This window comes from Camellia sinensis, chromosome 1 (genome assembly GCF_055761805.1).
Source record: "Camellia sinensis isolate YWXY chromosome 1, ASM5576180v1, whole genome shotgun sequence".
NCBI classification, from domain to species: domain Eukaryota; kingdom Viridiplantae; phylum Streptophyta; class Magnoliopsida; order Ericales; family Theaceae; genus Camellia; species Camellia sinensis.
This window is the reverse complement of record NC_138961.1, coordinates 6,664,728-6,736,816: the sequence shown is the minus strand read 5'-3', so window position 1 is coordinate 6,736,816 and position 72,089 is coordinate 6,664,728. Positions and strand designations below refer to the sequence as shown.

At 38.1% G+C, this 72,089-nt stretch overlaps 1 long non-coding RNA gene across 1 annotated transcript; it reads left to right on the top strand.

The window, feature by feature from the left end:
- Positions 1-16,134: 16,134 nt before the first annotated feature.
- On the top strand, positions 16,135-46,684 carry LOC145791371 (uncharacterized). The gene is made up of 2 exons (XR_014331133.1): positions 16,135-16,367; positions 46,267-46,684. It is a non-coding gene; the product is annotated as an uncharacterized LOC145791371 (long non-coding RNA).
- The last annotated feature ends 25,405 nt before the right edge of the window (positions 46,685-72,089 follow it).

The following is a 72,089-nucleotide window of genomic DNA, read 5'->3' as shown; positions in this document are numbered from 1 at the left end:
GTCGGCGTCACCATGCCACGTGTTGGTATTCAGAAAATACATCTCCACAACTGCCCCCTAGGTTCTATTACCTCGGCATTCTGAGGTGATGGAACCTATATCTGTATTTTCTTCCAGTACCTCGGCGTGAGAACTCTTCGGCCGAGATCATTCATTTTAGGCCGACATGCCTTCATCAGAGAACAAGAACTCAAACGAACTCCCCCACGCGCATGAGCTGTCATGCACCTCTTCTCAACCGTTCCCCTTATGTGTTCTATCTTCATTGGCCCATGTTTGTGACGCGCTTGTAAGCCGTCTTTCATCCGTCTGCGCCGTCTGACGCACGCGTTCCTCCAGGCGCAATAAATGCCGTGTTTTGCCGTCGTTTCAAGTTTTTTGATAAAACTTTACTCTCTTTCTTCGTTTCTTTACCTTTGCGCTTGATTTTCTGGTTTTCTCTCTTTTAAACTTTCCCTAAATCCGCCATTACTCTAGCTTCAAGCTCTGCAACCATCTTCATTCTTCCATTTCAGTGAAGCTTTCGCCGTTCCGTCGTGTCTGTAACTGTTGCCTTACCTCGCCGACTTTCATTCCGGCTTCATTTATTCTGGTAAGCCTCTGTTCCTCTCATTCCCAATTTCTTCTATGTGCTTTCGTTTACTTATTGCCATTATTGCTCTGTTCAAACTTTTAATTTGCTGAACTATTTATCTGAATGTGTCTATTCCATGATTTCACTCATATTTTGAACACTTACATTGTTTCAACACTTTTCTTGCCACTGTTCTTGACCTTTTACTTCTGTATTTCTTTCGTTTCTGAGAATCATACCTCTGTTCTTTGATTTTGAAACGTCGTTCTTTGTTTCTTGTTTTCGAGATTTCTGCCTTTAATTTTTGCCTTCATAGATTTAGGTTTGGGTTTTGTCTATAGAGCCTTCAATTTTTAGGGAAAACTGAAACAATCCTTACCAGTATATACCTAGGGTTTTGCCGAGGTCCCGATAAGCCCCTTAGAGCACCTTGTTTCTGAAACCTAGCCTTCTGTCTTTAGGCCGACGTTATGGGTATGTGGAGACATAGGGTTGATACCCCGACCAAACTTGAGTACTTTAGGCAGGAGTTCTCCGTCCCTGCCGATGTCCACCTGAAACTGGCTGGGGATGATGACTCCATCATGCCTACCGAAAACACCATGCCTCTCCCTATTGTAGCTTTTACTGAGTGTGGACTTCGGCTTCCACTTAACATTCTTTTTCGCGAGATTCTGCATTATTATAAGTTGAACCCTATGCAACTTGCCATAAACTCTTATCAAGTGATTTTTGGTATCATCGCCTCAGCCAGACAAGAAAATGTTAGAATCACCCTAGCCGACATACAGTATTGTTACACCATGTGCCCCCTTAGCCTGAAGGAAAAAGGTTACGTCTACTACCTCAAGCCGAGGTCCACTGAATTCAAAATCGTAGCCGACCTCCCAGACTCCAACAAGGGGGCTGGAGATGACTACTTCATTGTCTCTGGAAATTGGGAATTTGCCCTAGACGAAGATGTCCATCTATACCCTCTTCCTCGAATGATTAAAGAGGGCAAGGGTAAGGGCCCAGTGTTATTTACTTAGTTGTTTCTTTTCAAGTCTTCAATATTTTATCTGTTTCTAATGTTTGTTTCTTCTTGCAGACGTTCGCAAGCTAGCGAAAGACTTTCGCCAATCTTACGTTCCTAGCAAGGACCTGAAAAAGCTCCTGGACTTGCCTGTCCACAAAAGAAAAGCACCTCCTCTTCTAAACTTTATTCTTACATACAAATCCACTCTGCCCGACGTTCCCAAACGAAAGAAGAAAAGCCTTTCTCCTCCGACTGCCACAACTCAAACCGCCTCTACATCTCGAACAGATCAAGAGTCAACATCTGACCCAATCAACCAACCATTTATCTCGGCCCCATACTTAATACCAATACTAGAAAGAAAACGTCGGCAACGACTTGTAAAAACTGCTGAGATGGGTCACCCGAAGCCTGTTGCCCAAGATCTCCTAGCCGACCTACCTGCCGACGTTGATGTTGTTCTAGCTCAATCCATGCCCCCACCAAAGCCAAAAAGAGTCAAAAAGGCTCAGCCCAAGGCTAAAGCCACTGTAGTTGAGACTGAAGATACTCTGCCAATTTCACAATTGGCTGGGAGTAAGAAGACTTCTTCTGCTCCTGCAAAAAGGTCTGCTGAAACCCAACCCTCTGAGTCCACACAGTCAAAGAAACCGAGGTCCTCGTCTGCGACGACCTCGGGTTCCAGAATACCAAAAGTCCCCTGGACACCTAAGATTACTCTAGAAGATAAGCCTGTCCTTGCCAGCGACAGCGCCGATGATATAAACGTCGGCGTGGCACTCAGTACTGCTCTGCTCCTCCCAGGCGATCTTGAGCGGAATGCCAAGATGAGTGAGTATGAGAACTACGCCTTAATGCTCCAGCACTCCGTTCAAGTAAGTGTTCCTGTTTTTCTTTCTGTTTCATACTTAAAATATTTTCTAATTCTTCTGTTTTCTCTCAGGCCATCCAGCATGCTCACTCGTTTTCAGTGCAATCTTTTAAGAACCGGGAAAGGATGACCGAGATGAAGAAGGAGTTTGCTGCCCTGCAGAAGACCAACAAAGGTCTTCAACTAAAAATGAAGAAGCTGGAAGACCAGGCCGAGGCTGCAACTAAGGCCCAACAGATAGCCGAGGAAAAAGTTGAATCAGCCGAGGCCATAAAGAAGGTTGCTGAAGCCGAGAAGATAGAGGCCGAGGACAGAAAGGCCCAAGCCGAAAAGGAGCTGCAGGAGGCCCTGGCCACCAAGGATGTCGAAATTAAGGAGGTCGACGAAAAGGCATACGTCTAGGGTATGGCTGACGTCACTGAAGAATACAAACTTCAGGTCAGGCAGGCATGCAACAGGGGCTTCTCTCTCGGTTGGATGTCCCTGATAAAGAAACTTGATCTTCCTACTGATTCACCCTTCCGCAATGCCGATGCTATCCCTCTTCCCTTCCCACCACCTCCACCTCCAAGTCAACCTGAGGATGCTTCTGAATCTGAGGATGAAGATGAAGGTGATGACGATGATGAGGCTGAAATTTTGGTAAGGAAACCCAGGGAGGCTGTTGGGGCTAAGTCTCCTTCTTTGAATGAGTAGGTCTTGGACCTGACTCAAGATGAAGATGGTGATGCAGTTGCCAAGGAGGCTACCCCGGGGCAGGGTTCGTCCGACGTTCCTCAGGTCAACAAGAGTATTGACGAAACTCTTGCTGAGATTGATGCCGAAATTGCTGCAGATAAGGAAGCCGAGGTATCTCTTCAGGAGACCTCTGAGGTTCAGATCCAGCCAGATGCTGATGTTGAAAAGTCTTAACTTTCATGTCTTTTCTTTTGCACCCTTGTACTTTGTTTTGTTTTCTGGACAATGTAAGCTTCCTCTCATGGCCGATGTGCCTTTCTTTGTTACTTCGAAACAATTTACTTCTGGTAGGCCGTAGTGCCTTCTTTTGTATACAACTGCAACTGTTTTTTTATGGATGCTTCAATCTTTTAATTTCTCTTGATTTGCTTCTGCATGGTTCTATACTTAGAATATTTTGTATGCCTTTCATATCTTGCCACCTTTGTGCAATCTTCTCGGGGTCACATATCTCGGGTTTAATAACTATAAGTTTTACTTCGGCAAGATACTGACCTACAAACTTTTCATTAGTTTCAACAAGTGTAAAACATATACTATTCAATGTTAACTTTGCAAACCTTTTTTTCAAGTTTCAACAAGTATTTAAATAGTGATCTTGGTCTAACCTACTTGTAAATTGCTACAAATTTCAATGAGTGTTAACATATACTGTAAATTTTTCTCAAGTTATATTAATGATCTACTTGTAAATTGCTACAAATTTTAACAAGTGCTTAAACAATATACTTAGCTTTTACCTTGATTTGTAAATTGCTACAAGTTTTAACAAGTGAAGAGAAACAGTAATCTCGGCTTACTTTCAACTTGTAAATTGCTACAAATTTCAACAAGTGAAGATAAGGAATCAGCTTAATTCCAACTTGTAAATTGTTACAAATTTCAACAAATGAATTAAGGAATAATCTCGGCTTAACTTCGACTTGTAAATTGCTACAAATTTCAACAAGTGAAGATAAGGAACCAGCTTAATTCCAACTTATAAATTGCTACAAATTTCAACAAGTGAATTAAGGAATAATCTCGGCTTAACTTCGACTTATAAATTGCAACAAATTTCAACAAGTGAAGATAAGGAATCAACTTAATTCCAACTTGTAAATTGCTACAAATTTCAACAAGTGAATTAAGGAATAATCTCGGCTTAATTTCAACTTGTAAATTGCTACAAATTTCAACAAGTGAAGATAAGAAATCAGCTTAACTCCAACTTGTAAATTGCTACAAATTTCAACAAGTGAAATAAGGAATAATCTCGGCTTAACTTCAACTTGTAAATTGCTACAAATTTCAACAAGTGAAGATAAGGAATCAGCTTAACTCCAACTTGTAAATTGCTATAAATTTCAACAAGTGAATTAAGGAATAATCTCGGCTTAACTCCAACTTGTAAATTGCTACAAATTTCAACAAGTGAATTAAGTGTCTCTGTCTTCTCTCTGCCCCCAATGTGAACCTGAGTTCTACTTGGGTTCTCATTATTCATGTCTCCAAAAATACCAATATGTAACTTTTTCAATCATATGTGTTTTAAAGAAAAGGGAAAAGATTTTATTGATGACATCGGCCAAAAATACTGCACATCTAATGATAGAAGAATTTCAAATTACAAGTGTTCCAAGGTCTTGGCTGTGCTTTGCCATCGTTATCTTCAAGCCGATAAGCTCCATTGCCTAATACCGATGTAATTCTGTAGGGTCCTTCCCAGTTTGGGCCAAGCTTGCCCTCTCTGGGATCTTTCTTGTTACCGACGACTTTTCTCAAGACTAGGTCACCGACTTGAAAATCTCTTGGACTGACCTTCTTGTTGTAAGCTCTAGCAAGCTGTTGCTGGTATACTACGAGTTGAATTGCAGCTTTCTCTCTTCGTTCTTCCAAAAGATCTAGATCTCGGGCTAAGAGTATGTCATTGGTGCCATTCTCTACTCCCTGGGTCCTGATCCCTGGGATGCCAATCTCCAATGGGATGACAGCTTCTGTGCCATAAGCCATGGCAAAGGGGGATTCCCTTGTTGATCTTCTCGGCGTAGTCCGATATGCCCAAAGTACGTTGGGCAACTCGTCTACCCGCTTTCCTTTTGCTGCCTGCAGCTTCTTCTTTATTCCATCCAAAATTACTTTGTTGGATGCTTCTGCTTGCCCATTGCTTTGGGGAAAACTTGGTGTTGAAAAGTAATTCCTGATCTTGAATTTCGCACAGAAGTTCTTGATGAGTTTACTGTCAAACTGTGTTCCGTTGTCGGCAACTATTGCTCTGGGAATCCCAAATCTGGTGATGATGTTTCTCCATAAAAAGTTTTTGACGTCCACATCTCGGATTTTGGCAAGAGGTTCTGCCTCTATCCACTTCGTAAAGTAATCTATTGCTACCAGCAAGTATTTTCTCTGCCCAGTTGCCTGGGGAAGTTGCCCAACAAGATCCATGCCCCATTGGGCAAACGACCAAGGGCTGGATACTGGGTTCAGGTCAGCAGCTGGCTGATGTATCAAAGGTGCAAACCTTTGGCATTGATCACACTTCTTTACGTAGGCTTCAGCATCCTTTTGCATGTAGGGCCACCAATACCCCTGGGTAATGGCCCTGTGGGCTAATGATCTGCCCCCAGCATGGCTTCCACAAATTCCTTCATGAATTTCATATAGGAAATCTTCAACCTGCAAAGGGTGTACGCACCTTAAAAGGGGTCCAGTGAGGGACCTTCTGTAAAGATGTCTATCTTCTGTCAGACTGAATCTTGTAGATTTCAATCTGACTTTGTGTGACTCCTTACGATCTTCTGGCAGCTTTCCTTCTTTCAGGAATGCAACAATTGCATCCATCCAGCTTGGCCCCATGTCCACACACATTGCTTGCTGCTCTATGCTCTCTGGTTCTATGCTCGGGCCCGACATATAGTCGATCATAATTGTTCTTGTTTTTCTAGTTTGCATTGAACTTGCCAGGTTAGCCAACGCATCGGCGTGGGTGTTGTCATCTCGGCTAACTTGGAGTAGTCGGCAGTTCTGAAATAGGGCTGCCAATCTAATGACCTCTTTTGCATATGCCGACATCCTTCCGTCTCTGGCTGCAAATCCTCCTGTTGACTAGTTAACAATAAGTTGTGAATCACAAAAAATAATTACCACATCTGCTTCTGCTGCTGTTGCCAGCTTTAGCCCTGCAATTAATGCTTTGTATTCCGCTTCATTGTTTGAGGCCTTGAACCCTAAACGGATGGACTGTTCTATAATTTCTCCATCTGGAGATATCAGCAGTACTCCTGCCCTCGCTCCTTGTTGGTTCGAACTTCCATCGACAAACAGTCTGAATGAGTCGCCGATGTAGATGCTGCAGGGTCTGAGTTTTTCCTTCCTTTGCTCTTTTGCCTTTGGCTGGGATTCTCCTTGCTTACTGGGACAATGCTCATCCTGGCTCAACGGAGCCCGATGTTCGATGGTTTCGGGCGTGAATCCTGCCACGAAGTCGGCCAAAACTTGGCCTTTAATTGCTGTTCTCGGCCTGAACTCCAGGTCATACTGGCCCAGGGCTACTGCCCATCTTGCTATCCTTCCTGTTAAGTCTCCTTGCTGCAACAAAGACTTCAGTGGGTGCTCCGTTAAGACCACAATTTTATGCGCCTGAAAGTAATGGTTCAACTTCTTTGAAGCCATTACTAAGACTAGCATTAATTTCTCTAGTGGTAGATACCTTGTTTCTGCGCTGGCCAAGGTTTTGCTTACATAGTAAACAACTTTTTGCTCCCCTTTTTCTTCTCGGATTGGTACCGCACTGACTGCGTGTTCTGAAACTGCCAAGTACAAATATAGTTCTTCCCCTGGTTCTGGATTGGAAAAAACCGGAGTTGGGGTCAAGTACTTCTTCAGGTCGGTCAAAGCAACTTCGCATTCTTCTGTCCACAGAAAGTCTGTGGCTTTTTTCACCAAGTTGAAGAAGGGTCTGCACTTATCTGAACTTCTGCTGATGAATCTGTTTAGGGCTGCGGCCCTTCCAGTAAGCATCTGAACCTGTTTTGTCGACGTTGGGCTCTTTAGCTCTAGGATGGCCTTAATTTGGTCGGGGCTGGCCTCGATGCCTTTTCTTGTTACCAGATACCCTAAAAACTTACCTGATCCAACTCCAAACGCGCACTTTGATGTGTTAAGTCGGAGCCGGTATGTTTTGAGTATATCAAAGACCTCTTTTAGGTCGGCAAGATGACCCTTAGATTCCTTGGTCTTCACGACCATGTCATCGATGTAGACTTCTACCGTTTTGCCAATCAGGTGCTTGAACATCTTTGTTACTAACCTTTGGTAAGTTTCTCTTGCATTTTTCAACCGAAAATGCATTACCTTGTAACAGTACAGGCCTTTAGGGGTGATGAACGCGGTCTTTTCCTTGTCTGGAGGGTACATGGCAATTTGGTGGTACCCCCTGTATGCATCCAGAAAACTCATCATTTCATGCCCTGAAGTAGCATCTACGAGCTGGTCAATCTTGGGCAGAGGAAAGCTGTCTTTGGGGCAGGCTTTGTTGAGGCTGGTAAAGTCTACGCAAACCCTCCATTTGCCGTTCTTCTTCTTCACCACTACTGTGTTGGACAGCCATGTTGGGTAGTGAACTTCTCGGATGGCCCTGGCCTCCAGAAGTCTATCTACTTCTTCTTCTACTGCTTCGACGTGCATTAACGTCGGTCTTCTGGCTCGTTGAATCACAGGTTTTGCCGGCCTGTCGACATTCAGTCTGTGGCAAGTGACCTCGGGGTCAATGCCAGGCATTTCATAAGGTGTCCAGGCGAACACCTCTATGTTTGTTCTCAAAAAATCTTCCAGTTCTCTTTCCTCTTCTTCAGTTAAGCCTGAGCCGAGAAGAAAGAAGCGCTCTTCGTCGCCCTCCTGGACGAGGATTTTCTTTAGTGTCTCTTCGCTCTTCTCGGCTGGTTCTTTGCCGACGTCTTCTAGGACCTCCATGTCCTCGTCTTCAATCTCTGCCTCTTTTGGCTCTCGAATGCTGCAAGTAGACTTCATTGCTGCCATGGAGCAACTTTTTGCTTGCAGTTGATCTCCTCTGACTTCTTCAATCCCATGCTCTGTTGGGAACCGCAGTAGTTGATGCAATGTTGAGGGAACTGCCCCCATTGCATGCAACCATGGTCTTCCCAAGATGATGTTATATGGTGAACGTGTGTCAATCACCATGAATTCTGTCCTGATCTTCTTAGTGCCAACTTGTACTTCCAAGCTTGTGGCGGCCAGTGGCCATGTCGGCGTTCCATTGAAGCCGACCATCGGGTTGCTGGATTGTTCCAGGTCGTCAGGATGAAGGCCCAGCTCCTTGTAACATCTGACGTACATGATGTCACAAGAGCTGCCTTGATCTATTAGGATGCGTTTTACCTGGCACTCCCCAACCTGGAGGGATACTACCAAGGCATCATTATGCGGATGCTGGACCATCTCTAGGTCGGCTTCAGTGAAGGTTATCATCGGTCCTTGGTATTCTTCAGGCCGAGGCCTTTTGTGTCCGACCTGGTTCACGTGTTGCAGGTGTTTTACTCTTTGGGTTTCTCCCCGAATGTCGCTTTCGTTCACCTTTAAGTGAATGACATTAACCACCCATGGTCCTCCTGCCTGTGGTTATTGTGCTGGGGGAGGTGGAGCTGCAGGTGCTTGAGGCAATCTTGCCTGTTCTTCTCTTGTCCTGGCCTCATCAACAAGGTCCCTCAGATGGCCTTGCCTTACTAGGTCTTCTAAGTGTGCTTTTAAGGCTCTGCAACCCTGAGTTGGGTGTCCTTCTTCATTGTGGTAAGCACAGCGCCTACCAACGTTTCTTCCCATAAATTCCCCTGGTGCTCTTGCCGGTGTCCTGAAATAGGGTTGATTTCGTATTTGATCCAGGACTTTATGGATAGGGATTCGGAACACCGTCGTCACTGCCTGTTTACCCTTCAATTCTGCTTCTTGTTTGGTCGGCCCGTTGTTACCTCGGCCTCGTTTCGGCGAGCCATTTCTCTTTTCCTGCTTCATCTCTTTGTTTCCTGACGTATCTTCCTCGGCTCTGGCGTACTCCTCGACTCTCGCCATGAGTTCCTCCATGCTTTTCGGCAATGTTTTTGCCAAAGACTTCCGTAGTGGGCAGTCATCTTTCAGGCCGTTCTTGAAAGACACGACCGCCACTTCTTGGTTGCATTCGGGTATTCGATTGAACACCTCGTAGTACCTCTTCGTGTAGGCCCTAAGGCCTTCTTCCTTGGTGATTCTTAAAGCCATCAGGGCGTCGACCCTCAAGGGCTGTAGTTTGTTCGTTACAAACCTGGCCACAAACATCTCGGCCAGGCCTTCCCATGTCTTTACACTTCCCTTCGATAGTTTATGGAACCAATCGGATGCAATTTCCCCAAAGGATGAGGGAATACTTTGCAGAGCAATGGCTCGTTCCCACTATATAATGCCATTGAGTTCAGGTATAGTCCAACATGAAAGTTGGGATCTGACTTACCATCATAAATTTGGAACCTCGGCATACTGAATCTCTTTGGCGCTTCAAATTTGTCTAGTTCCACCGAGAATGGTGTCATCGGCTTAACTGGGGAAGTTACCTCGGCTTCAACATTCTGTTGCCTCCTCTTGAGGTAATCTCTCAAATCTTCTTTACTCCTTCCTGGAGCTCGGCTATCTTTTGATTTCAATCTTTTCGGCACACTACTTTCGGCCTCGTGGTGGGCTCGTTTTGATCTCTCTCCATGTGTTGTGTCAAAGCAAAGTGCCTGCCCTTGAACATGGCGATGTTCTTTGGGCTTTGGATCCTTCGTGTGATACGTTTTTCGGGACTCTTCTCGTCTCGGCTCCTCTCGTCCGCCTTCCCTGGAAGGTCGGTGAGAGTGCCTTCCGCTCCTGGTGTGCTGAGGGACTTGGGGGATTGTTGTTCTTCCTCCCTTCTGGGCATTGGTTGCTGGCATCGGTGTGTCCTGCAGCGGGTATGGTGGCTGCATGACATTATTTTGCATCATGAAGTTGACGACCGACTGTAGGTCCGCCAACTTGTTTGCCAAGTCTTTTACTTCCTCATCCCTCCGTAGGTACCTATCCCTCCATACCTGAAGGTTATCTTCGTTATAGTACTGGCTTTGGTATGTCTTCTTTGAAGTGTTACCCTCCTCGCCGACGTCTTTCTCGACGTGGCCTTGGTCATGAGTTTCTGCATTGTGGTTGTCTCCTTCAACATCAAGGTCAATTGGTCTGCCACTCCTAGCAGGAGTGTCGCCCCCAATGTTTTCCTTCTGTCCGTTACTGGCCATCTATTCTTCTAAGATTCCCACAGACGGCGCCAAATTGTGTGGGTGGAAATCTGACCACACTGCCCGCCTAGTAATCAGCTGAAGAGCACCGGCAGAATAGATGGCTTTAGCAAAACTGTAATAGAAAGAAAAAGGCTCCGGCGGTGGCTCTTCCACCCGGGGGCACTCCGACGATCAAGTCAGTATATCTCTCAAAGATAATCAAGTGCTAAACTCACAAGCTTGAGTATCAAAAGCATAAAACTGCGTACCTTAGACCCACGGGGGTGCATCTCTTTTATAGTTTACTCAATCCAAGTCCTACTAGAAGCTTGACTTCTATGGACTCCAATTCAATACTGACTTTGGACTCTTCAAGAGATAAAGATAAACTCCCTAAGAGTTTTATCCTTATCTTTAGCAAAGTCTTCTCTTTACTCTAGGACTCTTGTCCTTTATCCGCTTATCTCGGATTCCGATATCTTCGGAGATCACCTCGGCCTTGCCTGGGTAACCTCGGCATAACTACCAAGACACGTGGCACCTCGGCTGACACGTCGGCATCACCATGCCACGTGTTGGTATTCAGAAAATACATCCCCACAATATATATAAGAATCGTTGCTGGAAGTTCATTTTTCCTTTTCGATTTTATCTTTTCATTTTGATTAATTTACTAATGGTGGCCTATATGTTGAGTGAAGGCTTTTTTCGTAATTACGCAAATATTCTTGGTCAATTATGCATCAGGTTTTTTCTTAATTACGCAACATTCTTGATCAATTGTGAAATGTAAATATTTTATTTTTTAACAAATTACAAATACGCCCATAAAATTTCTTTGAAATATGAATCGGTCCTATAATACTATAAATTACAATTATCGTTTGTTATAAATTTTAATTTAACACGATACTCAAGCAAAACAAAATAAATATTCTCCTCTACAATAATAAATTATCAAAATTTTTTATTGAAAAATATTTCTCATATCATTAAAAATTGTTAATTGACTTAATGATTTATTTATTAACAAAATGGTTAACTAAAAAAATATTTTTTATATCATTAAAAATTGTTAATTTACTTATTAATAAAATTGATCATTTGTTATACGAGTATGATTTATGTATTAATAAAATTAGACATTTGTATATATATATGTATGTTTTTCTGCTTCTTTATTAGTTCGGTGACTTAGCTTAATAGATTTTTTTAGATGAGAGAATTATCTTAATATTTGTTTCATATATCTATTGAACAAGGCTACACACCATAATTTTTTTTTTTATAAATTCGGAAAATGTTAAAGACTCATAAATTCACCTAAAATAATATGATAATAGAATTGGAGTAGATATTATTGGGTGTATAACAAATTAAAACATATCATACCACATAATTCTATCATATATCTAATGATTTATTCTATTCAATTTTATAAAATAATATTTTAATTTTTAAAAAATTATCAAAATACACAACTTAAACATACTGTAATAATAACTCGTGCGTTGCACGAGCATGTGTAAACTAATATATATATATATATATATATATATATGAGCAATGCTATTGACCACTAATTTGCCATTACTAATCCCACCACTAGTGAGGTGACGATTGAAAAAAAAAAAAAAAAAAAAAAAAACAACAACAACAACAACAAGGCATAAACACACTGTGGCAGTGGGTGGACCCACTACCATATCATTAGAACCACCACTAATTAATGGTCTAAAGCATTTCTCTATATATATAAATCAAATTTAATTTGAGTGAGATTCAAATTCATACCAAAATTAAGTTGACATTATAAATTCTCAATATTTTTTTCTCTAATTACATAGAAATGGCCCTAGGAGTCACTCTCATCAATTAGTGGTGTCGGTGGAAAGTTGGGGGGGGGGGGTGTGAGCTATTTGAAAGGAATCAAGATCCGCTCCTTGAGTTTTCTCCTTCATTTCCTATTTGTAGAGTTATTAGATTCACTTTTGGATCAAATTTTGATGATTTGAATCGCTTACATTTTAAGATTTATTGAGTATATCATATCTGTAAAAGATCAAGTTGATCGAATATAAAAAACTTCATGTTCGGATCATCAAACTAAAAACTATTTTTTAAAAAAATTTAATAAACATTTTTCCGATCACATACTTTCTAATATCCGATCAACTTGATTTTTTTACAGGTATGATATACTCAATAAATCTTAAAAAATGAACGGTTCGGATCATTGAAATTAGGCCCCAAAATGAGCCAATAGACTTGCAAGTAGGAAGTAAAGGAGAGAATTCAAGTAGAGGATCTTGATTCATTTGAAAGGAATCAAGATCCGCTCCTTGAGTTTTCTCCTTCATTTCCTACTTGTAGAGTTATTGGGTTCACTTTTGGATCCAATTTTGATGATCTAAACTGTTCACATTTTAAGATTTATTGAGTATATCATATCTGTAAAAAATCAAGTTGATCAAATATCAAAAACTTCATGTTCGGATCATCAAACTAAAAACTATTTTTTAAAAAAATTTAATAAACAGTTTTCCGATTTCATACTTTCTAATATCCGATCAACTTGATTTTTTACAGGTATGATATAATCAATAAATCTTAAAAAATGAACGGTTCGGATCATTGAAATTAGGCCCCAAAATGAGCCCAATAACTTGCAAGTAGGAAGTAAAGGAGAGAATTCAAGTAGGTGATCTTGATTCATTTGAAAGGAATCAAGATCCGCTCCTTAAGTTTTCTCAGTCATTTCCTACTTGTGGAGTTATTGGGTTCACTTTTGGATCCAATTTTGATGATCTGAATTATTCACTTTTTAAGATTTATTGAGTATATCATACTTGTAAAAAATCAAGTTGATCTGAACCGTTCATTTCCTACTTGTAGAGTTATTGACCACACCCTCCACCTAGTCCGAAATTGCCATGTGTGTGAGGATTATTGGTCCTCCTGTCCAAAAAAAACAAAAAAAAAAAAATTCAGTAGTGCTGCTCTGCTTTGATAAGTAAACGATACTTTAACAAGACTGGCAATTAAATAGGCAATATTAAGATTTAATTTTTATTAGTAATTTTTTTATGATAATTTTTTAAAATTAATTATTAGTGACATTTTTTAATAACGAATTTGAAAATAGATTTTGAAAAGCAAACCAAGTAAGCTGTAATTTTTTTATCAACGTTTGATGAAAACATTGCTTATTTTTCTACATGATTTATTAAGACCTTGTTTGGCAACATCACTTTTTAACCTAAAAGTCAAAATGTCACTAAAAAAAATAAAAAAACCAACAACTTATACTTAAAAGTCAAAGATTTCATTTTCTCTTTTTTTTTGGCACATATTTTCGTAAAAAAATTAAAAAATTAAAAAATCATAAAAAACATAATAATTTTTGGGTAAATTATACTTATACCCCCTGAAGTTTGGGTTTAATACATATCACCCCATAACGTTTGGAAAATTACACTAAACCGCCTATCATTGTAATTATTTATACGGAATGAAAACATTAAACTCATGCACTCTCTCTTTTTTTGCTTTGCTTTACTTTCTCTTTTTTTTTTTTTCTCCTTTTCTTTACTTTTTTTTTAAAATGTAATTTCCTCGGTTTTTTATTAGGAATTGTTATCTTTTATATAAGTAGGAGAGTTTGTGAAATGAAACTATTAACCACAAGGGTGAGAATGTAATTTTCATAACGTCAGGAAGTGGGGACCCTCAAGGGGTGTCAATGTAATTTACCCATAATTTTTTTACATCATATTTTAGTTAAAAAATCAAAAAATTACTAAAAAAACCTCTTTCCAAATGAGGCCTAAGTTAAACTATTAAGATATGCCCGTAAGTCTTCCAATTTAAAATCAGTGAACGTGTAAAGAATTTTGCCAAGAATGGAAATGTGTGATTAAGATTAGATGAGTATAGTGTAGGATCTATATATAGAATAAATTTGAACCACATATTAAAGTTTATAGATTCAAAGTAAAATTTATAAGCATGTAGAATTACTGATCCAAAACTGCACTAGTCTTTTATAATGGCCCTGTTTGGTAGAGCTGTGGGAAAGTGCTTATAGTTTATACCTTAACAGCTTATAGCTTATAACTATAAACATAAGCTGATTTCTGACTTATAAATTAAGCTTCTCCTGCTCAACTCAAAGAATAAGCTAATTTCTGACTTACAAAAAGCTATAAGCTGTATTGTTAAGCTAAACCAAATACATCAAAATAACTTAAATTAAGCTGAAAGCTGAAATAAGTTAAAAAAAAGCTGTACCAAACAGGGCCAATGTCTAGGAAGTTGTTTGGGAAATGTTAGATTAGTATATATTATTTTTTATTTTTTATGAAAAAACGTAAAATATACGGATTGGGTTTGAAGTGATATAATAGAGAAATTATGTAACTTAAATAAAATGATTGTGACCTAAATATGATAATGTGTTAAAATAGCATGTGCTAAAATAGCACATGCCAAACAACCACTAGATATATGTTTGTCCATTTTTTAATTAGGGAAAGGCTTCCCTTCAGTCCAAATCTGGACTGGAGGCTGCTGTCCGGGCTCATGAGATTTACCACGAGTCCCATTTCGATGATCTAAATCGTTCATTTTATTGGGTTTTTCGTATATATTATGCACACAAAAAATTAGGTCAATTCAATAATCATAATTTATTTAATTTATCGCATTTGTTATTAAAAAAATTAATGTGTCTATTTTAAAAAATATACTTGCCGTCTATTTTTTTAGAGACAAATGCGATAAATTAAATATGTTATGATTATCGGATCGACTTAATTTTTTGTGTATAATATACATAAAAAACTCGATAAAATAAACAATTCAAATAATCGAAACAAGACCTGTAATAAATTTCATGGACCTGAACAACAACCTCTTTTCTCTTTTAATTATATATATATATATATATTATTGACTCTATAGGGCATACATAAGTGGCAGTGAGGGCGGGAGTGAAGGCCCAGGGTCACGTGCCCCTTGGATTTTAATATTTTTTTTAAAAAAAGTTTGTAAACATAAAAAAAAAAAAAAATTTAAATAAAAAAATTATAAAAATATTATTAGAGTGAAATGTCAATGACATTTTAAAAATTATGAGAATAATAATAGTTGTTTTAATTGAAAATGAGGAGACTATTATAAACCATACTATCTATGAAAGTTTTTGAATATAGCTGTGATGCCATTATTATTGACATGCAAGTATAAGTAATCTCATTATAAAGATATATGAAATTTATTGGATTGTTAGTTACATTTGACATATGAGGTTCACTCTTTATGTGTTTAAGTACTCTTAGTTGGTGATAGCATATATCAATGATGACGTAATATTACCATTATATTAAATTTTTAATCAAATTTTGTATAAAAAAAAAAATTCATTACATAATTTATTTTAAGACTTATATTCATTTTTTTTATATTGTCCATGATACACTTGTTACAAATAATATTTTTTTTGTTGATGTTTTTCAAAATCAATAGTAAAAACTTGCACGAAATATTTTTGTAAAATTTTTTGATATTGTAATTAATAAGTACTTCCTCTGATTTAATTTTCTGGCTCTGCCACAGATGAGCAGTATATATATAATTTTCTACCTCTGCCACTAATTTCTCTGATTCCTCTCAATATTTTTAGAAACCAACCACTCTCTACATTCTCCCAATCGATTACAAATAGCAGAGCAATTGAAAGAAAGAGACAGAGTGAACACCTACTACTGGGCATAATGGGCTTCTTGGTCCGGCTTTGTGGCTTGTTGCTTTGCTTTGTTTTACTAAAGTTATGTTGTAATTTGTACTCATCAATAAAAAGAAGAAGAGAGAGGGAAGAGGCGATGAAGACAGCGGGTGCTGTTGCGGGTGCTGTTGCGGTTAGTAGAATGATAATTGTTACAGTTTTACTACATTGTTAATTAGAATGTGGTTAGTAGTTGTTATGTTAGCTTAGTTAGGATACAGATGTATATATACTCTCTTACATTCAAAAAAAATGAAGACATAAACTTCTATAACTACTGCTAAGATTTCATTTGTGAATACCCTGGTACTAATTATTAATGAAAACCTTGCTTTGTGCTTTTGAAAATGCAGACCATGTGTCATTTATCAAAGATGTAGCTGCAACTCAACCACCGGAGCATTTGCCTCATCTTTTGAAAATGCTTCAGGTGAGAGGTAAGGAGTTGAATGAACTCTCAACTGCTTAAATTGTGAGGTGGAATCATTGCATTAGACATGTTTCGAAATGAAGATATTTTTATTTTAAATAGTAAAAAACACTTCGCAAAACAACCTAGAAAGCAATTGATATACTTTGATTCCTCAACTCTTTACTTCTTCATTGTTAATTTGTGTACTTTTTCTTGTTCTTTGCATTCTATACATTTGTTTCAACTGCATTGCTTAGTGATTTTTGTAGTGCTTGCAAAAGTCTTGGTGGTTTTTGTGTAAAAGTGTTTGCATCAGGTGGTAATTCTTTACATTTTTATTGTCTATTTTTTTTTTTTAAGAATGGCCAGTCCACATTGAAAAAGGAAACTACATATTTTGAAAAGCATCCAATCGTTTGTTTGCTTTTTTTTTTTTTTTTATCAGCAAAAGAGAAACTTTATTGATGAAAAAAAATTTACAATGGAGAACTTACACCAGTAAAGAAGGGAGGTGCAACAAGTATCATAATTACGCTCAACAATTTCAACTAGGTTGGCACCAAAGAGGTAACTCAATCATATGCTAGCACAACACTCATGATTGGAGCGGATCCAATCAACCAGCCAAGAATAAGGAAACAAAATACACCCAAAATAAACACCCCAAGTCTAATACTACCCTTTAGCAGCAGGAAACAACTAGGGACAGATTCATAAACCCCACTCCTTGAGCTCAAGCTTCCCACACAAACTATCCTCTCTTTTCAAAGATCAAGACAAACAAATATCAAAGCGACACCAAAGCCATCACAACAGCACACAACAACAATCTATATTTTAAGAAGGGCCATTTGGCAAAAAAAATTTCTCTACCTAATTGGAATAGGTTCTATAGGTTTAATGTTCATTTTTCTTTTTTTAAATTCTACTTATGGGTTAGCTTATGACATTTGATATATATATATATATATATAGCTTTTTTTTTAACCCTTAACAAATCGTAAAATAAACTCTCAAATTTTGAGTGACAAGTATTCACAAGAAAAATATATTTAACTTAATTAATTACCATATAAAACAAATTAATATAATTTAAACTTATATTTAAATACAAAAGGCCTCTCATTAAAATTTTGCCTTACGCCTTGTGGAGAGTTAAGCCGACCATGCTTCTGCCTTTTTCATTTGCAATTCTATGTCTTCTATATATTAAGACTGTATTTGGTTAGAGAATTTGATGAGTAAAATGAAAAGAGAAGAATGAAAAAAAGGAGAAATTAGGAAGAAAAGGAGAAAGAACTAGGATTCAAATTCTAAGCTATTTTGGTTGAGTTGGGATTTGGAGAAAGAAAAGAGCTCACGTGAACTCAAAAGACAAAAATTGAGATTGCATTTTTCTCACTTGCTTTTTCCTTGTGTTTTCCATTATAACCAAACAAAAAGTGGGATTGTGGGATTGAATTTCCTCTTCTCTTTTCATTTCTCTCATCAAATCCTCTAACCAAACATTTAAACAAAAAGTGGGATTGTGGGATTGAATTTCCTCTTCTCTTTTCATTTCTCTCATCAAATCCTCTAACCAAACATAACCGAAATGTCATTACTTAAAAACATGTATTTGGGACCGTTATCAAAATTATGTAACTCAAAATTTATTAAAAGATTTTTAATTTTCCTAAATCATTTCTTTAAATTTATGCTGAAGTAGTTCAACATATATCAATTGATGACTTGTGCTTGTTTCAAATTAATTTATACATTTAAAAAAAATTCCATTAAAAAAATAGTCAAGTTTCTGTTACATACAGTATGAAACTTGTTTGGAATTAGTTGATTGACATTATTCATTCATGTGCTTTGTCCACTTATATTTTACTCATCAGATTCTGATCGACAAGCTTCTTGGTTAGTATATTATATTTATATGTTAATTTAGTAGAAAATTTCTTCTTCAACTAGGGTAGAATAAAAAATTACTTTTGACATTTAGGCATGAAAGGCCTTGAGAAAATAGTAAAATATGCATGTAAAGACTTGGGAAACATCACAAATACCTTGAGACAGAGCAACATAAGTTGTGCAAACTTACAGAACAAGCACGTGACTTCTAGTTTGAAAACTACTTTAAATTATGTATTTTTATAACATTTTAAGCTTGAAAATAGGTCATTGAGAGACAAAATAGTGAAATATGAACAACAAGGCTCGGGAAACATCATGAACACTTCAAGAGAAACCAATGTAAATTATGAAAACTTATAGAGCAAGTACGAGACTCCCAATTTAAAAACTATTTTGAAATTTGTAAATTTCCAACACTTATAAGACATTGAGGGGCAAAATCATTAAATAGCTGCGAAAAGGTCTAGAAATTATCATGAACACCTTGGGAGGGATCAACATAAGTTGTGAAAACTTATAGAACAATCATAGAACTCTCGGTTGGAAAACATTTAGTTTTGAAAATAGGCTGTTAGGGAGTAAAATCTTGAAATAGTTCTTAAATGGCCCAGGAAACATCATGAATACCTTAGGAGGTACTAACGTAAGTTGTAAAAATTTACAGAATAAGCACGGTAAATTTTGGTTTGATATTTACTTCGAAATTTTTAGTTTTTCTCTTCTAAGTTGCATGTTAACATATTTAGTGAATGGTTACCTTAACCTTTTTTTTTTTTTTTTTAAATGGCAGATTAGAGATGAACGAATTTGGTAACCTGCATAGCAAGAGCTTTTTTGTTGATATTACCAGACATGTATCCATCACAGTGTAGTTGTACTTTTTGTTGATTTACCAAACACGTATTTTGACTATGTTGTCGTGGGTTATGATTATTATATTGTGATGGATGTTGTTGCTTTATGCAAATGAACAGGTTTTTGTAATGATTTGTAATGGATATAATATTGAACAAGTTATTAAAATGCACAAGTTATTTTGATTATGCTGTCATAGTTTTTGATTTTACTTGAAAAAATGTTATAATTTGGATGTTATATATTAATTTCTTGATATTATGAGACATGTATTTTGCCCGTAGTGTTTTATGAAAATTAACAGTTTAATTTTATATTGATTTGTATTAAGTATTTTATTGAATAGATTATTAAAATGAATAGGGATTGTTTATTGAAAAAAAAATATGTATAAATTGCAAATAACCACTCGTGCACAATTTTTAAAATTTATTTATTTTTGGTGACGAAAAAAATTGTCGCTAAAATTTTCAAATCCCAACAAATAATTTCGACACACATGTTAGTATTTCGTCACTAAATTAAAATATTTCTTGACAAAAATTTTCGTCACTAAAAGTTTTTTTTTTTTTTGTGCATCTTTTGGTGACGAATATTTTCGTTACTAAAAATTTTATCACTATTTTTAATGATGAAATATTTCGTTACCCAAAACAAATAGAATAAAATTTTATTTAATTTTAGTGACGAAATGGACATTATAAGTGACAAAATATTTAACATTTAGCGACAAAATGTTTCGTCACCAAATACCAATAATAGGTTAACGACGACCAACAGACGACGAACGTGGTGACGAAATTATTTCGTTACATATCAATTTGGTGACGAAAATTTCACTATTGGAGACAAAGTGATTTTGTCATTAAAGAACTATTTTGTTGTAGTGATAATTTTGTTTGGTAGTGGATATCATTATTCTTGTCGACCATTTTTTATCATAAAAATCTTGTTTAACATTGATTAAGAATAGTTAATGATTAATCAATTAACTTTAAAAGGACTCCCATGCTAGTCCAAGAACTGTGCTAGTCTTTTTTTGAATGTCCAAAACCTACTAATGACTTCCCACACCTCTAATTCCTTATCCGCAATTCTATGCCTGAAAACAAAAAAAAAACAAACTACAAAAATACGAAAAGCTAAGTGTCATATATATATATATATCAAAATTTTGATATATATATAAGAATCGTTGCTTGAAGTTCATTTTTCCTTTTCGATTTTATCCTTTCATTTTGATTAATTTACTAATGGTGGCCTAAATATTGAGTGAAGGCTTTTTTTCGTAATCACGCAAATATTCTTGGTCAATTATGCAACAGGTTTTTTTTTAATTACGCAACATTCTTGATCAATTATGAAACGTAAATATTTTATTTTTTAACAAATTACAAATACTCCCATAAAATTTGTTTGAAATATGAATCGGTCCCATAATACTATAAATTACAATTATCGTTTGTTATAAATTTTAATTTAACACGATACTCAAGCAAAACAAAATAAATATTCTCCTCTACAATAATCAATTATCAAAATTTTTTATTGAAAAATATTTCTCATATCATTAAAAATTATTAATTGACTTAATGATTTATTTATTAACAAAATGGTTAACTAAAAAATATTTTTTATATCATTAAAAATTATTAATTTACTTATTAATAAAATTGATCATTTGTTATACGAGTATGATTTATGTATTAATAAAATTAGACATTTGTATATATTGTTGGACAATCTTCACTGTATTTAAATAGATTAAATTTTGTTGTGTACAAAACAACAACAAGAATAAAAGAAACAGAGAAAAAGAGAGAATTGGTTTGATTACAAAAATCAAACTCGAAATAATAAATAAATAAATAAAAACAGATTTTATTTTGTTACAAAAACAAAATTAAAATCTGATTTAAATAAATAACAGTAACACAAAAATTAATTAAATAACTTACTTGATTTAATTTCTTCGAATTATTTTCTAATCAAGTCCAGTGTTTGACACTGTGTCCTTAAGACAGATTTGTCCTCTCCACGGTGCTTTCAGAATGTGGACGTCTATCTCCCAAGATAAAATGATCTACTACAAACAATAGCAGCACTACAAATTGTTTGCCTTACGAACACACTAAGTGTTTATACTCTCTCTGACAAGAAAATAATGCAGCAAAATGAAGAGGAAGTTTGCAGAATTATGAAGGACGAAAATTAGAGTTACAAAATCCAAATGAGGGTGGTCCTATTTATAGATGTGAAGGTGGCTCTTGGTTTTGAATTGAACAGGTATCATACCTGTTGGGTTTTGAATTCAAACAGATAGCAATTACGGGAAGGGCCCTGTTTGGGTGTGCATTAATTCCAAAACAGTTTATTTCTGTTTGAAACCGGGAAGGGCTCTGTTTGGATGTACACTAATTCCAAAACAATTTAATTTGAATTATGGATTTTATTTTAATAAAAAATAAAATTAAATTCAAACGTTTTTGGCCCAAAAAGATTAGAAGCCCAACCCAACTACACACCACGCACAGGCCCAGCCCAGCCCGCCCGACCGGACGGACGGCGGCGGCGGCGCGCGCGCGTGTGTGGTGATTTTTGGGTCCAATGGGTCTAGCCCATTTTGCCCATAACCTCTCCCTCTAAAACACTTGGGTACCCCTTGGGGCACACCCCAAGTATCTCACCCTAAGCCTTATAAACCCTTTCAAAACTTCCCACCAAATCAATGTGGGACAAGCCAATTTACAACCTTAAGGAATTTCCACCAAAACTCCATTTCCATGGAGCACTCTTTGGCTTCAATTTCCCATTCACTCGGTAATGGTTTTGATCAACCAAATATACCACGTGAATCACAACGCGGCATAGAACGCGTTACCACTTTGACCCGAGTAAATCGACACTCGGGGCCCACCTAAAAAATAGACCTAACTTAGGAAAAATTAACTATTTCCAACAATCCCCCACATGAATGGAATTTGATGACAACGGAAATGCAACAATATGCAGACTTAACGAAAGAGTATAAGTCGAAAATATCTTGCATCAGGATAGGTAGTTTTCGGCCTTGAACCTTCCCTAGTGATAACCTATCGGACTTACTGGCTAACCAATGGACGCGATGCCTTGAATTGTTCAGCCGTTTGTGTAAGCCAAGACAATAGATTTCACACAAAATATCTTCTAACACATTGTGGTTCTCACTGTTGTGTTCATTTTGGCCTTGAACGCACCTGGTTTTCATAAGTGTTTCTAAAGAATTTAGCCTCTTCATTCTCATAGAACCGGCCCCAGTTCAACACTCATATAGGTGATTCTTATTGTGAGTATCTCCTTATACTCATCTTGATTTTATGTCTTAATCAAGATATAAGTAATCATTAAAAGAAAAGCTTATCCTTATACCCCTGCATACAATATATGTTGCAGATATCACTCTCACCATAGGAATGTGTAGGAATTTTAATCCCTTGGTGATTTCTGGCGAGCCATACATAACTTAGTTGTCCCTTTGAACTTAGTTCTTGGGATCTCCAGTCATATAAGTAGGGTTACCATTATGACGACTCTTATGTAATAGGCTTTAATCCCATCCCCTTAGATGAACTATACGCTAGCTCTTTTGTCAAACCTTTTGTTAACGGATCCGCAATATTCTCTTTAGATTTTATATAATCTATTGAGATTATTCCGTTTGACAACAATTGCCTTACGGTATTGTACGGGGAGGAAATAATTCTCCTCGTATAATCCTGTTGACCAAGTCCACGCTCCTCCGTACGACGTCGCTTTGTCACCTGAAAGCACAAACGTGAGCTAGCCGGCGGGTGTGTGCCGGAAACCTCTCCGATGCCTAAGTCAGAAAACTTGACAAATAGACAAAGCTCTAAGTTGTCAGAAAGATTGTGTTCAATTACCTCCTCCAAGGTGATGCTTGTAGGCTTTTATAAGTTTCCCGTGGCACAATCCTGGTAGGACTTGTATTTCTCCATGTAGAGTCCTTCTAGGATTCATACTCCAAAGGATAATGCTTATCCTTTTACACCCTCCCCCACTGCTTAAACCAAGTGGGATGGTTTTCTCCATAGCCGAACTACCATACGACCGAAATAACATTGGCTATGCTGAGCCACAGAGAAGGCCGAACTATCCTTAGCTCGGTCTTCTCTTCTAACTCATTACTTCGGCTGCCCTTGTTCAACCTTGACGTACTTAGATCAAACTTCCAAGTAACAAGTTCTGACCGACCTAACCATTGTAAGTCACGACCAGACTAACTCCGAAACCGGCCTTCTCAGAACATACTGTGACCGGACTAACTCTGAGACCGGCCTAACCGTAAGTTGCCTAAAGACCGGAGTAGTTTTACTCTTCCTTGGGCCGAAGTAAATATCTCTTCTTGAGCCGGAGTAATTTCTCCTCCTTGGGCCGAAGTAACTTTGTCTTCCCAAGGCCGGAGTAACTTTGCCCTTCTGGGCCGGAGTATCTATTGCGGCCTTCTTACTTAGTCCTTCGCGTTTTGGGCCTCAATGCCCAACTCGCGGCTCGGCCCAATTTTTCCCAAAAATTACCCTCTCAATTGCCCCTTAATTCCATCTGCTTAGCATGATTGGGATTACCAGTTCATCAGCCGAGCTGCCGTCGTTTTAAGCTATTCCAGCCGAGCTAAAAACCCTCGAATTTTTCAGCCGAACTAATTTTACTCCGGGCCCTGGTTTGTCCGGTCAAAAACGTCTCTTCAATCATAGTGTCTGTAACGCTTCCCATTCCAGTGACACGTGGCAGGCTCTGATTGGCTAAGGACGGCTGTCACGCCGTCTTCGTGCTTTGTGATCTTGAAACAGTTCCCGCCCAAATTTTGGGCTCTCTAACAAAAGTGATCCCTGAGGCTAGGGTATCTTCACTTTTACTATTCCTTCATCCTCTCTCTCTGCTTTTTTGCTGCTCGAGTTCTTCTTTCTACTGCAACAGATTTTCAACTTTAGTCCCTTCTTTAACCTGGTAAGCAAATTCTCTTTCCTTCTTGTTCTGTTTTGCTTTCGTATCTGCATAGCTTTGTTTTGTATGTTTTTTGCAAACATTTTTCTTCATTTGTCTGCTTTGCTTTCGTACTTTTGTGAAGAAACCAGTGTAACCCATGAGTATATGTCATATACCCTAGAGAAAACTCGATTTTGATCCAGAATCACATCCCAACCGAACTAGGATACTGTTTGTGTTATGTATGTAGATAGATTCAGAAAATAACCGAACTAGAACTTGTAAGAATATCAGTAGTTTCTTCTGAACCACTCTAGCCGAGATAAGATCACCGAACAAGCTTACACATACCGAACTAGGTACTTCGGTCTATAACCGAGCTAAGCTTTCGGGGCCAAGCCGGTTTTCTTCGTTCTTAAACCGAACTCGGAAAGCCGCCCCTAGAGGCTTAACCGAAGTAACTCTATTCATACTACAACCGATTTAGGCCTTGGGGCTAAACCAGCTTTCTTAGTTTTTTAGACCGAACTCGGAAAGCTGCCCCTAGACGATAAATCGGTCTAATCTGCTCAACACCGAGCTAACAAACCTTCTGATGAACCGAGGTAGAACCAGCCCACTAAGCCGAAGTAGGATTTGTATATCTTGCTTATAATTTGTAGCGCGGTCCAACGATCTGTGCTTAACCCCTTTGTTTTCTACTTTGCAGACTTAGGTTGCCCAGGCACTCCTGCGTGTGCTCAACCGAGCTACTGAGCCTAGTTTTTGTACCGAAATAATTTATTCATAAATTATACAACAAATGGGTAAGTATAGATATTTAGTCGAAACCCCTGGTGGCATGGCCGAATTTAGGCAAGATTACCAGATTCCTGATGATGTCCAACTGGTGTTGGCCAAGAAAGATGCTACTCCCTGGGACAATGAAGGCTTCGTCCCTTTTACCCTTCAATCCATAATAGAAACCGGACTACGGTTTCCTGTCCAACCGCTAATCTGTGAATTTCTTAGACAGACTAGGTTGTGCCCCACCCAACTGTCCACCAATACATATCGTATTATAATGGGAATAGCCGCACTGAACCACCAAACCGGACTAAATCTTGGCCTAGCCGAAATATTCCATCAGTATTCCATCGGCTCGAAGAATGCTGGGTGGGTCTATTACCTTAGGATTCGCCGCCGCCGAGAGAAGATAATTAAGCACACACCGGACAAAGATCTTAACGATGATGATTTCTTTTGGGTCTCTGGGAACTTTGAGGATTTTCAAGCTCAAATTCCTGGCCGACCTATAAATTGGAAAATGAGAGAGCCTGGTAATTTTACTTCGGTCTTCTGCTTTGTGTGTTATCTCAGTTGTTTAGTCTATTAGCCGAACTAACACTTCTCTTTTTTGCAGATTTCGCCCATCTCCATTCCTTGTATAGCTATCCCAACCTCGGAGTTTTGCGAGCCGCATTTCGGGTTAAAGAAAGAGGTTGGGCCAAGCTTCTGAATTTTGAGCCGACCTACCGGTATAGCGGTCGCCGAAAAGCCAAGGTAACCGATTTTCTTCTTGAGGAAGCACCGGAACCGGACCCAACTTTGCCCGAGATAAGACTTGTCCCACTAACAGCTGAAGAAGAAATGGCAAAGAAAAGCAGAGTTAGGGCCCTCCTGACCGCAACAACCAGGGCCGAAGTAACACCAACTACTGAGGTGCAGCCCGCCGTCGTGGCCTTTCCTTCTCAACGGCCTTCTTCATCTCGCCCTTCCAAACGCGCCCGATCTATGTCAGCCGAACAGCAACTTGTTGATGAGGTCGAATCCGTCCCCCAAAGTCCTCATCCTGCCCCCCAACCAGAGCAAACTGACCGAGCTCGTTCTCCGAAGTGGGCTCCGCCACTGATCTTCAACGACCGAAACATCAAAGCCACTGACTCGGTCGTGGCTGAAAAAGACCACCAACTGGCCTTTAACCTGGCCAAAAGTGTGTGCCTCCCCAAGGACATGGAGCACCACTTGAAGCAGCTGAACACCGAAATGAAATCAATTCGGTCTGCTTCCAAGTCCACGATCTTGGTAAGTAGCTCTCGTCTGTTTTTTCTGTCTAAATTTTTCGAACTATTACTTCGGCTGAGATGAAATTTCTGTTTTTCCAGGCTTTGCAAAAGAACAATGTCACTTACAGGAAAGTCCAAGAACTCCGCAAAACCACAAGGCAAGCGATGGCCGAAGCCGAAGCAAAGGCGGCCGAACTATTGGAGGCCGAGAGGAGAATGACCGAGCTTCAAGCGGAGAACGGCCGACTTGCCGATCTGGTTGACTCGGCTGAAGCGGAGAAGCAAAAAGCGGCCATTGTAATGAAAGACAAATATCTGCGTGAGCTGCTGAAGCTTGAGAAGAGAAAAGACGCCGAAATAAACGAACTGAAAAAGAGCATGGGGGCGGCCGAAAAGGAGGGGTTCAAGCGAGGTTTCAAGGAGGCAGAGGAGGCCTACGTCAAGCAATGCGATGCCGCCAAGGAGTTTTTCTTCAAGTGCGGCTGGAGGGTGGCTGTGGAGAAGCTCGGTCATGATCAACAGACCGAGGTCTTCAACCCTCCAGAGTACTTTATACCGAAGTCCCTTGCGGGGTATGCGGATGCCATGCAGCAGCAATTCCTTGAAGGTTCAGATACTGACGAAGATTCTGCTTCTGAGGATACTCCGGTTGAAAACGTGGATCAGATAGATCGGCCGGAGTCCAGAGTGGAAGATCTGACTATTGAACAGCCAAATGAAACTGTGGCTCCGGTCGATACCACTATTGTGACTGAAGGAGTCCTGCCACCAGAGACCGGTCTTCCAGCTGTCACTGATGCTGCCTTTGATGCCGAGATTGAAGATCTTTTCGCTTGACTTTGTATTCTTTTTCTTTGTAACCGAACTACACTTGTTTGTAATGACTTTTTCTTTGAATGAAAATTTTACGCAACTCTCATTTCGGTTGTTGTGTGTATGCCTGTATTTTGTAATGTCTTCTATTACTCCAACTGTTATTTCGGTTTTGGTTGGTTAGACTATACTTATCAGCCAACCACTCCTTAGCCGACATAATTACTTCGGCTGAGGAGTACTAAGTGTTGGTTTAATCCAGCCAACCACTCTTTAGCCATGCACTTGCTTCGGCTGAAGAGTAACTAGAGTTGGTTTATTCCAGCCAACCACTCTTCAGTCTTGCACTTACTTCGGCTGAAGAGTAACTAGAGTTGGTTTATTCCAGCCAACCACTCTTCAGCCTTGCACTTACTTTGGCTGAAGGGTAACTAGAGTTGGTTTATTCCAGCCAACCACTCTTCAGCCATACACTTACTTCGGCTGAAGAGTAACTAGAGTTGGTTTGTTCCAGCCAACCACTCTTCAGCCATGCACTTACTTCGGCTGAAGAGTAACTAAAGTTGGTTTATTCCAGCCAACCACTCTTCAGCCTAACACTTACTTCGGCTGAAGAGTAACAAGTGTTGGTTTATTCCAGCCAACAACTCTTCAGCCTTACACTTACTTCGGCTGAAGAGTAACAAGTGTTGGTTTATTCCAGCCAACCACTCTTCAGCCTTACACTTACTTCGGCTGAAGAGTAACAAGTGTCGGTTTATTCCAGCCAACCACTCTTCAGCCTTACACTTACTTCGGCTGAAGAGTAACAAGAGTTGGTTTATTCCAGCCAACCACTCCTTAGTTATGCACTTACTTCGGCTAAGGAGTACAAAGTGTTGGTTTATTCCAGCCAACCACTCTTCAGCCTTGCAGTTACTTCGGCTGAAGAGCAACAAGTGTTGGTTTATTCCAGCCAACTATTGAAGTTAGTTTTTCCAGCTAACTTCTAGTTTTTGGTTATTCCGACCAAATGTCCTGCAGCCTGGATCCTTATCCTGGGCTTAGGAAGGGTGTTGGTTTAATCCAGCCAACCTCTAAGTTAGTTTTTCCGGTTAACTTAGAATGGAATGCTTGCAATATACTTAAGTCTTGAAATCTAACTTTTACAAAGAGTAATCTGTGCTAAAAAGAATCTCATTTTATTGAAGGAAGAGAAAATTACATAATGTTTGAAAAAGAAAAGCTAAAAGTAAAATATCTTGAGATTGGCCGTATTCCATGGCCTAGGGATTGCCTTGCCATCCTTGTCTTCTAGGTGGTATGCCCCTTTGCCGGCTAACCCAACCACCTTATAAGGACCTTCCCAATTTGGGCCTAACTTGCCGTCTCCTGGGACCAAGGTGTTTCCCATTACTTTGCGCAGTACCCAATCGCCAATTTTGAATTGTCTTGGATGAACCTTTTTGCTGTATTTTCTAATTAACTCTCGTTGGTATGAGGCGATGTGGACCAACGCTCTTTCTCTTCTTTCTTCTGCAAGGTTGAGTTCTAAGGCTATGGCTTCTCCATTTAAGTCTGGATCAAAATTTTCGCTTCGAATTGTGGGGAGGCCAACTCTAGTGGGATCACTGCTTCCATGCCATAGGCTAAGGAAAATGGTGTTTCTCCAGTTGATCGCCGAGGTGTGGTGCGGTAAGCCCATAAGACGTGAGGAAGTTCATCCGCCCACTTGCCTTTTGCTTTCTCTAGCCTTTTCTTTAGTCCATCCAAGACGACTTTATTTGATGCTTCAGCCTGCCCATTTGCTTGAGGATAAGCCGGTGTGGAATTGTAGAACTCTATCTTGTATTCTTCACAAAAGCTTCTGAAGATTCTGCCTTCGAACTGAGTTCCATTGTCTGAGATCAGTGCTTTTGGTATGCCAAACTGAGTGATAATATTTTGCCAAACAAACTTCTTCACATCTTTTTCTTTGATTGACGCCAATGCTTCTGCTTCCACCCACTTTGTGAAGTAGTCTGTTGCTACGAGAAAGAATTTTCTGCCGCCGGGCGCTGTTGGAAGAGGTCCCACTATGTCCAAGCCCCACATTGCGAAAGGCCATGGGCTAGTTAAGGGTAGGAGTTCTCTTGCTGGTTGATGTATTTGGTGCGCGAATTTCTAGCATTTTTCACACTTCTTCACATATTTCTCTGAGTCTGCTTGCATATATGGCCACCAATATCCTTGTGAAATAGCCCTGTAAGCGAGCGACCTTCCCCCTTGATGACTTCCACATACCCCTTCATGTATTTCGAACAGGAATGCTTCTACTTTGCTGGCATGAACGCACTTGAGGTAAGGCCCAGAGAACGACTTCTTATATAATGCCAAAGATGGAGATAGCCAAAACCGCTGCGACTTTGCCCTTATTCTGTTGGCTTCTTTTTTCTCTTCTGGTAGGATGCCGTCTTTTAGGAACAGGATGATGGGATTCATCCAAGAAGGGCCTAATTCTGCACAATACACTTCTTCTGCTTCGGGGTCTTCTATGCTTGGTTTTGGTAAGAAGTCGACGAGTAATGGATGAGGGATTGATGTATCTGCCATCAAGGCAAGGCTTGCTAGCTCGTCCGCTCGGCTGTTTTCCTCCCTGCCAATTTGTTCTATCCTTACCACATCAAACTTTTTGATCTCTGTTCTGACTAACTCTTGGTACTTGGCCATTCTGTCATCCTTTGCTTCGTATTCGCCAGAAATTTGGTTTACCACCAGCAGAGAGTCACTGTACACCATTAGTTCGGTTGCTTTCATGAAGTGTGCCGACTTGAGTCCTGCGAGAAGCGCCTCATACTCTGCTTCATTGTTGGATGCTGGGAAGCCAAGGTTGATTGCTTGCTCTATAACCAGGCCGTCTGGAGAGATGAGGACTATGCCAAGCCCTGCACCATGTCGGTTGGATGCTCCATCCACAAAGAGCTTCCACATCTCTCCAACGAATAATTTCCAGCAAGTGGAAGGATCAGACGATGTTGTGAGGTCAAGAATAGTGTTTTCTTCGAGGTCCATGTTGGCTGTCTATTCTTCGTCCTCTGTTTGAACTGCTGGTGAGCCTTTGTTTGGTTCTTCCTTGTTGTCCTTAGTGTGGTTTGCCTTGGTGCTTGATTGACTACCTTCTACTAGGGGTTGCGCTATTCCGGCGTCAACTTTCGTCCCTAGCTCGGTTGTGTCAGTCAGGTCGACGGGGCAAATATGATGACTTCCAGGAGTAAATTCTGCGACGAAGTCTGCCAAGGATTGGGCTTTTATTGCGGTCTTGGGTTGGAACTTGATGTCGAATTGTCCCAACTCTACTGCCCATTTCAAAATTCGCCCACTGAAGTTCGCCCTTTCAAACAGAGCTTTTAGTGGAAAGGCTGTGAGGACGACTATGGTGTGGGCGTGAAAGTAATGCGCCAACTTTCTGGATGCCATCATTAACGCTAATGCTAGCTTCTCTAAGGGCAAGTACCTTGTTTCGGCTCCCAACAATGTCTTGCTTACATAAAAGATGGGTAGGTGTTGTATTCCTTCTGCACGAACCAACACTGCGCTAACTGCGTGCTGAGAAACTGCCAGGTACAAAAAGAGTTCTTCACCAGGAACTGGAGTAACAAGTAGTGGTGGGGAAGACATGTACTCCTTCAAGCTTTCCAGAGCTCGGTCGCATTCTTCATCCCACTCAAACTTGGCCTTTAAAGCTTGGAAGAACGGTCGTAGTCTGTCCGACGATCTGCTTATGAATCGGTTGAGTGCGGCCGCCATTCCAGTGAGATGCTGCACTTCTTTGACTGAGTTTGGTCTCTCCAACTCCTGGATTGCTTTGATCTGAGAGGGGTCGGCTTCTATACCTCGGTTGGTCACCAGGAAGCCCAAGAATTTACCAGATCCAACTCCGAATGCGCATTTGGACGCATTGAGGCGTAGCTTGTGTTTCTTCAGGATCTGGAACATCTCGCCTAGGTCTTTAAGATGGTCATTCTCATCCTTGCTTTTGACCACCATGTCGTCGATGTAAGCCTCCATTGTTCTGCCTAACAATGGTTCGAACATCTTGGTGACCATCCTTTGGAATGTCGCCCCTGCGTTCTTTAGGCCAAAGGGCATGACCTTGTAGCAATATAACCCCCTTGGTGTTGTGAAGGATGTGACCTCCTGGTCTGGTTCGTGCATGGCGATCTGGTGGTAGCCTCTGTATGCATCCAGAAAGCTAAGTCGGTTATGCCCTGCCGTTAGGTCCACCAGTTGATCTATCCTTGGTAGAGGGAAGCTATCTTTTGGGCACGCCTTGTTGACTGTTTTGTAGTCGACGCAGACACGCCATTTACCATTCTTTTTTGGCACTACAACCGTGTTGGAGATCCATCTTGGGTAGTGCACTTCCCTTATTGCTCCTGCCTCCAGCAGGTTGCCTACCTCTTCTGCCACTATTTCGGCGTGGTGGAGTGCCGATCTGCGTGTGCGTTGAATGACTGGTCTGGCGGATGGGTGGACATTGAGTTGGTGACTGATGAAGTTTGGATCAATGCCTGGCATGTCGTAAGGTGTCCAGGCAAACACTTCGATATTAGAGGTCAAGAATTCCAAGACCTCTAATCTCTCAGCGCTGGACAACGATGAGCCAAGCAAGAAGAACTTATCCGGGTTCTTCTCATCTATTTTTACCTCCACCAAGTCTTCCACCGCTTTCTGATCAGCCTCTTTGCCGACGTCCGTGAATAGTTCATTACTTTCTGGCTCTTCCACCGAATGAACGTATCCTTTGGCAGCTCGGCTTCCATTCGCTGTGGCGAAGCATTGTTTTGACATGATCTGATCGCCATAGACTTCTTCAATTATACCGGCGTCATTGGGGAACCGCATTACCTGATGGTATGATGACGCTACCGAACGCATGGCATGCAGCCATGTTCGGCCCAGGATGATGTTGTAGGTGGAGGGGACCTTCAATACCCAGAACTCCACTTGTTTTGTTACACTTCCTGCTCTGACTGGAAGGATTATTTTGCCGACAGGCCACTCTGGCATGGAGTTGAATCCAATCAGGGGAGAAACTGCAGGTGCCAAGTCTTTGTCTTGCAGTTTCAGTTGCTTGAATGTGTCGTAATACATGATCTCACATGAACTACCCTGGTCAATCAGAATCCGCTTGACGTCAAAATCCTTGACTCGGAGAGTGACAACCAGGGCATCATTATGGGGGCAGTAAATTCGTTCCAAGTCCTTATCCGAAAAGGACATGACGTTCGTTGCCTCTGTCCTCCCCTTCTTGATGGCAGGTTGGGCACTTAATACTTCCCTAAAGTGCTCAGCCTTCTTGATTGAACCTCTGAGCTCGCATACGCGCTCAGGTTCAAAAACTCCATGAATTACATTGATAATGCCTTGAGGTGGTGCATCGATTGGCATTCTATTGGGATGGTCATTATGATCTTGGGGGGCCGGTTGCGCTCCTCCTTCAATGTATTTGTCCAAGTGGCCTGCTGCCACCAATTCTTCCAAGTGCTGTCTCAGTGGTGTGCAATTCTCAGTTCGGTGCCCTTTTCTTTGTGGAAGGTGCACCGTGATCTGTCGTCGTAATTCTTCTGAGCTTCCCCTAGCTTGGCTGGCCACTTCACAAATGGCTCGTCTTTTATTTCGCTCAGAATCCGATATATTGGTTTTTTGAACACCGTTGTTATGGCAGTGCGGATTCTCAACCATCTTTTGTCTGGGTCTTCTCCGTTATCTCGTCTGCCACGCCCGTTTTTATTCTGCCGATCTACTGTATTGACCTTTGCTGAGGTCTTCTTTTCCGGTACTATGGTTGCACTAGTTTTTGCTTTTACACGTGCGCCATCCTCTTCTACCCTGATGTGCTGATGCACTCTCTCCATCAGGGCCTCCATGGTGAGGGGTGGCGTCATGGTAATTGAATCCCTTAGTCGGTTCCCTACTGGTAGGCCTCTTTTATATTGCGCAATGGCTAGATTGGTGGGGCAGTCTCCAATCTGGTTGAATGTCTCCCAGTAGCGACTGTTGTAAGATCTGAGGGTTTCTTTTTCACCCATGTCGATGGAGAGTAACTGGTCTATCTCCACCGGTGTTTTAGTATTTGTTCGAAACCTCGTTACGAACGCTTCCGCCAGTTGAGCCCAGGAGGCTATGCTGCCTTCTGGGAGCTTCTCGAACCAGGTCAAGCCTAGGTCGCCAAGACTTGACGGGAAGAGTATGCACATTAAGGCCTCGTTTCGCCTGTACACAGCCATGACTTGGCGAAAGTGGCTCAAGTGTGAATACGGGTCCGTCTTCCCTTCATATGTATTGAATTTCGGCTGAAGGAAGCCTGATGGTAGGGGCGCGTTTTCGATTGCTGGGACAAACGGCGAAGTCTGTAGTCTTGCCAACGCCTTGTCCGTTGGTTCGTAGGCCGGTCGCGGTATTGGCATTCCAACCTCGACGCTTCCATGCGTCCGAGGAGCCAACCGTTGTAAGGCCGAAACTCGGTGTGGATCCCTTGCCCTGGCGTCCTCCTTGCATCGTATTTTTTCTTCTAGCACGGTTCGCAAGTCGGATGACCTGGGTAGCTCTGTTTGTCTGGATCTGGTTTGGTGTGAATGTGAAGGCCAATACGTGCTTCCTCCAGTGTATGATCTTTCGGATCTCGTCCTCTCAGACCTGGAGTGACGAGTTCTTGAAGATATGGAGTGAGTGTCGCCTGTCCTGAGGCTTCTGCTCTCTCCTTGGGAGGGCGTAGTATTCTTACTACGATTCTCTGAGTGGCGAGGGGGCGTCTTATGCTTGCGCCTCTCTCCTGTCGCCACATCTTTAGTCTTCATCTGGCGTTTTAAAGCCTCCATGTCCGCCGCCATCTTTCGAATTAGTTCATCTTGTTCCTTCACGCGATCTTCCAGGGCTTGGGGAGCAACCCTCCTCCTTTGCCTGTCGGGACTTTGAGAGTGACGAGGACTGCTATTTCGCCTTCCCCTGCCACTCCTCCTGGAATTATGTTGTTGGGGCTCCAAGTCCGTCATGGGAGGGACAGTAGGTAATCCTTCACGCCTTGCGCCCCCTTCTGGAGTTAGTCCGTCGACGGCGGACTGTGGCAAGTCTTCGATGTGTGCCATTGAATGAGAAAAGGAGAGGCTTAGTCAAGAGGTTTTTGTTCTTGTCTGTTCTTCCCATAGACGACGCCAATTGTACGGGGAGGAAATAATTCTCCTCGTATAATCTTGTTGACCAAGTCCACGCTCCTCCGTACGACGTCGCTTTGTCACCTAAAAACACAAACGTGAGCTAGCCGGCGGGTGTGTGCCGGAAACCTCTCCGATGCCTAAGTCAGAAAACTTGACAAATAGACAAAGCTCTAAGTTCTCAGAAAGATTGTGTTCAATTACCTCCTCCAAGGTGATGCTTGTAGGCTTTTATAAGTTTCCCGTGGCACAATCCTGGTAGGACTTGTATTTCTCCATGCAGAGTCCTTCTAGGATTCATACTCCAAAGGATAATGCTTATCCTTTTACACCCTCCCCCACTGCTTACGATATGACCGAAATAACATTGGCTATGCTGAGCCACAGAGAAGGCCGAACTATCCTTAGCTCGGTCTTCTCTTCTAACTCATTACTTCGGCTGCCCTTGTTCAACCTTGACGTACTTAGATCAAACTTCCAAGTAACAAGTTCTGACCGACCTAACCATTGTAAGTCACGACCAGACTAACTCCGAAACCGGCCTTCTCAGAACATACTGTGACCGGACTAACTCTGAGACCGGCCTAACCGTAAGTTGCCTAAAGACCGGAGTAGTTTTACTCTTCCTTGGGTCGAAGTAAATATCTCTTCTTGAGCCGGAGTAATTTCTCCTCCTTGGGCCGAAGTAACTTTGTCTTCCCAAGGCCGGAGTAACTTTGCCCTTCTGGGCCGGAGTATCTATTGCGGCCTTCTTACTTAGTCCTTCGCGTTTTGGGCCTCAATGCCCAACTCGCGGCTCGGCCCAATTTTTCCCAAAAATTACCCTCTCAGGTATTATGTCGACGACGTATATGTCGTGACTTACCGTTATACATGTGATTCTGTGCCCTGCCTATTGCAGATTGACTATCACAATGAATGCAAATAGCTGGCACAGGTTTTGGCCACATTGGAATGTCTTCTAAGAAGTGACGAAGCCATTCTGCTTCTTCACCTGCTTTGTCTAAAGCAATGAACTCGGATTCCATTGTGGATCGTGCGATGCAAGTTTGTTTTGTGGACTTCCAAGAAACAGCAGCGCCTCCTAGAGTAAAGACATATCCACTAGTGGATTTTGAATCTTTAGTATCCGATATCCAATTGGCATCACAATAACCTTCAAGTACTGCTGGATATCGAGTAAAGTTCAAACCATGATCACGAGTAAATCTTAGATATCTAAGAACTCGAATGATCGCTTTCCAATGGTCTTCTCCAGGGTTACTAGTGTACCTACTCAATTTACTTATAGCATAAGCTATATCAGGACGAGTACAATTCATTAGGTACATTAGGCTTCCAATGATTTGAGAGTATTTTAACTGAAACACTGCATCACCTTTATTTTTCGATAAATAAAGACTGATGTCTACAGGTGTTCTAGCTAAATTCAAATCATCCTTGATAAATTTATCAAGTATTTTCTCAATATAATGAGATTGAGATATTGCATATCCGTCAGATGTTTTAGTAATTTTCATTCCTAATATAACATCTGCGACCCCCATATCTTTCATATCAAATCTTTTGTTAAGCATCTGCTTAGTTGATTTGATCATGTTTTGACTGCTTCCAATGATAAGCATGTCATCCACATAAAGACAAACTATGACATATCCTTGGTCAGTGTTTTTAACATAGACGCATTTGTCACATTCGTTTATCTTAAACCCATTAGTAAGCATTGCATGATCAAATTTTTCATGCCATTGCTTAGGTGCTTGTTTTAATCCATAAAGGGATTTTACAAGTCGACAAACTTTCTTTTCTTGCCCTGATACTACAAACCCTTCGGGTTGTTCCATATAGATCTCTTCATTTAGATCACCGTTTAAGAAAGCTGTCTTAACATCCATTTGATGTATTTCTAAATTAAACAACGCTGCTATAGCAATAAGCATGCGAATGGATGTTATTCTTGTCACAGGGGAATATGTGTCAAAATAGTCCAGACCTTCCTTTTGTCTGTAACCTTTAACAACAAGTCTTGCTTTATACTTGTCAATTGAACCATCTGCTTTCATTTTTCTCTTGAATATCCATTTATATCCAAGAGGTTTAGAACCTGATGGAAGATCCACCAATTCCCAAGTATGATTTTGCATAATGGATTCAATTTCATTATTAACAACCTCTTTCCACAAAGGTGCTTCAGAACCTGTCATTGCTGCCTTAAAGCTTTGAGGTTCATTTTCTAACAAGTATGTCAGAAAATCTGGACCAAAGGATTTTGATGTTCTCGCTCTTTTACTTCGTCTTGGTTCATCATTAGTTAAATCCTGTTGGTCGAGACTATTACTAGTCTCTTGTGTTTGATTGTCATTAGTCTCTTGACTTTGTGTACAATCATAAGTTCTTTTCTGTGAACTTAATTCCTGTCCTTTCTTGTAAGGAAAGACATGTTCAAAAAACACAGCATTCCTTGATTCTATAATAGTGTTCACATTTATATCAGGTATATCTGATTTATAAGTCAGAAACCGATATGCACTACTATTCTGAGCATAACCAATAAACACACAATCTACTGTTTTTGGTCCTATCTTAGTCTTTTTAGGAACAGGTACTTCAACTTTTGCCAAACACCCCCACACTTTTAAGTATTTGTAGGAAGGTGGTCGACCTTTCCACAATTCATAAGGAATGCTTTTGGTTTTCTTGTGGGGTATTCTATTAAGAACATAATTAGCAGACAATATTGCTTCCCCCCACAAGTTCTGTGGTAAGCCTGAACTTAGTAACATGGCATTCATCATTTCTTTTAGGGTTCTATTCTTCCTTTCAGCAATTCCATTTTGCTGTGGAGAATAAGGGGCTGTAGTTTGATGAATAATGCCATGTTGTGCACAAAATTCATTTAATGGTGCATCATATTCACCACCCCTATCACTTCTAATATAAATCAATGAATTTCAAAACAAATTCAAGAAAAAACCAAAATAATTATGACTACTCAAGTCAGAATTAATGTTTTGACAAAATCATAAAAAATTTTGCCTAAGAATCAAACAATTCAAAAACCCATTTGATTGTATACATTCTTGCAATTCAATAACAAATAAATGTCACTGTCATAAAATATTTGTGATATAAGAAAATTAAATTATCTCAACTAATGCAAGAGATACACCCCCATATTAATAAAATGGTTCATGGTTTAACAAATTCTACTACGCAAGTAAAATAATTATTAATGACATCTCATGTCACATGATTCAATAATCAACATAAAAGATTTCTTAAATTACTTCCCAATTAAACGGACCGATATAATTACATACATCTTCATGTTTAAATTTCTCTGGTGTTTAAACACCCATTCAAATTGATTAGAAATATTCAAATTAACCTGCTTATGTCCAAAGTCGACATAACAATTTATCATTCCAAATCACTTGAAATTAATGTTAAGAAATAACTTGAGTTGATATCATACATGCATATCAAACGCACAAACTAAAAAATAATGATTTAACAAAATAAATTAATCATGCACGATCCCATTACTTGCATCATAAAATAAAAGGATTCTCAACTCATAAATAAAATCCAACGCATTTAAACTTTAAACTTCAAAATGACAAAACATACCTTCATTTAATAAGTTTGATTTGTACATAAATAAACAAATTAAATATGCATTAAAATGCTCTTGTGAATATATATATATATTTTCCGACTCAAGTGCAGAAACAATTCAAGACTATGAATCCATATTGTAATAAAAATAAAATTAGTTTGTAAAACTAATATTTTACTCTAGAAACAAATTCTACCATGTAAACTCACGATGAACTATGATAAAGTCAAAATAATTAACACCTTTTCACAAAGGGTTCAAAAATAAGTGAAATCATAAGTTACTTACAAAATTAACAGATTGAGACCGAGTCACAAAGTTACATGATGATTAACAAAATTAATTTTCTAGTTACTAAAACCAGAAAATAAATTACAAAACAAAATAATTTTATTTTCCTTGTTACTAAAACTAGTAAAATAAAATACCGAAATAATATCTGATTACAAAAATCAGAAAACCAAACCACAAATTAATTTTCTAGTTACTTAAACCAGAAAATAAATTATAACACAAAATCATTTTATTTTTCTTGTTACTAAAACTAGAAAATAAAATACCACAAAACTATCTGATTACAAAAATCAGAACAAACACAAAATAATTTTCTAGTTACCAAAATTAGAAAATAAATTAAAACACAAAATAATTTTCTAGTTACTAAAACCAGAAAATAATTATAACAACAAAATAATTTTATTTTCCTTGTTACTAAAACTAGAAAAATAAAATATCACAAGAATTTTCTGTAATACCAAATAATATTCTGAATTGTTAATGACACCAGTATCGTACTACTAGTAGTTGTCAAAGAAAAGAGACAGTATATTACTACTATCTGTCAAATAGCATAAATCACTATTTGTTTTTCCAACCAGAATATTAATTTGAAAACACAGAAAATTAAATACAATGAAGATACCCAAAAAAGAGTCTGTCTTAAGATTGTTGGACAATCTTCACTGTATTTAAATAGATTAAATTCTGTTGTGTACAAAACAACAACAAGAATAAAAGAAACAGAGAAAAAGAGAGAATTGGTTTGATTACAAAAATCAAACTCGAAATAATAAATAAATAAATAAAAACAGATTTTATTTTGTTACAAAAACAAAATTAAAATCTGATTTAAATAAATAACAGTAACACAAAAATTAATTAAATAACTTACTTGATTTAATTTCTTCGAATTATTTTCTGATCAAGTCCAGTGTTTGACACTGTGTCCTTAAGACAGATTCGTCCTCTCCACGGTGCTTTCAGAATGTGGACGTCTATCTCCCAGGATAAAACGATCTACTACAAACAATAGCAGCACTACAAATTGTTTGCCTTACGAACACACTAAGTGTTTATACTCTCTCTGACAAGAAAATAATGCAGCAAAATGAAGAGGAAGTTTGCAGAATTATGAATGACGAAAATTAGAGTTACAAAATCCAAATGAGGGTGGTCCTATTTATAGATGTGAAGGTGGCTCTTGGTTTTGAATTGAACAGGTATCATACCTGTTGGGTTTTGAATTCAAACAGATAGCAATTACGGGAAGGGCCCTGTTTGGGTGTGCATTAATTCCAAAACAGTTTATTTCTGTTTGAAACCGGGAAGGGCTCTGTTTGGATGTACACTAATTCCAAAACAATTTAATTTGAATTATGGATTTTATTTTAATAAAAAATAAAATTAAATTCAAACGTTTTTGGCCCAAAAAGATTAGAAGCCCAACCCAACTACACACCACGCACCCGCACCCAGCCCGCCCGACCGGACGGACGGCGGCACGCGTGCGTGTGTGATGATTTTTGGGTCCAATGGGTCTAGCCCATTTTGCCCATAACCTCTCCCTCTAAAACACTTGGGTACCCCTTGGGGCACACCCCAAGTATCTCACCTTAAGCCTTATAAACCCTTTCAAAACTTCCCACCAAATCAATGTGGGACAAGCCAATTTACAACCTTAAGGAATTTCCACCAAAACTCCATTTCCATGGAGCACTCTTTGGCTTCAATTTCCCATTCACTCGGTAATGGTTTTGATCAACCAAATATACCACGTGAATCACAACGCGGCATAGAACGCGTTACCACTTTGACCCGAGTAAATCGACACTCGGGGCCCACCTAAAAAATAGACCTAACTTAGGAAAAATTAACCATTTCCAACATATATATGTATGTTCTTCTGCTTCTTTATTAGTTTAGTGACTTATCTTAGTAGTTTTTTTTAGATGAGAGAATTATCTTAATATTTGTTTCATATATCTATTGAACAAAGCTACACACCATAATTTTTTTTATAAATTCGGAAAATGTTAAAGACTCATGAATTCACCTAAAATAATATGATAATAGAATTAGAGTAGATATTATTGGGTGTATAACAAATCAGAACATATCATATCACATAATTCTATCATATATCTAATGATTTATTCTATTCAATTTTATAAAATAATATTTTAATTTTTAAAAAGTTATCAAAATACACAACTTAAACATACTGTAATAATAACTCGTGCCTTGCACGAGCATGTGTAAACTAATATATGTATATATGAGCAATGCTATAGACCACTAATTTGCCATTACTAATCCCACCACTAGTGAGGTGGCAATTGAAAAAATAAAAAAATAAAAAAAAAAAAAATGACAAGGCATAAACACACTGTGGCAGTGGGTGGACTCACTGCCACATCATTAGAGCCACCACTAATTAATGGTCTAAAGCATTTATCTATATATATATATAAATCAAATTTAATTTGAGTGAGATTCAAATTCACACCAAAATTAAATTGACATTACAAATTCTCAATATTTTTTTCTCTAATTACATAGAAATGGGCCTAGGGGTCACTCTCATCAATTAGTGGTATCGGTGGAAAGTTGGGGTGTGTGCGCTATTTGAAAGGAATCAAGATCCGCCCTTTGAGTTTTCACTTTCATTTTCTACTTGTAGAGTTATTGGATTCACTTTTAGATCAAACTTTGATGATCTGAATCGTTTACATTTTAAGATTTATTGAGTATATCATATTTGTAAAAAATCAAATTGATCGGATATCAAAAACTACATGTTCGGATCATCAAACTAAAAACTATTTTTTAAAAAAATTTAATAAACAGTTTTCCGATCACATACTTTTTAATATCCGATCAACTTGATTTTTTACAGGTATGATATACTCAATAAATCTTAAAAAATAAACGGTTCGGATCATTGAAATTAGGCCCCAAAATGAGCCCAATAGACTTGCAAGTAGGAAGTAAAGGAGAGAATTCAAGTAGAGGATCTTGATTCATTTGAAAGGAATCAAGATCCGCTCCTTGAGTTTTCTCCTTCATTTTCTACTTGTAGAGTTATTGGGTTCACTTTTGGATCCAATTTTGATGATCTGAACCGTTCACATTTTAGGATTTATTGAGTATATCATATCTGTAAAAAATCAAGTTGATCAGATATCAAAAACTTCATGTTCGGATCATCAAACTAAAAACTATTTTTTAAAAAAATTGAATAAACAGTTTTCCAATCACATACTTTCTAGTATCCGATCAACTTTATTTTTTACAAGTATGATATATTTAATAAATCTTAAAAAATGAACGGTTCGGATTATTGAAATTAGGACCCAAAATGAGCCCAATAGCCTTGCAAGTAGGAAGTAAAGGAGAGAATTCAAGTAGGGGATCTTGATTCATTTGAAAGGAATCAACATCCGCTCCTTGAATTTTCTCCTTCATTTCCTACTTGTAGAGTTATTGGGTTCACTTTTGGATCCAATTTTGATGATCTGAATTGTTCACTTTTTAAGATTTATTGAGTAAATCATACTTGTAAAAAATCAAGTTGATCTGAACCGTTCATTTCCTACTTGTAGAGTTATTGGTGAAACATGTTCTGCAATCCATCCCAGTGTATCTCCTGTCTGTTTTTCGTATGCCTGACAACTTCCAACATAAAATTACAGCTCTAATTCGTCAATTTCTTTGGGCTTCATCCAAGGGTTCAGGGTTAGCATGGAAAAAATGGACAGCTCTATGTCTTCCCAAAGGTTGGGGTGGGCCAGGCTTTAGGGACCTTACCTGCTTCAATCAAGCCTTACTAGCAAAACAAGCATGGCGGATTCTGTCCTCACCCAACTTACTGCTCTCGAGAGTTTTGCTAGGTAAATATTGTCAAGGAAATTCATTCCTGGAGGCTAAACACTCATCATTATCATCTTGGGGTTGGCGAAGTATTTTATGGGGATGCTCGTTATTGCTTTCTGGTCTTTAGTGGGTTGTGGGCAATGGTTGGAATATCAATCCGTTTGAAGCTCAATGGATTCCAATTGTTTCAAATCCTTGTAAAGGACGCGGCTTGAGTGATCTTTGTCCTGCAATGAGGGTAGAGCATTTCATTCACTCCTCGTCTCGATCTTGGAGGTTGGATTTATTAACTTTGTTTTTCCCAGCCCATGTTATTCCTCATATTTTCTCTATTCACATCCCCCACGAGGATCTTGAGGATAAAATTGTTTGGGGTCCAACTAAAAGTGGTCAATACTCGGTGAAATCAGGCTATAAGCAGGCCTTAATTCGTCAGTTCCCAGATTTTTGTAGGCCTGATCCGGACTGGACCGTCTGGAAGCGACCTTGGCATTTTAAAATTCCTCCCAAATGGACTTTGTTTTGTGGAAATGTCTACACAATATTCTCCCCGTTAAACATGAACTCAAGAAGCGAGGTCTCACCATAGATGTTGTCCTCTGTTCGCGATGCTCAGCGAATGACGAAACTATTGAACATCTCTTTTTTGATTGTCGTCTCTCTCAAAGGGTTTGGCGTGGGTCTATTTTGGGCGTAGATTTTGGTAGTGGAACACCCTTATCATTCTTCTCCTAGTTCAAGCGTTGGGTGGAGCAGATTACTGATGTTGAGATTTTATTTCATTCCATTGCTTTATTATGGGCCATCTGGTTACAACGTAACTCAGCGGAATTTCGTGGTGCAATATTGCCCACTGAACATATCTTGCAAACAGCTCGTGAAGTGCTTTCCACCTTACTGTCACCTTCTACTTATGTTGCTCATGACATTTCCTATTCGGATAGTATTGTCCACCATTCGGTTGCTAACCAGGTTATCTTGCAGAATGCTGCCACATCCCTTGCAGACTATCTGTAACAACGGATTGTCGTCGACGGGTCTTGGACCTCGGTCATGGCCAGGACGGGTTTGGCTTTGGGTATGTCTAGACAACGTGGACAATGTGGTTAAGCAGGAAGCCATTTTGGGGCCACACATTTTATCTCCTCAACAAACGAAAGCTGCTGCGGTTCTTCAGGCCTTACGGTGGGCATCACAGCAAGGGATCAAGAGCCTCCTTTTGCAAACAGATTGCCTGGTTTTGGTACAGCTCATGCACCACTTTGATCAAGATGAAGACTGCCAGCTCCATTCTATCCTACATGACATTTTGTTATGCACTAAGCAATTTGTTTATGTTGTCTTAGAGAAAGTAGATAGAGCAGTGGTCCAACCTGCTCACTTTCTTGCACATTCTGTAAGACTCTTTTGAATCTTAATGAAATATCTATGCTGTTTTCGTTCTAAAAAAAAAAAACAAGACTCTGGCAATTAAATAGGCAACATTAAGATTTAATTTTTATTAGTAAATTTTTTATGATAATTTTTTAAAATTAATTATTAGTGACTTTTTTATTAACGAATTTGAAAATAGATTTTGAAAAGCAAACCAAACAAGGCTGTAATTTTTTTTATCAGCGCTTGATGAAAACATTGCTTATTTTTCTACATGATTTATTAAGGTCTTGTTTGGCAACATCACTTTTTAACCTAAAAATCAAAAAATCACTAAAAAAATCAAAAAGCCAACAACTTATACTAAAAAGTTAAAGATTTCATTTTCTCTTTTTTTTTTTGCACATATTTTTGTAAAAAAATTAAAAAATTAAAAAATCATTATAAACATAATAATTTTTGGGTAAATTACACTTACAACCCCTGAGGTTTGGGTTTAATACATATCACCCCATAACGTTTGGGAAATTACACTAACCCCCTATCATTGTAATTATTTATATGAAATGAAAACATTGAACTCATGGACTCTCTCTTTTTTTGCTTTGCTATACTTTCTCTTTTTTTTTTTCTCATTTCCTTTACTTTTTTTTTTAAATGTAATTTCTTCTATTTTTCTATTAGGAATTGTTACCTTTTATATAAGCAGGGGAGTTTGTGAAATGAGACTATCAACCACAAGGGTGAGAATGTAATTTCCAAAACGTCAGGAGGTGAGTAGTAATTGGACCAAACCTCAAGGGGTGTCAATGTAATTTACCCATAATTTTTTTACATCATATTTTAGTTAAAAATCAAAAAATTACTAAAAAAACCCCTTTCTAAATGAGGCCTAAGTTAAACTATTAAGATATGTCCGTAAGTCTTCCAATTTAAAATCAGTGAACGTATAAAGAATTTTGCCAAGAATGGAAATGTGTTATCAAGATTAGATGAGTATAGTGTTGGATTTATATATAGAATAAATTTGAACCACATATTAAAGTTTATGGATTCAAAGTAAAATTTATAAGCACGTAGAATTACTGATCCAAAACTGCACTAGTCTTTTATAATGTCTAGGGAGTTGTTTGGGAAATGTTAGATTAGTATATATTATTTTTTATTTTTTATAAAAAAAATGAAATATATGGGTTGGGTTTAAAGTGATATGGTAGAAAAATGATGTGACTTAAATAAGATGATTATGACCTAAATAGGATAATGTGTTAAAATAGTATGTGTTATTTTAGCACATGCCAAACAACCACTAGATCTATGTTTGTTCATTTTTTAATTAGGGAAAGGCTTCCCTTCAGTTCAAATCTGGACTGGAGGCTGTTGTCCGGGCTCATGAGATTTACCACGAGTCCCGTTTCGATGATTTAAACCATTCATTTTGTTGGGTTCTTCGTATATATTATGCACACAAAAAATTAGGTCAATTCAATAATCATAATTTATTTAATTTATCGCATTTGTTATTAAAAAAATTAATGTGTCTATTTTAAAAAATATACTTGTCATCTATTTTTTTAGAGATAAATGCGATAAATTAAATATGTTATGATTATCGAATCGATTTAATTTTTTTATGTATAATATACATAAAAAACTCGACAAAATAAACAATTCAAATAATCAAAACAAGACCTGTAATAAATTTCATGGACTTGAACAACAACCTCTTTTCTCTTTTAATTATATATATATATATATATATATATATATATATATATTATAGACTCTATATAACATACATAAGTGGCAGGGAGGTCACGTGCCCCTGGATTTTAATATTTTTTTTAAAAAAAATTTGTAAACATAAAAAAAAAATTTAAATAAAAAAATTATAAAAATATTATTAGTGATATTTTAAAAATTATGGGAATAATAATAGTTGTTTTAATTGAAAATGAAGAGACTATTATAAACTATATTATCTATGAAAGTTTTTGAATGTAGCGGTGATGTCATTATTATTGATATGGAAGTATAAGTAATTTCACTATAAAGATATATGAAATTTATTGGATTGTTAGTTACATTTGACATATGAGGTTCACTCTCTATGTGTTTAAGTACTCTTAGTTGGTGATATCATATATCAATGATGACGTAGTATTACCATTATATTAAATTTTTAATCAAATTTTGTACAAAAAAAAATTCATTACATAATTTATTTTAAGACTTATATTCATTTTTTTTTATTGTCCATGATACACTCGTTACAAATAATATTTTTTTTTTGTTGATGTTTTTCAAAATCAATAGTAAAAACTTACGCGAAATATTTTTGTAAATTTTTTTGATATTGTAATTAATAAGTACTTCCTCTAATTTAATTTTCTGGCTCTGTCACATATGAGCAGTATATATATAATTTTCTACCTCTGCCACTAATTTCTCTGATTCCTCTCAATATTTTTAGAAACCAACCACTCTTTACATTCTCCCAATCGATTACAAATAGTAGAGCAATTGAAAGAAAGAGACAGAGTGAACACCTACTACTGGGCATAATGGGCTTCTTGGTCCGGCTTTGTGGGTTGTTGCTTTGCTTTGTTTTACTAAAGTTATGTTGTAAGTTGTACTCGTCAATAAAAAGAAGAGAGAGGGAAGAGGCGATGAAGACAGCGGGTGCTGTTGCAGGGATGGCTTTTGCGGGGTTGGGCCTAGCTATGCTGGCATCATCATCATCATCATCATCATCATCATCTGGCTCAGAACAAAAAGGTAGCAAGAAACTGATGAAAGCACCAGGAGCAGGAGGGGACTCTTACATCTACAGGGATGATTTTGAGAGAAACCCAGCTGGTTATTTCCGCAACAATCGTCTTAAAGAGTGAAAGATGAACAACTTGGTCTTACGCGTTTTGACAGGGATTGGGTTTCTTTTGTTGTACTCTTCTTTTTGAAGCTATGGTTCGTTCCTGTTGGTCTAAAGACAAGAATATGCATGGTTTTGGCATTTTGGCCAAGAATCTTTTGTTTTGAATTTTGTGTCTTCCGTTGTAATGCAAAATCAATCCCTAAAGTAAATTATGTGAAAATCTTTCATGTGGGTGAATCTTCATTTTTGAATCAATGTTTGGATTAGGTGATTTGACAAGGGGAAAAAAAAAAAAAAAAAAGAAATCCAAACCTATAGCAAAGTATATTGAAAATAAAGTCACACATACACACAGTTCTTTCTGATTACATATTGCAAAAATATCTGAATCCTGTAGGAGATCAACCCAAATTGAGTTGGCAGCCACATGGAAGGGTGGCCAACCCACATGGTAAAAGGAAGGCAAAAGAGGTTGGCATGAGTTGGCAAGTCATGAGGCTTGAGTTGGCAGCCATGAGGCTTGCCAACACACCCATGAGGCCTCCTCCACCTTCTGTTTTGGTGTATAAAATGGAATGGTGATGGTGAGTTGAACACGCGGCAAACACACAAGCAAGAGAGAAACACACTGCTGAGAGAGAGGCACAAAACAGAGAGAGCTAGTGAGAGCTATATTCTGTTTGTGTGTCAGAGAGTGTGAGAGAGTGTGTTATATAGAGAGACAGTGAGTTGAGAGTGTGTAATCTCCTCCATTTGTTGATATATAACAACATCGCTCCCGTGGACGTAGGCCGGTTTGCCGAACCACGTTAAAAGTCTTGTGTTTTTGCTTGTGAGTGTCCCCTGGTGTGCCCAAGATCCGCAACAATTGGTATCAGAGCCCGGGTGGAGAAAAATCGAGTTTTTTTCGAAAGTGTCCAGATTTCGAAGTGGTCGAAATCCACTTTTGAGCATACCAGGAGGAAGGTCAGGAGGAGAGGAGTCCAAAACTTCAAACCACAGGCCAATCGGAGGTCTAACGCGCCGCCACGCGCCACCTGAATATCGCGAGAGAAGGCCACTCGCACCCACGCGCCCCACGCGCCGACGAAGGAAGAAGACGAGTGGGGGCGCGCGTGAAGCTGACGTCAGGCGGACGTCATCCTAAGCTGAGCCGAGCCGTCGAGCCGTTGACCGCGCCGCTGACCAGGCCGAGCCGCGCCGCTGAGCCGCCGTTGACCGCGCCCCTGCGCCGTTGACCAGCCGATCCGGAGGAATTATCTGGTGCTTCTCAGGCGCACCAGATTCAGCAGATCTGAACCGTTGAAACTGTTTTCGCTAGATCTAGGCCATTCGGAGTCCGTTTTTGGCGATCCAATAGTGAGTTCCAACTATTTGGAGTAGTCCGGACACATCCGTACGGTTAGTTTTTGAATCGGAGGCATTCAAACTCTTTTGGCTAGATCTAGGCCATTCGGAGTCCATTTTTTGGCGATCCAATAGTGCGTTCCAACTATTTGGAATATTCCGGACCCATCCGTACGGTCAGATTCTTAAATCGGAATTTCTTTAAAAAGGGAAGAAATTTACAATGGCAGGAAAAGGCGCAAGTTTCATGATTGAGCCTTTTAATGGCAGTAATGACTTTACCCTGTGGCAGCAAAGGGTGAAAAACATTTTAATACGAGAAGGTCTGGTGAAAGCTCTTCTCAAAAAGTCCAACAAACCGGAAGACATGAAGGATGACAAGTGGGAGGAGTTGAGGGAATTGGCAAACAGTACAATTCAGTTGTATCTCGGGAACAACACACTCCGGGAAGTCATCAGTGAAGTAGATCCGGCGGAGCTATGGGCAAAGTTAGAGATGAGGTACAAGTCAAAGTCTTTGACAAACCGGTTATCTCTGAAGAGGCAGCTATATACACTTAGAATGCCAGAAGGTGCGAACCTCACAGAACATCTGGACGAGTTCAATAGGATCACAATGGAATTAGACACCATTGGAGACAAGACCCAGGAGGAAGATAGGGCTATGATCTTGCTGGTCTCTCTACCTGCATCATATGAGCATCTCAGGACAACTCTATTGTACGGAAAGGATGCTCTTGGACTGGATGAGGTGATTGCTACGCTCATTTCTCATGAGTCGATGAAGAAACAGGAAGGTAGCAGTAGCAAACACCCAGAAGAAAATGCCATGGTTGCCTCAGAAAATGAGCAAGGCAGAGGTAGGTCCAATGATAGACGGGGTAGATCCAAATCAAGAGGACGTTCGCAATCAAGGTCAGGCTTCAGGAGAAAGTGTTATTACTGTGATCAGGAGGATCACCTCATAAAAGACTGTGCAAAGCTCAAGGAGGACAAGGCACACAAGGAACAGGCGAGCTCATCAAATGTCGCTGCTCCAGTAAATGCTAAGGATGAGTATGCATTTACAGTTTCGTCGAGTATGACGAAACCTGACTGGATCTTAGATTCCGGAAGCACATATCATATATACATGGATAAGAAACTTTTTTCTACCTACCAAGCCAAGGATGGAGGTATTGTTCGAGTGGCTAACAACACTGTGAGTAAGATTGTTGGCATGGGAACAGTACGGCTGAGAATGGAAGATGGAAAAATTTTCACGTTGGATGGAGTCCGACACGTGCCAAGACTGAAGAAGAATCTAATTTCCTTAAGTATGCTAGACATGAAGGGTTATAGCTTCACATCTAGCAAAGGAAATCTCAAAGTCATCCATGGAGATACGGTGATGCTACATGGACGACTGGAGGGGAATCTGTACAGGCTTGTGGAGAAGGTTGTGACAGACGGAGCTACTGTCACTTACCGGGCAAGACGTACAAGACATGCACAGAAGAGACATAGGGCCCAGCAGACATGGCAACCAAAGTGTACAAGAACGCATGGAGGCAGTTCGGAGGTGCACAAGACGGAGCCATTGCGGCCAATTTTAAAGACAGCTCAGAGCAAAGAGACCAAGACAGCAAAGCATGTCCCAGGGAAGAAAGTTTCTTTTGCTCCTGAATTAGAGACATATTGGATCTCTCCAAGACTGGATGGAAGGGAGAGATGCCATCTCAAAGAGTTGCAAAGTAAGCTTTGCATGGCACCCCAATGAGGGTGTGCCGGGCACTCCAGGCAGGGGGTGCTATTATGGATCACCTCATATGGGTTGAGGGGGTGATTTGTAGGAGATCAACCCAAATTGAGTTGGCAGCCACATGGAAGGGTGGCCAACCCACATGGTAAAAGGAAGGCAAAAGAGGTTGGCATGAGTTGGCAAGTCATGAGGCTTGAGTTGGCAGCCATGAGGCTTGCCAACACACCCATGAGGCCTCCTCCAACTTCTGTTTTGGTGTATAAAATGGAATGGTGATGGTGAGTTGAACACGCGGCAAACACACAAGCAAGAGAGAAACACACTGCTGAGAGAGAGGCACAAAACAGAGAGAGCTAGTGAGAGCTATATTCTGTTTGTGTATCAGAGAGTGTGAGAGAGTGTGTTATATAGAGAGACAGTGAGTTGAGAGTGTGTAATCTCCTCCATTTGTTGATATATAACAACATCGCTCCCGTGGACGTAGGCCGGTTTGCCGAACCACGTTAAAAGTCTTGTGTTTTTGCTTGTGAGTGTCCCCTGGTGTGCCCAAGATCCGCAACAAATCCTTCAAACCCCAAACATCTGTTGAGCAAAGAGTTGATACAAAACATTCCACATGGTTGGATGGTTGGTGAGCATGGAAAATAAGAAATACAGTTGACGGAGCAAACATACATGGTTCAAACATGTACATAAAAGGCTTATTATTCCAAGAGAATTTCATGTTCATCTTCATGTTCATCACTACTACTTGCCTCGGAGACCACGAAAGTAACCACTGGGGTTGCTTTCAAAGACAGACCTGACTATCACAAGAGCCCCTCTGGTTCCGGGAGCTATCATCATCTTAATTACCTTCCCACCAGAGACAGTGCCGCGGCCGAAATAGGAAAAGAGAGATCTCGTTATTGGATAACAATTTTGGTATAATTATACCATATTTTTTGAAATATAAATTTGATAATGTTTTATCTTTTGAAACATGTGGTGGCATAAGAATAATGGGACAAAAAATTGGTGCCGGCTAGTGGGATGGAAGATCCGAAACCCTTTTCTTCACGGCATAGGTTTTGCTTTTTTTTTCTTTGCTTCTTTGTGGATTGATTAAGAATGGTATTGCCGACAGTCAAATTTCACCATAATTTAGTTTGGTGGTGGATATCATTATTCATGTAGACATTTTTTATTATAAAAATTTTAAAAAAACTTACAGTCCAACATATGTAAAGAAAAAAAATTATAAAAACATGAAGGGTAAATCACAAAAACATGAGAGGAGTGCAACTTAAAGTTACACTCCAATTATTTTTGAGTTGCACCCACTATATTTTTGTAATTTTTTTTTTCTTCTACACTGAACTGTAATTTCTCCGAAATCCTATTTAACATTGACTAAGAAATCATTGATTAGTGGTGCTACTTCTAACTGTACTAGGAATCAATCAACTTTAAAAGGACCCAATCCTAATCCAAGAACTGTCCTAGTCTTATTTTAATGCCCAAAAATCTGTTAGTCAGTAAGCTACTAATGACTTCACCATCTATAATTCCTTATCCGCAAACTAATTGCCTAAAAAAAATAAACTACAAAAATATCTAAAATTTAATTTGAGTGCGATTCAAATTCACACCAAATTTAAATTAACCCTATAAAATCTTAATATTTTTCTGGTTACGTAGAAATGGGTGTGATCACTTTCATCAATTAGTGGTGCTGCTTTTGCTTTCACAAGTAAATGACACCATAAAAAGACAATGTCAATCTAAAATCAATAGCATATAGTTCATCATTGAAATCCCTCTCTGTTTCTCTCTCTCTCTCTCAGCATAGTTTTTTTAGGTTTCAATTTTAAATTTTTTTTTTTCAAGTTTTCAATTCATTTTATTTTATTTTATTTTTAATGATTTTTTATATTTTAATCAATTTTCTTTTTCCATTTTATATATGCACATAATCTAGATAAATTTAAAAAGTATAATATTTGTGAATTTTTTTAACACAAAAAATATTAAAAAAAAAATGAAAATTAAGTACATTTTCATATTTTGTTATATTTATTTATTTTTTTTTAAATTTTCTTTACAAATATTTTACATTTTAGGTACGTTTAAAAAGTAAAAAAAATGATTAAAATATTAAAAAAGTGTAATAAAAATAAAAAAAGTACAAATTAAAACTCAAAAAATAATTTTTAAAAATTGAAATTAAACAAACTAATACAACTTGAAACATTTGGTGCAATATAAAAGCAAAGTTGAAGGAATTAGGATCCTCTCCATTCTAAATTTGCAACGGAAGACTTCTATTACATATCTTATGACTCTAAAATAAGTGTGTAAATTTATGATTATTATGTTTATTAAAATAATATTTTTACAAACGTTGAATAATATAATGAACATCCTCCACTATAACTATGCAATGGAGAGAATTTAGCCCAAGGTGAAGCAACTTCTTCATCGGTTTCCTTTCCCTTTTTGCTTTACTTTACGAAAATCATGTGAAGCAACTTCTTCATCGGTTTCCGTTTCCGTTTCCGTTTCCGTTTCTTTTACTTTATGATTTTTTTCTTTAGATTATTATATTTGGATTAAGGATTCAAAGAGTATTTTGTGAAGAGAAAGCCCAAAGTATAAAAAAATTATTTTATAAATTCTTACTCAAAATTTTTGAGAATAATGTTTGAGGGCCACAAAATGTATGGTTTAAATGGCTCAAAACTGTCAAAACGATGTCATTTTGCGTCTTTTTGGCAGCAAAACGACGTCGTTTTGACAGTTTCGAGCCATTCGAGCCACAGATTTTCGGGCTTTCTACCAGTGTTGAATTTTTAACCAAACATTATCTTAGGATAAATTATACTAATCTCTTCCAATTAATTAATAAATTATAATTAAACTATAATTATGATATAATTACACCACAGTTTTTTGAAATATAAATTTCATAATGTTTTGACTTATACAATTAATTAAAGGGATGAAAATAATGTTGTTCTCTTTTTTCTTTTTGTCTTTTTTAAACAAAAATGTTTGTTTACTCTTCGTTAACCATGTCCAAACACCACCTAATCTAAATATTCTTACTTTATGTTTAAACAATACGTTGAGAGAATGAAGGTAATTATGTTAATTAATTAGGTAAAATGGTGTAATTGTACCATTTAATACCCGTACATATTATCATTTAATACCCGTACATATTTAAATACAAAATATTTAAGCATAATGCAATAATTTCATCACTTTTGTTAACACAGCTAAAGCTTTCAATATTGTATGAGATATTACTATAAGTTTGTAAGATTGTATAATTAAATATAATATTAGTATAATAGATCTTACTACCCATATATGTATAGAGTATATACCATTAACCCTATAAAATTATATTAGTGCCCCCTAAATATTTTATTACCCTGACATTTTTAAATTTTCAAAAAAAATAACGATAACTTACTATTTTGAATTATTTATTTATTTTTTAAAAGTACCCCTTTCTTATGTTTAAAAAAAAAAAATGTATGAACTCTATCATTTGACGAAACTATCTATATTGCTATTTCTTTATCTTCCCCCAAGTGACGACTTGCCATCCCCTCTTGAATTATTAATTTCTATTTTTATATGATTATTCTTAAATTGGAGATTTTTTTATTGTTAGTTGGAAAAATATATATTACTACTCGTAGAATTGTTGATCAATAAGTTCTGTTAATGAATGTTTAAATTTTGTAATATCTCCTTCTTGTTGATTATGAGAAAAAAATTTCAAAATTGTGATTAATATGTACTCTCTGTGTTGATCAATAATACAGTGGCTTCAAATAGCAGGGGTGGTTCAAAATTTAACACATATTATTAACACAGTTTTGTGTTAATATCTCCCAATTCATCACAAATAGCAGAGCAATTAAAAGAAAGAGACAGAGTAAACATAATGGGCAGTAGTGAGAGCACCCAAAGCTCCTCTAATGGCGAATGTGGGACTCCGAAGAAGACAGTGGCTTCTGTTGCTGCTGCTGCTGTTGCAGGGGTGGTTCTTGTGGGGTCGGGTCTAGCTATGCTAGCATCATCATCTGGCTCAGAAGAACAAAAGGGTAACAAGAAACTGATGGTAGCACCAGGATCAGGAGGGGCCTCTCACATCCCTAGGAAAGATTTTGAGAATGACCCAGCTAATTATTTCCGCAACCATCGTCTTAAGAATGGAAGATGAACAACTTGGTCTTATGGGTTTCGACAGGGATTGGGTTTCTTTTGTTGTTCTCTTCTTTTTGAAGCTAGCTGTGGTTCGATCCTGTTGGTCTAATAACAAGAATATGTATATATGGTTTGGGTTTTGGCATTTTGGCCAAGCATCTTTTGTTTTTAAATGTTGTGTCTTTTCTTCTGTTGTAATGCAAAATCAATCCCTAAGCTAAGTTATGTGAAAATCTTTCATGTGGATGAATCTTCATTTTTTAATCAATGTTTGGATTGGGTGATTTGACAAAGAAAAAAACCAAAAAAAAAAAAAAAGTAACCCATGTTTCCTATCTCCGGCACCAATTCCTTCCACTTCTGCTCCGGCGTACCCATCAAATTGCCACCCATGTTCCCTACCACCGCCGACAATTCCTTGGACTTCTCTACTACATAGTTCATCAGACTCCCTGCTCCCATCTCTTTCTCGTTTTGTCTCAGCATCACCCTCACATAGTTCATCACTGAAATCACAGCTCTCTCTCTCTCTCGCTTTTGATTATGGCCCATTTTCAGAAATTTGAGTTTTTTTTTGTTTTCTGTCTATTTTTATTTTCACTGTATTTTTTTAATATTTTAAGTAAATTTTTTTTTTTTACTTTTTAGTTACATCTAATCTAGTTACAATTAAAGAGTACAAAATTTGTGAAAAAAATCTTTTAAAACCTTATTACTTTCCAAAAAAAAAAAAAAAAAAACCATAATTTTGTATATTTTTGTATTTCTCTTGTATTTATTGCTTCTTTTTTTTTTATTTTTTTTTTATTTTTATATATTTCTTCACTAATTTTGTATTTTTTAAGTACATTTAGATTATGTGTATCTAAAAAAATGATTAAAATATGAAAAAAAAATCCACCAAAACATAACGTATACAAATTTAAAACTCAAAAATAATTTTTGAAAACTCAAAACTAAACAGGGTACACGAACAGGGTACACAACTTAGAGGTGAAGTAACTTCTTCCTCTTTTCCTTTTTCTTTTACTTTCCTTTATGATTCACTTTAGATTAAGTATTTGAAGCGTAATGTGTGGAGAGAAAGTGGAAAAGAATGATTTCATAAATTCTTACTCAAATTTTATTATCCAAACATAGTCTTAGCTAGGATAAATTATACTGATCTGACTAATTAATAAATTATAATTCAATAACAATTTTCGTATAATTATATCACATTTTTTTGAAATATAAATTTGATAATGTTTTATCTTTTTACACGTGGTGGCACAAGAATATTGTAACAGAAAATTGGAACAGGCTATAGTTGGATAGATGATCTGAAGCCCTTTTCTTCATGTAGAGGTTTTGCTTTCTTTCTTTAAAGAATGGTTACTGACGATAGTTATATTCCACCACATTTTGGTTTGCAACCGAGCTAGAGGATTTGAGGCTCAAATGCCGCGAATCATGTTTTTTTTTTTTTGGTTTGATTTTTTTTTTTTGTGGAAAGGTGGTTATGTGTACCTTAAACCCTAAACCCTAAATTGTAAATCATAAAATTCTAAATTCTAAACCTTAAATCCCAAATCCCAAAACCTAAATGTTAAACCCTAAAATCCTAAACCCTAAGGCCATGTTTGTTTGGGTAGACATGAGCTTGGGATTGGACTAATAGTCCAATAAAATTATTAATCCGATGTTTGGTTAAACAATTGAAATAGGGACTAATTATTTTAAGCTTGACTATTAGTTAAGATAGGATACATAATTCAACGGATTCGTAGTTCTAGACTATTAGTCATGAGAATGCTAATCCAGTCCGTCTAAACAAACATGACCTAAATCTACTTCTACTCATAACCACCCTTGCAAAAAAAAAAAAATTTAAATAATAAAAAATTTCTAAGCATTCGCGCGCCTCGAACTCAATCTTTATTCTTTAGCTTTGTAGTGGACATCATTAGTCATGTGGACCATTTTTATCATAAAAATTTTAGAAAAAATTACAATTCAATATATAAGAAGAAAAAAAATTACAAAAACATGAGAGGGGTGCAAAACATGAGAGGGGTGCAACTTTGCACCCCAGTTATTTTTTAGTTGCACTCTAGAGTTTTTGAGTTACACTTACTATATTTTTGTAATTTTTTTCCTTCTTATGCACTGAACAGTAATTTTTCCGAAATAGTATTGAACATTGACTAAGAAATCATTGATTAGTGGTGCTACTTCTAACTGTACTAGGAATAATCAATTAACTTTAAAAGGACCCAATCCTAATCCAAGGTCTGTCCGAGTCTTACTTTAATGTCCAAAATCTGTTAGTCAGTAAGCTACTAATGACTTCACCATCTATAATTCCTGATCAGCAAACTAATTGCCTAAAAAAAACAAACTACAAAAATATCTAAAATTTAATTTGACTGCGATTCAAATTCACACCAAATTTAAATTAACAATATGTTTGGTGAAATTTTAAAATTATGATATGAAAATAGAGTTGTATTTTGAGTTCGTAAATTTTGAAATTATAATTTGAGTGTGAAAAATTTGTTTGGTTATGAGTTTTGAAAAAAATTTTAAATTGAGTTTGAATTAAATGGTGTCATATGATATTTGATACAAAAACTTACAACTCAAAATCAAACACACAACTCAAAATTCTATTCAAAACTCATAAAAAAAATTTAAAAAAATTCACAAATATATATTTTTTTGTAATATAAAAGTAATAGGTGAAAAAAAAAAAAATCTAAAACTATTATGGTCAACCAACCGGTTGATCGGTAGGACGTTTGGTGGGATAACTGGTTAGTCTAAATTTTCCCATCTTAGAAAGAGTTTTCAAAAGTGTGCGTAGAATTAATTTTTGAAAACGCTAAATAAATACTATACTAAAAAATGAGTGTGAAATTATATTTTTGAAGCCTCCACCAAACAGACCCTTAATATTTTTTCTAATTACATAGAAATGGGCCTAATCACTTCCATCAATTATGGTGCTGCTTTTGCTTTGACGAGTAAATGACACTTTAAAAAGACTCAATGTCAATCTAAAATCAATAAATCTACTCACCCATAAAATGGGTAAAGAATTTGTCAAGAATGGGAATGTATGGGTGAGATTAGATGAGTGTAATGTAGGGTCCATGTGTACAATAAATTTCGATCACATATTGATATCTTTTGGTAAAATTTGAGATAAAAATTATATATATGTAACATTACTGATCTCATTTATAATGTCTAGATTTATATTTGTTATATATATACGCAAATATTGGTTCTTTACACACTACAATAAAATTAACTATTTACGACATCATATTTATGGTATGCATTGAATGCATGTCGTAGTTAATTCATTCTACGACATGTTTTTTTTTTTTTCAAGCCGTTAATGTTTTTTTCAATAACAACATACATATCATGTATATCGTTAATTCATATATTTATGGCATGCAAAAGTATGTCGTAAAAAATATATATTTTTACGACTTACAAAAATATGTCGTAAAATATTTACACTTAAAATGACATACATTGCATATTGTAAAATATTATAACTTTACACGACATGCTAATAAATAAGGATGCCACGATATACGGTGTAAACATAAGTAGAATCATCATTCAATGTAGGAAAACATATAAGAGCAAAGCATAATTATAAAGCTAGAAATAAATACTTTAAATTAAACATATCTTTACAACAGTGTTACTCACAGTTGGTTCTGTGGTGCAAGTGACTGGAACGTGGCGTTTGACCTACACAGACAGATACAAACGTAGCACACTTAATTTGCTATATAACCAACTAATTAGTTCCATTACTTAGGAACTAATTGGTCTAAATGTCGTTGTTCTTGTTAAATGCTCATGTAATGCAAATGGATATCAATTACGGGCGTAAAACACGTTAACAGAGGCCCAGGAGTGGAGTAACTGATACAGAAAAGTGAAACCGAGGCTGTCAAACAGCTGCACGTGCAGAGCTTCTCAGCCGCATGTGCGGGACTCTCTCCGCACGTGCGCCACAAGGTGCTTTTTATGCAAAAAGCTTCCAGTACCTCCCCTGTTATCTGCACATGTGGGCCTACCCGCCGCACATGCGGTTCTGGGTGTTCCAGACCCAAATTTCTGCTCTGTTCTTTTTAAAGCTTTAACCCATCAAAGAAATCAAACCTAAGTTCGACTAAATTAAAGGCCAAAGGTGAACAACATGGTGTATAAACAATTTCCAAGGTCATAGAACTTCAAATTCAAACTCAAGTTCCTCACACACATAAGCAAGTTCATGGTTAAAGAAAACAAAATTCTATGCATATAATAATCCTATATTTCAACAAAATTATGGAAATCTAAGTTAAAATCATGCAAGACCAAGTAATTAAGCTTGGGTAATGCTACATATACAAGGATATAGAAGAATTCCTCCTATTAGGGTTATAATACAACTTCTATTACTCAGCCCTTCACTCTCTCCCTCAATTCCATGCGTTCAAGGTGACAATTCATCTCCATGCAAGAATTAAAGAAGAACTCTTACCTCAATGAGTAAATTTGACGGAGTTGCTCCAAATTCTCCTCCTCTCCTTCACCTTTCTCTCTTTCTCTTCTTGCTCTCTCAGATTTTTTTTCCTCTCTTTCCTTTATATTGAGCTCATATATATATATATATATGTGTGTGTGTGTGTGTGTGTAAATTATTTAACTTGGATTAATTAAATGAGAGTCTCTTTATTTGAATTACTTAATTAATTACATTACATTACTACCTAACTTAACTTAATTTAAGGTGAACAAACTCTACTCACTTAGTTCATTAACTAATTTTATCACTCTACGATTTAACGAATCAGACAGGTCTTTATATAAAGGAACATATATGTTAACAAACATAATGCATATAAATAAGCATATAAGGCACAGATATATACATAATTCAGATTAATCATAAAAGTAACAGCTAAGAAAAAGGCAGGTGTTACAGTCTCTCCCCCTTATGATGTTTGGTCCTCCAAACTCAGGTGCTATAGGCATCCCATTTTTTACTGTCCTTAAGACTTGGACGTCATCATTTGTGCACTCGATGATTGTGACTATTTGTGCTCGTTTTGGTACCGAAAGTCCTTGACAGAATGTCCTGTCTTTGAGCCTTCAAACTCCATCCATTATGTGCCTTGTTTTGGACAAAAATCTTTAAGCCTACAACCCTTGGTGGCTGTCGGCCACCAATTGAGGCTGCCAGCCACCCAAGTGGCCTGCCGGCCATCACTAGTGGATGATCGGCCACATTAGTGGCCTACCGGCCATTGATGCCTTTTTGCAGATATTTTCTTGACAACTGTTCCAGCTGTTGGCACAATGGGCTTGATCACCATACATGTGTATGGACTGATATAACTCAACCAAAAGCTTGTTTTTCTATAAATATGGGACCTTCTCCCCCATTGTAGAGGGTTAGAAAATTTTGGAGCAAAATTCACTCTCTCTTTCTCTAGTTTTCTCTCTCTCTCTCTTGCAATTTTGGATACATTTGCTCACAAGTGCTATACTTTTGCATACACTTTCTTAATCAAACTTGATCACCTTTGAGTTGAGGTTCTTAGAGGCCTTCTTGGAGCTTTAGAAGGTGTTTTTGACTTGAATTTGTGCCTAAAATTGTTGCTGGCTTCAAGAGGTATAACACTCCCCTTTTACACTTGTTTTGCATACTTGTTTTTCCATCTCTTTCAACTGTTTCGGGCTGATTTTGAACTGTAAAAAACTCTATTTTTAAGGCCCAAAGGTGGTGGTTTGAGGCCATTTTCAGTTAGGGGGTGGTTTTCCCTTCTTACTTCTTTGCTTGTAAAGTTTTTTTACCTTTGTTCACCACTTTCAAACCAACTTTTTTGGGCCTTTTAACCACTAAATTTCAGAGGCTTTTTAGTAGCAAAAAACACATTTTTAAGTCCAAATTTAGAGAGGCTAGCCTCCCCTCCTTGTGTCTTGTTTGCATGCTTAGTTAGCTTTATATGTTAACATATTTTTCTAGCTTAACTTAGCTCAAGTCCAGCATATATTAGCCTCTGAAATAGCCTGCTTCAGCACTGTTTTGGGTTGGTTAGTTCATTTGAATCTTGTTTTGCATGGTTATAATGCAATAGTCCTCACAAGTTGGTGTTTTAGGATCTTAGACACCTTTTGTTTGAGGTGATAGCATCTTTTGGTGTTGTTTTTCACTCTATTTCAGCACCGTAAACTCTACAACCTTCCTCTTTGCTTCACTCTTTCATTTGCTTTTGAGGGTTGTTTCAAGCTTGGGATCCTTTAAGCTTGAGATTGAGGTCATGCCTAATGGTTTAATCCTCTTTGAGGGTTTATTATCAACGGCTTGATCTCTCTCTTGAGCATTTCTCTGTGTTGCATTGCATGTGTTCAAATCGGACGTTAATTTGAACACAAGGAAAATGAGACATTGCATACTCAATAGTGATGAAATGGGCCATTTTCCTAGGTCTCCGTTGCCCTTGATCGTGCATGATAAGGTGATGGCAATTGAGTCTTGTTCTTGCATTCATTGAACTTGTACAAATTGGTCCCTTAGCCATCATGCATGGAAATTACTTGATTGATGGTTTGAGAGCCAAATGTATCACTCATTTGAGCTTGTGTTGATGATAAAGGGTGATACATAGTACAAACAACCTATGAGAACACCCTTTCTTTGCCTTGTGTGCTCTCGGTTGTAGCAAAAAAAAAAAATGATGTATCATCAGTGGCCTTCCGACCACTAGTGATGGACGACAACCCCTTAATGGTGGCCGGCTGGCCACCACTTTTGGCCTGCCGGCCACTAATGAATTTTGAGCAGTGTGCTTGTGAAGTATGGCAGAGTTGATCTAGAGAAGGAAACAATGCAAGGGTTGTCCAAACAGAAACATTCGGGGGCAAACAGAGGATGTTCTTCGAGTGGAAACTAGGCATGCATGGGCCTTCCTCGCATCCCGAGATGAATTATCTTGTTAATTAGTTTAATTTAATTAGCCTATGATTAGCCTATGTTGTAATTCAATTAGTTTGTGTTGTAATAATTAGTTAGACTAGTTTAGTTAATTAATTCAAGTTTTGTAATAGTTAGCTTAATTAGCTTAGTTGAGCTAGCTAGTTAGCTTTTATTTATTCGGACCCTCCTTCGTGAGGACATATTGTTGTAATAAGTGTGCGTGCGTGTGTGTATGTCTTCCAATCTCACGTCTTTCTCCTTTTTATTTAATTGCTTTTGATGGTTAGAGTATGGGCATCATGCTTCAATTAGCATATCTTATACCTTATGCTTGCATTCATTCATTCGTATTGCATGCACCGAGGCTCGACGCATCATTCAAACTGCATTGCAATTTCAAATAATTCTTTGAATACATGTTTAATCGTATGTTGTTTAAATTGCTTCATATGCCATGCTTAGTAGTCGAGCCTATTAAATTGTATTCATTGCATGTGTTGCATTAGGTATCGTGTATAGTTAGGAATCATGCATATTTTTCTAACTCATGTTTTCTTAGCTCGGAGTACTAGGCGAGTTTTTACGCTTTAGCATACTTACATGAGTGTGATTGCCATGTTGCCATGATTAGCATGCTTGCCATGAGGTTATGTGCTTAAATGCTAAACTGCTTGAATGCCTGTGGATGAAGGCTTGTTGTTTGAATTGGAACGATTCAACGAATGTATGTTTTAAGCCCACTTTGTTGAGTGGAAAATCATGTTTTAAGCCCACTATGTTTGGTGGCAAATTCAAACCATTTTCGCAAACAAACATGAGTTGAATCGTTCTAACTAGAGCAAACTAGTCTATACTTGCTTGTGCGCATCTCATAGTAAAGCTAGATTAATAACCGGAATAAGAGCACATAATGTTTATAAAAAAATCATATCATGATTAGTAGAGGTCGATCTTGGATCGGGCGAGTGGGGGCGCTCAATTCATTACTTTCCCCTCTCATACTTCAGTACCCAAGCCGAGGCAACTTTGGTGATGATGGACACGTGGCCTTTGGCACAGGTCATGGGTTTCCTAAATTTCGCCAAAATAAAATATTTAGGTGGTGACTCTGTATCTGGCAAAGCAATCCAATTTTGGCACATTTTGATTCAAAATCAATTTTCCAAAACGATTTGCTGGATTTAGACTCTTTGGTGTTTATCAGTTTCACATTGCACTTGTGAGATTAGATTCAGAACCACGGGAGTTCGAACTGTAGGGCTTTCTTTCGAGCTTCCGAAAGGAGGCGCGAAAAAGCCGAACTACAGGTACCTTCTTCAGTGAAGAGTGCAGGGTCTAATGGAAACAGTTCAGGGTATTTCGCTTGCATATCCTCTTCTCTTTCCCAAGTTACGTATATGGCATTGTGGTTCTGCCAATCTACCTTTACTAGCGAAATGTCTTTATTTCTCAACTTCTTAATTCGACGGCTAACAGTCCGGAGAGGTCGTTATGTATACATATAGTCATCACTCATAAGTATCTGTGTAGGTCCAATAACTTGTTGAGGGCCTAAAAGGGATTCTTTTAACATGGAAATATGGAAAATGTTATGCATGTGTTCCATATCCAAAAGTAGAGCGACTTGGTACGCCACTAGACTCAGTTTCTCGATAATCTCGTATGGTCCAACGTATCGGGGCGCTAATTTACCCTTAACGCCAAAACGAGTGTATCTCTTCATTGGCGTAACTTTGATAAAAACATGGTTGCCTACTTCATATTCTCTTTCTCGTTTACGTACGTCAGCATAACTTTTCTGTCGGTTTTGTGCTGTTTTTAATCGTTGCTAAATCAAATTTACTTTCTCTATAGTCTCTTGGACAAGTTTAGGTCCCAATAATGGTTTATCTCCAACTTCAGCGCAACAAATTGGCGGCCGACATTTCTTGCCATAAAGAGCCTCGTATGGTGCCATGCCAAGACTCGAGTGATAACTATTGTTGTATACAAATTCAACTAATAGAAAATGTGTTTCCCAATTTCCCTGAAAATCCAACACACACATACGTAGCATATCCTCGAGCGTTTGAATTGTTCTCTCTGATTGGCCATCTGTTTGTGGATGGTATGCACTGCTCAACCTTAATTTAGTTCCCATTATCTTTTGTAAACTTTGTCAAAACCTCGTAGTGAACTTTGGATATCTATTTGATACAATTGATACAAGGACTCCATACAATTTCACAATTTCATTCATATACAGAGTAACCAATTTATCCATAGTATATGTCGTCTTAACAAGTGGGAAATGAGCAGATTTTGTCGATCGATCTACGATTACCCAAATAGAATCTATACCTCTACTAGAGCGAGGCAAGCCAACCACGAAATCCATTGTAATATGTTTCCACTTCCACTCCGGTATTGACAATGGCTGAAGCAATCCTGCAGGTCGTTGATGTTTCGGCTTGACTTGTTGGCATTGTAAACACTTGGATAAAAATTCAGCAATTTCCCTTTTCATTCCCGGCCACCAAAAATTCTTCTTTAAGTCTTGGTACATTTTTGTGTTCTCTGGATGGATAGAGAATTTGGAACTGTGGACTTCTTGGAGGATCCGCTTCTTCAAACCACTATCACTTAGTACACATAACCGTCCCTAAAATTTGAGTGTAGCGTTCTCAAAACTGAATCCTAGTTTCGGTTTAGATTCTCATTCCTCCACTATTTTCTTGAAGAATTCGTCTTGCAACTGTTTCTCTTTAATTCCTTTAACTATTGCCGGCTCTTGCACCACTGTTTTCTATTTGGTAAGCAAACAAGCTAAGTTTCCCATGGATTTTCGACTAAGGGCATCAGCCACTGTATTAGCTTTTCCAGGATGATACATAATTTGCAAATCATAATCCTTAATCAGTTCTAGCCATCTATGCTGCCTCATGTTTAATTCTTTCTGGGTAAAGAAATATTTCAAACTTTTGTGATTCGTATACACCTCATATGTAGCCCCATACATGTAGTGACGCCAAATTTTCAATGCAAAAATCACTGCAGCCAGTTCCAGATAGTGAGTCGGGTAACTCTTTTTATGTGGTCTTAACTGACGAGAAGCATAGGCAATCACCCTTCTGTTTTGCATCAACACGCATCCCAAGCCTTTAAAAGAGGCATCACTATAAATGGTAAAACCATTCGTCCTAGAAGGTAAAGTGAGGACTGGTATTGTTACAAGTCTTGTCTTCAACTCTTGAAAAGCTGTCTCTCGTGGTTCTGTCCACTCGAATGATACTCCATTTTGAGTCAATTGAGTGAGTAGCAAAGCAATCTTTGAGAAGTCCTTCACAAATCTGCGATAGTATCCAGCCAGACCCAAGAAACTGCAAACTTCTGTCACATTCGTTGGTCTTGGCCAATTTACAACAGCCTCTATCTTTTGTGGGTCAACTGAGATACCTTCTTTCATTATCACATGTCCCAGAAATGTCACACTATCCAGCCAAAATTCACATTTCGATAATTTAGCATATAATTTCTTTTCCTTCAATGTTTGAAAAGTAAGTCTCAAGTGATGTTTATGTTCCTCCTTTCTCTTAGAATATATCAGAATGTCACCGATAAAGACCACAATGAACTCATCAAGGAATGGCCTAAAAACTATATTCATTAGATTTATAAAAGCAGCTGGTGCATTTGTAACCCAAAAGGCATAACGAGGAGTTCATAATGACCATATCTTGTTCGAAAAGCAGTTTTCTCCACATCTTCAGCTGTCACTTTTAACTGATGATATCCAGATCGTAAATCAATTTTAAAAAACACTTGTGCCCCTTGTAGTTGGTCAAACAGATCATCAATACGTGGCAACGGGTATTTATTCTTAATTGTGACCTTATTCAACTCCCGATAGTCTATATAGAGCCTTAAGGTTCCATTTTTCTTCTTGAAAAATAACACTAGAGCACCTCACGGAGAATTCTTAGTCAATAATTCTTGTAACTGAGATTTCAACTCTTTTAATTCAATAGTCGACATCCGGTATGAGATCTTAGAAATCAGTTGGGTACCTAGTACTATCTCAATAGTGAACTCGATTTCTCTATCAATTAAATTCCCGAGAAAATCATCTGGGAATTCTTTCACTACAGAAATGTTGCTTACATCTAGTTTAGCAGTAGTTGGCACCACTAACATAGAAAATAAAAATCCCTTACAACCCTTTTTAATCATTCTATTCACTTTCATGGAGGAAATCAAATATGGGGGAGGTACAACACCATCCTCATTAAATATAAATTCAGGCCCTTCAGGTAAGCGAAACACAACTTGTTTAGTTAAGCAATCAATTGTAGCACAATATTTTGTTAACCAATTCATCCATAGAATTACATCAAAATGAACAATATCTAAAGGTAACAAATCCACATACAAATTCATGCCCCCGATAAGGATCTCACATGCATGGATGCACAGATCATAGCTCCTCTCGCTGGAGAGGTTACAACTAATACACATTCCATTGGTTCCAAAGGTCTAAGTAATTTTGGAGCAAAAGCATAGGACAGGAAAGAATGTATAGACCCCGAATCAATTAACACGTACATTCTGAGAACAGATAGGAAAAATGCCTGACACAACCGTCTCTGTAGTCTGCACATCACCCGGTACTAATGCAAAAACCTGTCCTTGCTTTAGAGTTTCTTTCCCTGCAGCTACTTTTGAATTTACCCTTGGCGTTGACACTGATGTAGTCGAGTTAGCCCTAGACTAGCTTGTGCTTTGAGACACTAAAGGACAATCCTTAATCATATGGCATGTTTTTCCACACTGGAAGCATGCACCAGAAATCCTGCGACAAACTCTTTTATGTCTTTTCCTACACTCCGGGAAATGGGTGTATTTGGCTTGAACTAGTAGATAATCATGTATTCAGTCTTTTGTTCGATGGAGTGTTGAAGTTGTTCCGACCTTTCTTGAAATTAGATCCCGGCCTCTTACCTTTCCATTCAATCATCGGTGCCTTTACTTGTTTTAGCTCAACAACATTCGCTTCAGCTCTAATAGATCTATGCAAAATTTCAACATATTTTTCTAACTTGAGTACATTAAATCGATCGAGAACTTCAACATCCAAACCGCCTTCAAACTTCCTGGCTTTCTTGTAATCAGTGTCTACCATATGTGGCGCATAGCGTGAGCTCTGTGAATTTCGTTTCATACTCCGCCACTAACATAGTGCCCTACTTTAATTGCACAAATTTTGTTACCTTCCGATCTCTTACACACTGCGGAAAATATTTTTCATAAAAAGCTTCCTTGAACTGTGTCCAAGTCATGGTGGTTTGCTGATCTCGGACAAGCATCCACCACTTTCTTGTTTCCTCTTGCAAGGTAAAAGTTTCTAACAGAATCTTCTGCTTTTTGGTACATGGGAATACTTCGAATAACTTTTCAATCTCCAAAGTCTAGGCTTTGGCTTTCAATGGTTCAAGGCTGCTCGGAAAAGTAGGCGGTTTCAGCTTGTTAAACTTCTGTGTCAGGGTAATAATGTCACCATTATTACATGGCTCCAGTAGAATTGGTGGCGGAGGTGGGGGTGGAAAGCGTTGTCTCTGTTGTTATCTTAACGATTCAGTTAATAACTTCACCATTCGTTTTAGCCGGTCCATCCTTGCATCAAAAGACTCAAATCTCTCTGCAGGTCTTATTTCTTCTATTGGGCTATATATATAAAATAGAGTAATAATAAACATAGGACACATAAATTTTACACATGCATGATTACCACATAGGCACATCAAATAAACCACACACTTACACATGCAGATAATATGTCCTAAGTTCTTTTCTAAGACACCCTATAGCTCATTTGGATGTGTGCTCTGATACCACTCTGTCACGACCCTAAACTCGTCCTTATAGGCTTAGTATCGTAACCACCCAGTAATACGTGATTACCAAAGGCCTAACTAAACAAATCAAAAGAACAGGGCTAGCGGAAGCTAATGCATAAGACAGAAAGACGTCCAACGAGCTGTTTTTTTTTTATTATTATTATTAGCAAAGAAAAAGAACTTCATTGATGAAGAAGAAAGGTAGAACAATAATACAGGAAAAGGAGGATGAGTACAAAAGCATCATAGCGAGCCAAATCAATCCCAACTAGGTTAGCACTAATAAGATTGCCCAATCATATGCAGCACACTATCAAGAGTTGGTGAGAAACCAACCATAACCACCTAGAAAAAACCACACCTAAGTAAAGACTAACCAAGCCTAAATCTAACATACAACCCAATCTAGCAGTCTAATTAAATACAGACAATTTGAAACATCAATACCACACACCAGCAACAACATCGAACAACAGCAGAACCTGGCACAAACTAAGGATCATAGATTAACCCAGATCACTCGTAAGCAGAACTTACAGCAGACCTCAAAGATTAACCCATCAACCACACATACAGTAGACCTCAAGGACAACCAGCAGCCAACAGCCACACACCAATTGACAAACCTACCAATAGATAACAACATATCACTCTATTTCTAGCATACCCACAGATAACACCAGATAACAACAGATAACACAGATTAACCCAGATCACTCCTGCATCACCCCTGCATCCCCTGCATCACTCCATATCTAGCATACCCACAGATAACAACAAACCTCCATGAATCTCCTTTGGTCTTCACAATAGTACTGACTGGCAGTCACCAGATCATTTAGTGTTCCACAAGATAGCATCACAACCCAGAGGACTTCAAAGCCCAATATATATACAGTAGTACTCCTGAACTACACATCAGAACAGAAACCACAAAAGACATCACTATATATATATACAAATGTATATCAAGTTACCACAAGTTTGACAAAATACAACCAAAAGAGGGAAGTCATTCCCATCAACAACAAATATAACGCCAGTGACAATCAACCATGATACGTGTGTGAGTGTCAAAAGGGTAATCACTGGGTCAGTTAGTACTCCGACAGATGGGAACCTTGAGGAGAGGCGCAAAAGGTAGCTTAACCAAAACGGAGGCAAGATCATCATCACTACGTCCCCTCCTAAACTGGATTACCTACATATACATATATACAAAACGTGAGCTAAAGCCCAGTGAATAACAATTGTGTAAGGAGGTTCCGAATGATGATCATAATGTAAAGCATATTATATACTGAGCAAGTTCTTATTATAGATAGAAAGCACAACGAAACACCTGGTACATCCAAAAGCAATAAATGCAGGCAGTCTAGAAGACCAAACAAGCGGTCAGAAAGACCGAAGATCAGATGTTATGGCCATCACTAAGATAAACAGGAGTTCCATAAATTAGAAATGACAGAGATCTTTGTAATCGCATAAACAGATGCTAAGGATGCCACGATATACAGTGTAAACAGAAGTAGAATCATCATTCAATGTAGGAAAACATATCAGACCAAAGCATAATTATAAAGTTGGAAATAAGTGCTTTAGATTAAACATATCTTTACAACAGTGTTACTCACAGTTGGTTCCATGGTGCAGGTGACTGGAATGTGACGTTTGACCTACACAGACAGATACAGATGTAGCATACTTAATTTGCCATATAACCAACTAATTAGTTCCATTACTTAGGAACTAATTGATCTAAATGTCATTACTCTTATTAAATGCTCATGTAATGCAAATGAATTTCAATTACGGGTGTAAAACACGTTAACGGAGGCCCGGGAGTGGAGTAACTGATACAGAAAAGTGAAACCAAGACTGTCAAACAGCTGCACGTGCAGAGCTTCTTGGCCGCAAGTGTAGGACTCTCTCCGCACGTGCGCCACACGTGCGCCACCAGGTACTTTTTATGTAGAAAGCTTCTAGTACCTCCCATGTTATCCGCACATGCGGGCCTACCCATCGCACGTGCGCCAGTGTTTCCCGCACGTACGGGCTCCCCAGCCGCATGTGCGATTCTGGGTGTTTCAGACTCGAATTTCTGCTCTGTTTTTTTAAGAGCTTCAACCCACCAAAAATCAAACCCAAGTTCAACTAAATTAAAGTCCAAAGGTGAACAACATGGTGTATAAACAATTTCCAAGGTCATAGAACTTCAAATTCAAACTCAAGTTCCTCAAACTCATAAACAACTTCATGGTTAAAGAAAACAAAATTCTATGCATAAAATAATCATATATTTCAACAAAATTATGCAAATCTAAGTTAAAATCATCCAAGACCAAGAAATTAAGCCGGGGTAATGCAACATATACAAGGATATGGAAGAATTCCTCCTATCAGGGTTATAATACAACTTCTATTACTCAACCCTTCACTCTCTCCCTCAATTCCATGAGTTCAAGGTGACAATTCATCTCCATGCAAGAATTGAAGAAGAACTCTTACCTCAATGAGTAAATTTGTTGGAGTTGCTCCAAATTCTCCTCATCTCCTTCACCTTTCTCTATTTTTTTTCTTGCTTTTTTTTTTTTATTCCTCTCTCTCCCTTATATTGAGCTCATATATATATATATATATGCACATCTCTATATATAAATTATTTAACTTGGATTAATTAAATGAAAGTTTCTTTATTTGAATTACTTTATTAATTAATTACATTACTGCCTAACTTAACTTTAATTTAAGGTGAACCAACTTTACACACTTAGTTCATTAACTAATTTTACAACTCTACGATTTAACAAATCAGACAGGTCTTTATATAAAGAAACATATCTGTTAACAAACATAATGCACATAAATAAGCATATAAGGCACAGATAAATACATAATTTAGATTAATCATAAAAGTAATAGCTAAGAAAAAGGCGGGTGTTACAAAGGAGCTCCCCGAGCGAGGCAAAGGACTGGTTGGCCAGAGCTTCCCACCATACTCATATGCTGGCGGCATACTGGGGATGCTTACCAGGTCCCGATTGAGCCTGCAGTGGCTGGGCACGAGCTTGTCGGGCACAAGCTTGTCGGGGTTCCAGGCCCGACTCAGGTATGGATCACACTTTACCATTTGAACCCCACATTTAATTTCAGATATGTTCATGGCAGACATTGATCATCCAAATGCATTTGTAGGCATCCATAGAGTACACAGGGAGCGCTCTTGAGCTGATAGCCTCTTTGATGAGCATGGTACAGAGGAGGAAGACGCTGCTTAGTCTCCACGGTATCCTGGTAATTTCTTCAATTTGCACTTCATGCTATCAAATTTCCGCTGATACACTGGCATTGACACCCTACATCTGATATAGGCATTCACACATTGCACTTATACGTTGTATCTAATTTCTTCATGAACTCATTCTGCGTACTATTCTTGCATCTGATACACATACTATAGCCGATATGTTGACATCTGTCTTTTTTAGATCCTAGCTATACCGATTGCATCGGCGGCAGCGCTAGTACTAGCACCGGTAGTACCTCCTCCAGCAATGGGGAGGAGAGGCAGAGATAGGAGTACCCAAGCCTAGAGCAGTCCTCCAGAGCCCATTTTGAGCGATGATGATGCTGAGACCAGTGACTCTGAGAAGGCAGCAAATTAGCATTTTGAGTCGTCCGAGAGAGGAAACAATGCCAGCTCGGGTTCTGAGAGTGGAGACGATGCCGAGGCAGGCTCTGGGGCAGAGAGCGGAGATGATGCCATCTCGAGTTCTGGTTTAGAGGTAGATTTATAAAGCGGAGCCGATGGAGATAATGCCTCAGAGCCCTCTCCTCCAAGGAAGAGAAAGGAGAGGGCTTCTTGAGCCTGAGGCGATTAACGGTGATTTTATTTTTTATACCGTTTTTGCTTAGTTTACTTTCATTTGGTAGCATTAGCACATGTATAGCTTCAAATAGGTTTATTTTGCTTTAAAACTTGTACTCCTCTTTTGTAAAAACTATGATCGGAATAAAACCTCACAGTGCTTATGAAAAGTGTTGTTGTTTTTGCATCATAAGCACCATATTAGCATGAAAATGGACATGGAATTGAAATGGCCAAGAGCGCTTGATTGAAACAAATGTTCTTAATTGGGTAATGAGCCAACTAACAACCGAACTACAAAATACAACATACAACTCGATAAACAAAACAACAACGACTCAAATACAAATAAACAAACTTGCTAAAAAATAAAGAGACTCAAAACAAGACCTTTAAAAAAAAAATCAAAGATCAAGACAAAACACATGCTTCCAGCATTGCCCAACAGACAGGTAAATAGCAGGCCTGAAAAGAAGGCCGCCGGCCAGAGATTGAGCTTGTAAGCCATATGCCGGCCACAAAAGGTAGGCTGTCGGCCACCAATGTGAAGCACCTCCAGATTATTGACAGTTGGCCCACTCACTGCCTTATTTTCTAGCTTCCATTCATTGCCTTGTCTGTCATTCTGGCGAATGTTTGTCTTGGCTCGATGATGAGGCACAAACCTAACCCACTTTGGCTTCAAAAGCTTCCACAAGCATGAGCAGGGGAGGCAGGAGCACCTGACTCACCTATGCCCCTAGTTTATTGCTTTGACCTTTCTTTTCAAGTATTTTGATGTAATAAAAACAACTTTGATTTGTATCAGAGAGTTGGAAAAATTTAAGTTTGAAATCAATGAAATTAAAGTTGTGAGCACTGAAATTTTTTCTTTTGGTCCAAAAATGGTCTAAGCTGTAAAAGGTAATATTTGAACAAAATCAACTTTAATTAAAATTTTCCAAAACTATTTTCGAAAAGGAACACCACTTGACACGCACGAAATCAATCCTTGAGATGTACAGCCCTGAATCAGAAGATCACAATTGCCCCTTGGTTGAACACCACTACTTTTCATCGTAACTAACTTTTCTCTTAGATTGAAGATCACAACCGAACTCTTAGGTAAATGATAGACAAAGATGACCTGATCAGACATATGGACAGGACAATTGAGTTGGAGGTGTTTACGACCAAACTTTAGGATGAAGTTGCCTACGTATCCCGAAGATGGGAATCAACCCTTACGTAGTTCGGTTCAGGTTCACTCGAGTATTAACACTCTCCTTTACACTCTAACTTTTGCCAAAGTCGCCCTTTAGGGTTTTCAACCATACGAGCTTAGTTTTTCTTTATTTCCAATTTTTCATGCTCTAACTTTTGCCTAGGTTGCCCTTTCGGGTTTTCAACCTAGCGAGCCTCTCAAGGATAGTATTTCTTCAACTTGTCCATGTTGATCGATTGTGAAAATTCCAGGCCATCTAAGTCCATAAGAATAACAGCTCCACCCGACCAGATAACTTTGATATGTAAGAACCAGTCCAATTAGGTCTAAACTTGCCCCTAGGGTCATGAATGGGAGCTCGGTTGTCTTTTAGCACTATATCTCCCTCTTTGAGATTCTGGGACTTAACTTTCTTGCTAAAAGCCCTAGTAAT